Genomic DNA, 72089 nt, shown 5'->3' with positions numbered 1-72089 from the left:
TGCCAGTAGTGGAGAGAGGCTCCAGATTGGCCAAGCCGTTGGAGTAGCTGAGACCAAACCTGTATAGAGACAGAGCATTGTAGGAAGAGATGATCTCTCGTCTCGGCCATCTGACCACATAGAGCACAAGAGGGGTCTATTTCTGGGTTCCAAAGAGCCAGCCTGGTCCTGAACGGTAGTCGATCAAGGTTGCAAATCCAAAAGTGAAACGCATGCTTAGGGACTGCAAATTTAAACCATACCGCTCTCTTCCAGTTTACCTTAGGCGCTGAAGGTCTGATGTATTCCCAGGTCTTTTTAGTCGAGAAAGCTGAAGATCGATTACCCTATGTTCCCCAAGTAAATGTATCAAGGCCTGAGACAGCAAGGGGAGGCTGGAGAAGCAACAGAGTCTCTCTGAGGCGGGAGATAGAGGGGTTGCGACACCGAGCGGAAGGTAAGAGCCAACCAGATTGTCCACAACCAGCAGAGACCGTAGATTTAATATTAATTCTCATCCTTATAGGACCCCCAAGGCCAATAAACTCAATAAGCGGCCCATGTAGAGACCAGTTATCAAACCAGTAACTAGCTGATTGACCATTCCCCAGCGAGCAGCCCAAGAGCTTTTTGGCTAGGGGATGTAGAGATAGGAGAGCTCGCAAGATCCATGAGTCACTCTGCCTTACTTCAGCCATCCAGAAGTTGGTACGCTTCAACCGGTGCTCTTTGGTCCATGCTACCCATAAAGAGACACTGTTGGAGAAGAGTAACCAAACCAGTCTGAGGATCAATGCTTTGTTCCACACCAAAAAGTTTCTCAACCCTAGACCGCCTTCATCCTTTGGGAGACAAAGAGAGTCCCAAGCAACCTTTGCGTGAGCTTCCTTCAAGCTATTCCCAGACCAAATATAGCGCCTGCAAAGTCGTTCTATCTGCTTGAAGCAACCCTTAGGTAAAATAAAAGCCGAGAGCCAGAAGTTAACCAAGCTGTAGATAACAGAATTGACAAGCTGAAGCCTTCCTGCAAAGCTGAGATGCCTCATAGTCCAGTGATTAATCATGCTCTTGATTTTATCAATCAGAGGAGAATAATCTGAGTTCCTTAGTCTCCTGTGCTGTAGCGGAAGACCCATCCTGCAAAGCTGGCTACTCCTTTTGGTCTTAGCTTCCTTCTGAACCTGAGAAACATTATCAAAGAAATCATCAGCATGTTTCTTTTGTAAAAGATCAGACTTTTTCATTCTTCTCATGATCTCAGACATCATTGCTTCCATATGAAATTTATTCAATTTCATTGTTGGTGCCTCCTTTCTTTTACTGACATCCCCAGCCATGGTTTCCTGTTACAATCTCAACAAGAAAAATTAGCACAATAACAGATAGTCGAAGCCCCACAAACTCTCAAGTGTTTCTCTCTGAATTTTTCTGTGTATTTTCTCTGTGAATCCAGTAGGTCAGCAACAAACAAAGTACAAGCTTCAGAGAACAAACCCCAACCCCAAAACAGAAGAAAGATATAGACAGATTGCAAGATTTTTGTTTGCAAGAGGCATTACCACCAAGGCTGGATTTCTATTCAGCCGGCTGGATTTCTTTTCAGCCAAGTTCGATTTCTCTTGAACTTTTCTATATATATATATTTTTTAAATCTGGTTGGCCTTCTTGCAGATTATACAGATAGAAAGATAAGAGATTTCTGAGAAAATTGAGATAGATTGTTTGATGGGATGATCTTCAGAAATGATCTATGGATTGATCAGATCTTGTTTAGATGTGTCTTTGATCAAGAGAATGAACTCTGATTTCAATCAAAGACAGGTTTTGCTTGTTGAGAATGAACTCCTAGCAATCGATGTTCAAAGATGAACAAAGGATTCACAAATTTAGAGATATTTTTATAAAAAAGGTGAATGTTTTGTTCTGAAACAAAAAAGAGTTTAAGTAGAGAAGAAGAAGGAAAACGAAAAGTCCTAAATTGCATAAATAAGAAAATACTTAGGAAAACTAGGTTGGACTGAATCCTTGATTTGATTTTCGAACTGGTTTAGCTCTGGTTCAGAATAAACCAAGCAAACAATTGCTCCCTTGGTTTCTTAGACTTGAATTTCGTGGCTGGCTCATCAGCAAGAGATAATGGATTGTTATCTTGGATATTTGATCTCCTTTTTGGCTGAAAAAGGCCCAACTCATCAATGAATCTGATCCACAACTTTTCCAGCTTGTTTGTCTTGTTCTTCATAGCCAATATAAGCTCATTATGCTCCATTCCAGCCTCTGGTTCATCTTTAAGCTTTCTATCCATCCATCCATCCATAGAGTTGTATCCACGAGTTTCTGTATCCACGGGATTGCATCCATTTCAAATTATCTTCTAGCTCAACCATGTTTGCATCACGAAGAGATCTCCGCTATCGAAGAGGACGAAACCTGGATGACCCCATTAGTCCGGTACCTATGGAATGACATTCTCCCGGAAGAGCGCAATGAGGCCAGAAAGATAAAGAAACAAGACGCAAGGTATTGCATCTCCCCAGAGAAGCTATACCGGAGTTCCTTCTCCGGTCTGTACCTAAGATGTGTCACACCCCGAGAATCCGCTAGAATCCTTGTAGAACTACATGAAGGAGACTGTGGATCCCACTCTAGCGGCAAAAGCCTGGTGTTCAGGGCCAGAAGGGTAGGCTACTATTGGCCCACAATGGCCGCAGACACCAACAAGTAAGCTAGGCACTGCGATCAGTGTCAAAGGCACACTCTGGTTTCAAAACTCCCTCCAGAAAACCTTAAATCCATAAGCTCACCCTGGCCCTTCAGAAAGTGGGGCATGGATATAGTGGGAAAGTTCCCTATGGTGCCGGAGCATAAGGTCTTCCTCTTGGTAGTAACTAACTACTTCTCGAAATAGAATGAAGCAGAAGCACTCAGCTGAATAACAACCTTCAGATCTGAAAGTTCCTGTGGACGAACGTGATCACTCGCTTCGGGGTCCCACAAGAGATTGTCAACTTCAAGGAGTTCTGCAGGGACTAGGGCATAAAACTCACCTTCGCCACACCCCGACACCCCCAGTCCAACGGATAAGCCGAATCCACGTACAAAACCGTCGTCATCATGCTAAAAAAGCGATTGGAGGGTTCTCATGGGAAGTGGGCAGAAGAATTACTCGGAGTCCTCTAGGCCTACCGGACTACTCCCAAGGCGGTGACACAGGAAACTCCGAAGATGCACGTGAGAACAACGGTCTCAGGGTCTACCTCTCAAGAAGAGGATGACGAACTGATGTCATTGAGCCTCGACCTACTCGAGGAAAAGAGAAAAGCTGCTCGAGTAAGAAACTGGTCCTACCATCAAGATGTCACTAGGACCTACAACAAGAAAGTGAGAACCAGGACCTTCCAGCAAGGGGATTGGGTTCTACGACGAGTAGAAAAAGCTACAGGGAAACTGGCCCCCACGTTGGAAGGACCCTATAAGGTAATCGAGGTGCGGGGAGCAGGAGCATACATGCTACAAGATAGCAAAGGTAAAATACAATCCAACTGCTGGAACGCCCTGCACCTCAAAGCCTATCATTTTTAATACGGTCTCTGGACCATGATTTCTACTATTCTACTATATACTATTTAAGCATTATGATTTCCTACTCCTATGTATGCTAAACGTCTACGGACAAAGCTTATAATAAAAAATAGTTCCGACTATAAGGGTAGTAGGAAAATCATTATACTTAAAGGGGCATACGAGCTGGATCAGGTCTCAAGAGACCTCTGATCCTGGCCAACTCTTATAAAAAAGTGGCACGCCCACAGAAAAACAAAATGGGTATGAGACATAAAGCAGGAATGGGTTCGCGCAAGCCCGATTATGCTGTCAAAACTACATAAAGCCCAGTGCAACCTAAGGCGCGTCGGGTCCCTAGAGTACCACATGCGAAAAGTACATGTATTAAAATGCTATGTGCTACACAATACAAGGAAACACTGGGTATACTTGCAAAAGTACTGTGAAATACAGGGAACAAAAGTGCAAAAGTCCGAGAGCACATTATAATCTCTGCTTATCCAGACGTGGAAAGCAGTAAAGTCTGGCAAAAGTGAGCAAAAGTGAAAAAGTCCGAGGTCACTACACCCACATCAGCACCCCCCTAAGTCTGATAGTGGCTTCCTGCAGGAGCAGAATGCAACATAGGAACTCGATAGTGGCCAGCTTCCGAGCGGCATAATGCGAGATCCGAACATGTACCGGTAGTAGTCTTGCCTAGGAAGGTGGAGTACAGTCCCTGCAAAACCAAACATTTCGGGTTCCCACGGGAACTTCGGGCCCATATACGATCTAAGGATCCAGAGGTAAAACTCTGGGTTCCTATACGACCTTCGGGTCCTTACGTGACCTCTGGGTTGCAAAAGCGACCTCCGGGTTCCAGAATCCATAATTCCAAAAGCCTAGAACCTCCGGGTTCAAAGGTAATCTTGCAGGTCCTAGCTGTAACCTCCGGGTTCCCTGACGACCTTAGGTCCTTGCATGATCTCCAGGTCTGGGGCAAGCCCAATATCCAGAAACTACCTATGGGTTATAAAAGCGACTTCCGGGTCCTCACAACATCTCCTAGTTCTATGGCAACACTCGGGTTCAATCCACTCCAGGATCCCAATACCTAACCTATGAAGAGGGTAAGAAGCGATTGTACCCTGCGAGTCCTACCACGACAAAAAGAATCTACTAAAGGACACCTCGGCCAACAAGCAAACAGGGAGGGTCCTCATTAAAGATTCGAGTTGCTACCATTAGAGCGTGCAAAACGGTTCGATGGAAAAGGAATGCATAAAGAATCGTCATGCCATTATTCCAAAAAATCAAGAGGAGCTACAAGGAGCCATTATTCAAAAGAAAGAGAGATTCAGCTAAAACCAGCGTCTCAAAAACAAAAACAAGGAAGAATCATTCAAAAACAAGGCTCATCCGAGAATCGCTACCCCCACAACGGACTTCGGGGTAGCAGCCTGGGTAAAACCCCCCGATTGCTAGTTGATTCCCCCGAACAAGAATAAATTTCGGCGGTACTCTTCTTCGGGATCCCAATGCTCTACCCGCTTCTCTTGCCATTCCCTCATGAGCTCCCACCTGGGCGACGCCCTCACCTGCTGAATAAATAGATCTTGACGGGCCACCATATCCTGCACCTGAATACGGAGAAAGAACACCTCGCCAAGCAACCACTGATGAGCGTCTACCAATGGGTCGTGATTAGGTGCAGCTCCAACACCAGTTGATGAAGTGGAAGAAAGACCATTAACTGACGAAGCGGCCCTCGCCAATCTTGGCAGAGGGGTGTAAAAAGGACGCATCTTCCGTGTTTTAGCCTTTTGATGCTCGTCATAGATGGCTGACACCGAGAGCCTCACCACGTTCCCTGGGAAATGCAACACAAGAAATAAGAAGACGGAATCCTATCAGGTGAAAACTAAGAGGGAAAGGCTTACCCCAAATACGGCTATGATGCAAGGCCTCCTTGCTCACCAGAAAATTCACCCACCGGAATCGCCAGGGAACTCCCATTATAAGCTTCACTACTGCTTCTCCAGCAAAGGATACCAGGCGAGGCACATCTGATGGCAAAAACCAAGCATCAATAAATATGAGGTCCCAAAGGAATGGTAAACTCAAGGCTCAAATAAAGGAGAAAAGCTTACCGTATGCCAGGACGTAGGATAGCTGAATGGCTCCTGAATCTTCACGAATACATACCGGTTGTTCCAACCATCCCCGATGGGATAATTACCCCTAATACCCCTTGAAAGCTCTTTGACTAAAGGAGCGCCATCGCGGGATCGGAGGTGATAGAACCCTGCTTTGTTCACCAGAGAGGCAAAATAATAGGAGTATAGAATCTCATGCACTCCGACGGAGAATCCATGTAATTCCCCGAGCACTAGGATAGCCATTAAACTCCTCCAGGTCAAGGGAGTAAGTTGAGAGGGGACAGAAACCAAAGTAAGAGGATACTTCAGCTATAAGAGAAGGGATTCCGCCTTGGAAGCCCGCCTCTAGATATGCCTTATAGACAACCACCTCACTCGCTCCTCCGTCTGGGGAACGCTCGAACTCGGAAGGACTCCTTATCCCCACTGAAAGATGAATCGCGTTCTTCCTCCGAATATCAGAAAGATCTCTCTCTCTCGGATCTCAGAACAAGGACCGTCATCAAAGAAACAGGAGCGACGCCGTCTCAGGGGCGCCATCGGGACTGCTTCACTATCAGCCTCTGGAACATCTCCCCAAGAAGGAATGGGAGAGGAGAAAGGATCGGTGAAAATACAACGTGGCCTTGAACGGCCACCCACGAGTAAGGACGGAAATGTGAGTAGTTCGAGATTCATCTTTCTTGTCCAAAAATCAGCACTCGAGATGGATTGAGGCTGATTAGGAGGTATCGCGAGCCTTTATATAAACCGGGATCATCCTTCCTCACGGAGCCGGAAAAGGAATATTCTGATAAGGGGATCCTTCCATATTTTCAAATATCCCAGAGAATCCTTGATGTAGACGACCAGCGTAAAAAGGAAACTCGGTCCGCGCAAGAAAAAGGGAAAATCCTCCCTGAAAAGGAAAAATTCCGCATCAAAGGACACGTGCCTCCTAAAGAATCTTCGACTTAAATGTCCTTCAAGTACTTGGATCCCTTAAGACCTGCCTCTGGGCATCACACTCAAATGCTCAGGCCTCCTCTTCAGGAATCATCAAAGCTCCAAGCTCTGTCATCTCCAAGACACCGCTAGGCCTCGGTCTATTACAAGGGAACCGGTCCTCCCCCGGGTTAAGAGTATGGCTCCGACCTGAGAGGAACCCGAGAAAGCAGGATTACTGGAGCGATGACTTGCCTAGGGGAAGCCTGCTGAGAATAATCAACTCCAGTTGACTTGAGTGCACAGGTTATTTCCCGAGTTCGATGACGAAATTGAGAAATAAGGGGCAAACTGTTGGGGGAAAATACTCAGGTATTGAATTCCTCCAGACCCTAGGCAGTACACCGGCCTCCGGGTCCCCGGTAGGAGACGCCCTCGGTCCCCGCTGGGAAGCACTCTGGCTCCGGTCCCAAGGACCACCCCCTTCCTCCACAAAATGAAAATATTCTGATAAGGGAATCCTTCCATATTTCTGAATATGGAAGGGTTTAACCCTATTGACCGACCAAGACCGACCTACAGATGACTATATAAGGGGAGCCCAAGCCCTAGGACAAGGGATCGACTTCTTCAAGACTTAGAGACTAGATATAGGCGGCTAGAACTAGGGTTCTTATTGAATAATTTGTAGTTTCAGCTCTTTGATCTAAATAAAACGTCTCTTTAAGTCTAATTCTCTGTAAATCTCACAAAAGACCAGGCTTATCCATCGTTCTGAAGTACTCACAAAGATCTTACACAAAAAATCCCCTAACACTTGGTGTCTTGAGTGTTAATCAAGGATGTGGCTCGACATCTTTAAAGCTTGCAAGGTAGCAGGTTCTGGAGCTTTCCTGGTTTCCTTTGATTGTTTCGATCCCTTTCGGAGTTGGGAACTTCAGGCATTGGTGCTAGGTCGACGGAACTGCCTTCATGCTGTACAGCCAAGGCCTTCCAAGGATTGCATTTAACAGAGCTGGACGATCTATCACGATGATCTCGACGATTTTTTTTACCTCTCCGGCGGTTACGGCGAGCTCGATTGACCCGAGGGAGTAAGTGGTTTCTCCTGCGAATCCGATTAGTGGGGTTCGTTCTTGCTTAAGGAGGGTTTTGGTGAATCCCATCCTTTTGAAAGCGTCGTAGAAGAGGACGTCGGCTGAGTTTCCCCTGTCGATCATGACCCGTGATAGTTCGCAACCGCCTACGTCGAGTCGTATTAAGAGGGCGTCATCGTGTGGTTTGTCGAGGTCTACAATCTCGTTCTCGTCGAATGTTATTTTGTGGTTGAGACCAGATAGGGGCTCTCGGATTCCAACGTTGTTTTCGGCTCTTCGCTGGTATGTTTTCATCGAATTAACTGAGTTGCAAAATTTTGAACCTCAGTATATAAAACCGATTCATCTTTTGGATTTTTTTTTGTCGTAAGTCGGGAAGTTCCATTCCTTGGTCGGTGTTGGTTGGTAGTGTCAGACATGCCGCGATTAAGCATTTGCGTGCTGTCTTTTTTTCTGAGTTTGAGGGGTTATCGGTCTCTCTAGGAGTTCCCGGACTTTGGTCATTCGTTCGCTTGTGGTTGGGGATTTTCTTGAAGTGGTCTTTCGTTTCCGGTTTGTTGTATTGGGGAGAAGGAACTCTGTCGAGGTCTCCTAAGTTTCGGATCGCTATTGTGATATCAACGCCAACTTTCCTTTCAGTTTGATTCCTGATTTCGTTGGGGGCCTCGCGTTTTGGTCCCCATGACATCATGTCAACTCTTTTCTTTGGTGCTGGAGGTGGAGAGCTCGGTGATTCAGGCTCGGTTTCTCTAATTCTTTTATTTGAAGCACCTTTAGTTTTCCCGTTGGTTTTCGGGGTCGTTGGCGCTTCTTCTTTTTCGGTATCTTTTCTAGTTTCTTTATTTTCATTTTGATTGTGAAGTACTGCTCGACATTCCTCAGTCCAATTCCCCTTTCGCTTATGGAAGGTAAATTATTTGTTGGGATCGTACGTTATTGACTTGTTCTGTGGCAAGTTATTTATCGCATAGGAATGTTGTCCTTTAGTAGCTGATTCTTTAGGGATGTTAGTCTTTTTGGCGATGTTACTTTTGTTAACGTTGTACTGCTCTTTTAGAGTGGCGACTTCTTCCTCGTGGGTTGCGAAATAGGAAGCTCGGTGTAAAGCATCGTCCAATGAGGTGGGTACTCGAACCACCATTTCTTCTCTGAACTTGGATGAGAACCAGACGCTGTTTTTAATGCTGCCAAGGCCACACCTTCGTTTAGATGCGAAATCTTGACTTTGATTTTTCTGAACTTGTTTATGTATGCTCTCAATGGTTCGAAGGGTGCTTGTTTGAGATTCAAGAGGTCTGTTTTGGTCGCCCTAGTTTCTATAATAACCGAATACTGTTTCAGGAATGTCGACACCAATTGGGTGAAGTTATGGATTTAATTTCCTTCCAGTCCAGCGAATCACTCTAGGGCGGATCCGGTAAGATTTTCAACAAAGAAATGACAGTAACCAGCTTCTTTTTCGTCATCGTTCTGGTGCGCTCTCGATATTGCCAGTCGGAAGGCTCGCACATGAGCTTTAGGGTCTGTGTTTCCAGAATACTTGGGAATTTTATTTTCCCCAGGTCGTGTAATCTTACGCTGGCAATTCGATTTGTGAATGTGGTCCTTCTGGTCTCTTCGATAACCATATTTATGTCAGGAGCTGAGCTCGTTGCCATGTGCATGATGGCCTGTATTCTCTTGAGCTCGGCGTCGTTTCTTTCGATGTAGTTCTGGAATGTTCCGGTTCCATTCGGGGTTCTTTGGTCCTCCCTTTGAGGATCCATGTTGATTAATCTGCGGGGACTGTGAACTTTGGCTTGTCCTACTGGATCAGCGAATCCAGTTTGCTGGAAAGTTCCTGCGGCGGGTGGGACTTGGTTTTCGGAAGTTGGATGGCCCGATGGCGGAGTCTGGGTTCTTGGCTCCCCAGTTCTTTCTGCGTATCCGTTTAGGGATCGGATCAGCGCGATCTGCGGACCTTGCATTCTGGTATCTATTTCATCTAGTCCGTTGTAACTCAAACTTCGATAAGCTACGCCATGCTGTGAAGTTCGTTGCGAACTTTCTCCCATGTAGCGTCCGGATCGAGCGCTTGGGAGCTCCGGAGTACTGAAAGCTCCAGGATTTTGGGAATTTTGCATTTTCCGTAATGGGCCGGACAGCAGTTGATTTCTTTTTCGGGCGCTAGCCTGGTGCTCCGCGAGTTCCCTTTCAGTTTGATCCAGTCGATTAGCGATAGTTCGATAGGCGATCTCTTGGTTTCGAGATTTATCGATTAACGTCGAGACCATTCCCCGAAGCTCGGGTTGGGTCGTCAATAGACTGCCTTTCTCTGGGACGATTCCAGACTCGCGCTCCGGTTCGATCAGGGATCGAGGTCCGATCTGATATTGGAGCTCGATCGTGGCTTGAGACTCGATATTGGGCTGAGGTCCCGGTCAAGTTTCGCTTCTTGAGTCAGACCTGGTAAGATCAATGTCTTCGATTCTTGATTGCGGGGTTCCGAGGGTTTGATTGGGATCCATAATCGTTCTTAGGAACCTTAGATCGGTTTCTTAGCAAAAATGTTTTTTCGTTTATCTTCCCCACAGCCGGTGCCAAAATGTAGATCCTAAAATCTACACTAAGTATTTAGTAGTGATTGAAAGTTAAATATGGGGAAGAGAAGTGTTGGGGTCAAAATCGGTCACGACGGAATCAATGTCTGAAAGTCCGTAAAAATCGGCATGAACTTTTTTAAGAAAAATAAATCTTAGAAAAAGTTCTATTTTTACGAAGAATCTTACGGAGAAAACACATTTACGAAAAATTGGAGAAATACGCGAACAAGGTTGTCGTGTAGCAACCAGCGCAAAAGCTGGTTGCTACGTAGCGACCGAGCTCTCACCAAAGCTCGGTCGCTACGTAGCGTGCTCGGTCGCTACGTAGCGTGCTCGGTCTCCACGTAGCGTGCTCGGTCTCTACGTAGCGTGCTCGGTCGCTACGTAGCTTGCTCGGTCGCTACGTAATCAGTCCATGCATTCTCGTCTACCCTTCGATGCTATCTCCCGAATATATCCCGTAAGCCACATGACGGTTTACGCTTGGTTGGCAAAGAAAGATAAATGTCAAGTTTCCGCGGATAAATACGAAATTTTGAAGATAATTACGAAGATCGGAAAAAATGGAATATCTCCATTTTTATGCTATGGCGGCTTAAGGGCAGAAGGGGAAAAGCGTAAAGCGACCTTGGACCCAGTATATAAGGAGTCCTAGGCGAGAGGCATGAGAGAGGACTTTTCTCAGAGCAAACTTAGCACTTAGAGCAATTAGGCAACTTTCCGTTTTTGTTATTTCGAGCTGCGACTCAACTAGGTTTTGCAGTCTTAGGTTGTTAGAACTAGGAATCTCGCCGACAGCTCTCGTGGCCAAGGTTTCTACCTTGTTGTAACGCTCATACGCGGATTCAGAATCAAACTCCTTTTGCTCTCTTTTACGATTTCTTATTTCTTTTCGTCTTTAATCGCGTGTTCTGGTTGCTTGGCGTGTGGTTTAACAAATATGCGGGACCTCTGGGAAATTAGGGTTTTCCTAACTTTCCTAATTTAAACGGAAATCGACAGTGCGAATTTCGGTTCCGAAGAAAACGATGTGGGCAAACACAACGATGTAATCAGATTCCAGTAGGAAAAGATGGATTTTACTGATGAATAAGACTCATTACAATAAGTGAAACGAGATCTGATATTACAAATGAGATCGGTAAAAGAAAGGAATTAAAGCGAAGTGAAAATGAGGTTGATGTATGTGTGTTAAGCTCTCTCTAGGGTTTTCACCGTGGTCTTCTTTCTTCCCCACGTTCTCCTTCTATAATCGAACGACCTCGGATTTCTCTCAACTTCCCCGCGATCTCCGGCTCTTCAATTTGATCCGAACTCATTAGCACGGATTGGGCTTTATCGCAGGTCGCATGTCCCAACTTATTCTGGCCCAATCAAAGTCTGACCGAAATTGGGTCCAACAATCGCCGGACTCTGTCTCGCCCTTAGCATCGATATCCTAAATTTCTTACCCCTAATGGCTGGACGTAACCAGTTTCCCCTAATTCCTTTTGTGACTCTTTTTTTACTCGATAAAATATTTTAAAACCGATTATATCATGAATTCCGGAAGCATGGACGAAACCATGCTCTGATACCACCTCTGTAACACCCCCAGACCGTCCTAGGCATCGGGCGGCCTAACGGCCAACAATTAAACAAGAATATGACTTAACCGGCCAGCAAACAATCAAACAAGAACATGACTGACCGACCAAAAAACCATGACTTGGTCCGAAAGTATTACGTGACGGGCTAGGGACGATCCGGTCGGAGTCACTGAACTTACTCCGCAACCTAGACCAGTTCATCCACTAACACGTCTCGCTAAATCAAGGCCTAAGGCTTTGCAACTCGTACCAAGAATTAGTGTTTCCGTTAGATCAATGCCTAAGGCTTTTCAACCTGTACCAAGACCTAATGTTGTTTAGACCGGACTAGTCAATTATCAGAGTACTCATGATGCGCATATAAAACAATTACTTTATTATTTCAGTCAAATATTCATACATTGAAATAATACAAGACTTGGCTTGGCCTAATGCCAAATCGAGTCAATTAAACACAAAGTAAAATACATTTTACAAAAGGCATGAAAATATACTATAGTGGTCCTAACGTCCAGCTCTAAGCTATCTGATCGTCCATAACTAAAGCTACCTGTAAAAAGGAAAACGGAGTTGGATGAATAACCTAATGTCACTCAGTGAGCTGGCGGCCTCTACCCGCAACCTAGTGATTAACCCAGACAACCCAAAATAACGATCAATCCAACCCTGGCATGCAATCAAAGCTAAGGCTAAACATTCAACAACAATTCAATAACCTTAATTATTGTCTTATCAAACCGTTACTAAGTTAGATCATGCCTCCTGCCATGATCTAATTTCAAGTAACGGGAACCTGCATGAAAACAAGATATCAAACAATCGATCATAACTCACCATTCACAATAACAAGATACAAATTAACTACGACTCAAGTCTAAATCTTAACATTGTATTTTGGTGTTAACACTCACTCTAGGGTTTCACAACCATCTACTATACACGACAATGTAACTGGGCCCAACTGAATCATTCTTCCTCCACACAAGGGAGACCGGCAATCCCTTCAATATTACACCACAAAGGCGTAGGCGCTCGGGAACCGTCCGGTCACACTCCTCAGTCAGAATCGCCGTGACCCGGTCCTCTACCAGACTCACCGGGAGTTGTCATATCCACGTGTGACACTTGGGCTTGGTGATCAACCAAGCTAAACCGAGCCCACCACTTTCTAGACCACGACTGGCTTAGTGGTTCCAATTTGAGGAAGCAATGACTTGCCAAGAGTAGAACCATCACGAGGTTCTCAGTTCTATCTCGCACACTTGCAAGTTACCTATAACTTCACTAATCTCAATTCCTAATGAAAGGAAAATACTTGGCTCTAGAATCCTACTTGGATTCTCTGGCCAGACACGTACTCATGACTGACTAACTAAGATTCTAACACATAATCAAATAACCTTAATTCTAACAACTCAACCAGTTAGTCACTCCCTTACCAAGAGCTGACTATCCTCAATCAACAAAGAATAATTAAACGAAAAAGCATTTAACTAAATTTTATTAAATCTAACATGAAATCAATTTTATCAAACCGTTACCCAAATTGTTCAACCTCATAATGCGAAACTATATTTAAAGATTACAGGAACCTACACTCAACCATGTTAACACACAAGAATAGAAAACACGATGCATCTAGACCTAGTCTTAGTCAGGTTATTAATTCAGTCTTAATTCCATTTCATGTCAGCTTAGCTCGTGCTAAACTGAGTCTGGTTTTATAAATAACCCTAAGGACTATATTATGCAGTGTAGATCTAACCTAAGTTCCAAATGGAACTCAAACATAAATCCTTCCTAAATTCCAAACGTAACTCACAAAAAACCTACTCACAGTGTTCTATGCCGATAAACAGCTTGTTGATCGAAGAGGACTTGGCCAAAACCCAATATTGACGGCTTGACTGGACTGGCCCGATCTTAAGAGAATATCCCCTAGGACTGGTATGGACTGAGCTGATCTGATCTTCACTTGAACAGAACCTTCCCTAGGCGCTGACCCAAAACTAATAAAGTATTGACCTCGGCAACTCCCGAAAATTCTTGAGAACTCTTGCTTTCTTTCTTTATTTCTCTCTCCCATTTTTAAGTAGCTTTGAAGTGGTCTGGATGTGTTGAAATGAGAAGATGGTCGTGGGTATTTATAGGAAGCAGCAGCCAATCAGCTTCAGGCCGTGTGGCAGCACATATATCCGTTCGCATGATTCCAGTCACATGCGCGGTGACACCTCGTGCTCCACATGGCTGGTTGCGTGGCCTGGATCACATGCAAGGTGACGCCACGTCCTTTCACATTTCTGTCCACAAGCTCTGGTCGCATACAAGGCGACACAAGTTGCCCACATATCGATCATCATGCTTCGGTTGCATGTGCGGCGACACCTCTTGCTCCACATGTGTGTCCGCATGTTCTTGTTGCATGTATGACGACACCTCATGTTTCTGTAGACACATACCTTGCCAGCCAGTTGCCAGCACGTCCTATCACCTGCACATACCTTGGTTTTCTTTTTAGAAGGTTGTTTTGTAAAATTTTATTCAATTTGTTTTATTAAGAGCGTTGCATAAAACTTTGTTTGGTTTTATTTAACCAATATTGTTTTGTAAAACTTTGTTTTCGGAAGATTGTTTCATTAATTTGTGTGTTTGTTTATACAAAAATAGTCTCATATAACTTATATTTTCTCGAAAATTGCTTCTTAAAAAAAATTATATGAAGTATATTTTTGTACAATTTTTATCTATAATGAATCATTGCTAAGTTCGGCACGGCGTATGTGAACTTATTATCTCAATATTTTCAGCTTGTAAACTTTCACGATCCATTTCATTGTTAATTCGTAGTTTGGCCATTAATCTCCATAAAACGAATTTTGATATTGTGGGAACCGAAATTCACACCGTCGATTTTAATGAATATGTATGGAGGAAAACCAAGAAAACCCGATTTTCCCTGAAGGTCCGAATTCTCTGCGTAATCACTTTTAGAACGTAAAAAGATAGATAGCAAGATAAAGATAAATAGTCGCTCGGAGGCGTTTTATTAATGAAATAGCATGAATACAGGACTTCTCTGAGAGGAGTAGAGATATGCTAACTAGAAAAAAGCAGAACAGAAAGGCGGCAAAACGTCCTAAGCCTTGCCTTGCTAGTCTAACCATCTAAGTTCTAAGTTCCCTAAGCTAGCAGGAGTTCTCTAAGTCTAAATTCTTGGCCCCCTCTTCTTCTGCTCCAGCTCTCCTTATATAGTTGTTTTAGGTCGGTGGCCCATTTACTCCTTTGCCTTTGGGCCCAAGTTTATCTCTTTTGGGAATATTCCATTTTTCGTCGATCTTTGTAGTTATCCTCGAATCTTGATATTTATCTTCGGAACGTTTATCCTACTTCCGTGAGTTAGGATAAACCGTCATAACTCCCATTGGGCTCGGGTCCCTTCTAAATCGTAGATTGGCCTCTAGACACGTTTAGATCCTCTCGGGCCGTTTTTAGGCCTTCGGGCTTTCCTACGATTTTCTCGATTTTAGTCGTAAAACTTTGAGAGTAACTCCGATCGAAACGAAACGAGAGGTATATGATCCAAAAGACAGATATCACAACTATACGGAGGATAGGAGAGTCGAAACGAGTCGGACAAACCGGGATTGGATTGTCCTCGCCTTAGGGGGAGGTGAACCGGGCATGGATCGTCCTCACCCGTGGGCGAGATGACCGCGGTGCTGGTCGTCCTCGCCCATGGGCGTGGTGACCATGGTGCTGGTCGTCCTCGCCCATGGGCGAGGTGACCGTGGTGCTGGTCGTCCTCACCCATGGGCGAGGCGGACAAGTGAGAATGGTCCGGTTCTCGGGTCTTGACCTGTCTCTTTTCGTACCGATCTTTCTTTCGAGAAGTCTTTCGTGAAGAATTTGCTAAAATGATAATCTTAGCCGTTGATTTCGAGATAACTTTTTTCGACCCCAACAGTTAGCCCCCCAGCTTGCAAGACTCGGAGACGATTTTGCGGGCGAGTGAAGTGTTTTTAATCGGAATTTTCGGTTAAGAGTATGTTTTCTTGTAGATTGTCTTTTGAGATTACTTTATTGCGGAATTCCACGTCACCCTCATATCCTTATAAGTAGCAACTCATCGTTTCCCATTCTTCACACAACTTATTCCTTCAAACTTTTATCTCTTCATTCTCTCAAGCAAGAATGTCTTCCTCCCAAAACGAAAAGCAGAACTCCGACGTCGACATGGGTGAGGCCAGCCCGGTTCTACCGATTCTGGCCATTCATGAAGCCACTCCGACTTTCGTTGCCGGATTCCTTTCTTTCAAAGAGAGGCTGTCCAGGCGTAGTGATGAAAAGGAAACGAGTCGGACCTCTGCTGAAACTTCGGCTATCCCTTCCTCGTCAGCGCTGTCAATCTCAGCCAAAGGAAACAAGTCTCTAAGCGATGTTGCGCCCCTCGTAGGAATGGATACGGCACCTGTGCAAGTGCCGGAGGTCTTGGCCCAACCTTCGGGCTCTTCCACTACCCCAGTCCTGATTCCTGAGAAAGGACAAGTAATAGAGTCGATGCCTCCGCTTTTGGACAGGAAAGAGATCGTCCTAGGGCTTCCTGCGCCTAGTTCTGCTCCGCTGCCCAAAGGTCGCAAAAGGAATGGCGCCGCAACCGAGACCGCCAAGAAGAGGAGATGTTCCAAAGGTGCGGAAGGAGAGCCTTCGGGGCCTTTACCGCAATATCGCGGCAAGGTTTGTTTTCGAAAAAAAAAAATTATTGTAGGATACTTTGTTCTTCAATTATTCTGACTCTTATTTCGTTCGCAGTTCATATCATTGATCGACGGGATGATTAGCGACTGCGGTTCGGAGGTGGAGCATTTGACAGAGGGCCTAGCAGAGTCGCGGGAGGCTTTGAAATGAATTGCGGCCACGGTGAAATCTACTGAGGAAGCTCACGCCGCTGAGACTTCACAGCTGGAGGTTCAGGTCAGTGGTCTCGAGCAGGATCTCGGAAAGTCGGCGAGTGCATTGTTTAGGATGAAGAAAGAGAAAAAAGCCAAGGCTTCTGAAGTCCGTCGTCTTCAGCGCCAAATCCAAAGTCATGAGGAACAGAGGACTCGTGAGCCAGCGGGGACCGTTGTCCCGCGGGACGAGTTTCATGCCCGCCTAACGAGGATTGCTGTTCTGTTTGATTCCCTCATGGCAGTCCGTAAGAAGGATTTGGCCCTGGCGGGCATCGAGGGAGGTCTAGGTGAGATCCAGCTACTCAAAGGCGAAGCAGTTCCGACTTTGGACTCTGAAGAGGCCAGGCTACTGTCTCATAAGGAGAAACTTATGGCCTCCAAAGGTGACTTCGATTCGATCCTCTCTCTCCTGAAATCTGAATGCACCCTCACGCCGTGTTTGGACGAGACCGAAGGGCAAGGCCATGCGGCCAAAGAAGGCGAGGGCGATGCAGTCGAGAGAGGTGATGGTGAATTGGCTGAGGGAGGTGATGGTGATGTGGTCCTGAGTTCCGATGAGGTTGAGGATGAAGGCGGTGCTCTGAGGAGTGCCTAGGGTAACGATCCTTTCAGGGATTTTCTTTGTTTTGTTTTGGCCTGTTCATGAGGCCGTAATTTGTATGTTTCGGGACTGGCCGTTGGTGGCTTTGAATCCCTGCCCTTGTTAGGGCTTTTTGTAAGATGCTTGGCTCAATCTATAAAACTTTTTGGTTGTTATAAATCGAGAGAACTTCTGTTTTTCGAAGTTAGAGGGCGAGAGTGTGAGTTGTCGTCTCATCTCCCCCGGATGATCACCGTATCCATCGTTTGTTGAGTACGCGAGTTTACGTGGTTTTCCGCTTTATGCGAAGCCTCGTGAAAACGTACAGATTTAAGTGAAGAGAAAAGTTTTGGGATCTCATGATCCTTTGAGATGTTGATATTATGCCTTTGAGATGTCAAGATCCAACAAGGCTGGGTTTAGGGCAAGACCTAGGTTTACTCTCGGACTGAGGCTATGCGATGACAAGTCGACTTTCGTTTTGCCTGTTTGCGATTTTAACCTGATTCGTACTGATATAAAGTCCGCGAATTGTTATCGGCTTATACGACTTGTCTTGATACGAATCGAGCTATCTCCAAAGGCCGTTTGGAGATGCTGACCAACATTTCGGATTTTTTGTATAGCGCGCTATGGTATCCTTGTCGGATGTAAGAGAGCGTATCCTTTTGAGGGTGGCTGATGTCTGTTTAGGACGTTAGGGTTCGTTTGTTGTGATCAGTAGCAAAGAAATGATTTCAGTTTAAAGGCATTTTACCGTTAGAGGTGTGCAAAGTAAGTTTTGGAAACGAGAACGTCGTTTATGTAGATGTCGAAAAAATCGTAACTTTAAGCGTGTAGCGACGTCTCGCAGAGCCGAAAGTTGACCTTTTCTTTTGTGCCGCATTTGTTCGCGGGCTTTTTCCGAAGGATGCCTCTTTTACGAGCATTCGGGGGTTTGTCGGATATAGTGTGGTAACTAATCGATTTTTCTTAGGCGCTTTGAGTGAGTCTTAGATTGCCACTTCGGCCATTTGGTGAATAGCGGGATTGGCGACCGTAAGGTTGCGTTCGGCCGTTTGGTGAATAGCGGGATTGGCGACCGTAAGGTTGCGTTTTTCCACAAAGAATTTCAAAAAAGGTCGAGTTTTTTGACTTTTTCGAAAGTCGTGGGAGTATACGAGTATACGTACCCACTTCCCCCCCCCCTTTTTTTAAGATGGGGGGATAGCTGAACTCTCTTGGCGAGCTGCCTACATACCCTTTTTTCGGGGATCAAGCCAACTCGTAGTTCTTAGTTCCCACGTTGCGATTAGTGGTAGTATTTTTTAAGATGCATCGCATTCCAGGTTCTTTGGATCTTGACGTCTTGCATGTTCGCGATTTGGTACGATACTGGTCGGATCACCTTTATGACCTTGTATGGTCCTTCACAGTTTGCTCCCAGTTTTCCTGTATTACGTTCGGCAGTGTTTTGGAAGACTTTGCGTAGAACCAGATCACCTTCCTTGAACCTGCGGTGGCGAACGTTTGAATTGTAGTATTACGACGCAGCATGCTGGTAGTTCTGGATTCTTCTGAGAGCTTGGTCTCTTCGCTCGTTAATGAGATCGAGTTCGTCCAGCAGCATCGCGTTGTTGAGATCTTCTCATTCGGGGAGGAATCTTCTCCGCACTCTGGGAAATTCTACTTCCGCTGGGATCATGCATTCTGTCCCGTAAACGAGGGCGAAGGGGGTTTCTCCCGTAGCCCGTCTTGGGGTTGTACAATGTGACCAAAGAACTCCTTCGAGCTCATCTGCCCATAGTCCCTTTTTGGCTTCTAAGCGCTTTTTTAACCCGTCAATGACGGTTTTGTTAATGGTCTCTGCCTGGCCGTTACATTGTGGATATCTAGGAGTTGACTTGTTCAGCCGTATCTTCTACTTCTCGTAGAACGCTTCAAATCGGGTAGATATGAACTGAGATCCGTTGTCTGTTACAATTTCGTAAGGGACCCCGTGCCTGGTGATAATGTTCTTCCATATGAAGTTCTCGACTTGTACGTCTTTGATACTTGCGTAGGATTCTGCTTCCACCCACTTTGAAACGAAATCCGTAAGGACCAAAAGGAAGCGTTTCTGTTTTGAATTGTGTAAAGGTCCGACGATATCCATGGACCATCGCATAAAAAGATACGGACATGAGATGGACAAGAGGACCTCCGCAGGTCGATGGATGGTGGGCGCGTGCCTTTGGCATTTTTAGCATTTTCGTGCGAATTTCTCGCAGTCTTTGATCATAGTTGGCCAGTAAAAACCGTGGCGTTTTACTTTGACTGCGAGTGACCTTCCACCGGAGTGGTTTCCGCACGATCCGGAATGGACCTCTTCCATCACTTTTCTCGCTTTCTCTCCCTCGGCGCAGGTCATGAGTGGGCCGGAGAATCTCCATTTGTAGATTTCTCCCTCTACTGTTACATATCGTGCGGCTTGGGTTTTAATTTTGCGTGCCGCCCATTTCTCGACGGGCAGCGTTCCGTTGACTATGTAGGCTCGGATCGGCTCTAGCCATGGGCTATCGCAACCGTATTCCGACTGATCCATGTTTCCTTCTGGTGGATCTTCGATTTCCTCCGCATCTTTTATTTATCCCCTAATCAGATTGGCGATCACCGGCGGTCCGATGCTCGGATGTTCAATGAATTCCACGGGGATTACCCGTTTTAGTCCTGGATCCGAGCTTGAAGCGAGCGCGGCCAAGGCATCCTCCTGGGTGTTTTCCGAGCGAGGAATTATGGTGAGGGCGAAGTGGTTGAAGTCTTGGGCCAGGTCCTGGACGATTTTAGATATGCGTCCATTCTTTCGTCCCTTGCCTCGTATTCTCCGCTATATTGATTTGCGACTAACTAAGAATCGCAGTAAGCGTGGATGTTGCAAATCTTCAGCTCATGGGCTAGTCATAATCCTGCAATGAGTGCTTAATATTCAGCCTCGTTGTTTGATGCATTGAATTCTAACTGAAATGACTGCTCCAAGATTTCTCCGGTGGGCGACGTGAGCCGAATCCCAATTCCAGATCCTTGTTTGGACGATGATCCATGACGTGAAGAACCCAAGTCGAATCTGGTTCCGTGTTTGTCATATCCCCAGTGGGCAATTCAACTAAGAAATCCGCCAACACCTGAGATTTTGCGCAGGTTCTTGGGCGGTACTCGACATCGTACTCGCTCAGTTTGATTACCCATTTCACGAGCCGTCCTGACTGACTCGGACTGTGCAGAATCGTGCACAGGGGAGAGGTGGTGAGGATCACTATGGTATGAGATTGGAAATATGGCCTAAGCTTTCTCGTCGATGTTACAACAGCGAATGCTAGTTTTTCCATCAAGGGGTGCCGCGTCTCAGCGTCCAGCAAGGTCTTACTTATGTAAAAGATTGGTTTTTGTTCACCGCATTCTTCTCTGATCAAAACGCCGCTTACTGCTGTTGCGGAGACCGCGATGTATAAGAATAGAGGTTCTCCCTCTACTGGTTTTACGAGAACAGGAGGAGTGGCCAGGTAACGCTTCAGCTGTTGGAAAGCCTTTTCGCACTCTTCCGACCATACGAACTTCTTGTTCCATCTCAACGTGTCGTAGAAAGGCAGGCACTTGTCCGTCGAACGTGAGATGAAACGGTTCAAAGCTGCGACCCTTCCGGTTAGCCTTTGGACTTCTCGTTTTGTCTTTGGTGAGACCATTTCTATCAGTGCGTTTATCTGTGTGGGTTTGGCCCCGATCCCGCGACACGTGACCAGATAACCGAGAAACTCTCCTGATGCGACTGTGAACCTACATTTTGCCGGGTTTAGTTTCATGTTATGTAGGTTCAGCCTTGCGAAGCACTCTTCCTAGTGGGATATGTGGTCGTGTTTGTCAAGGGATTTTACGAGGGTGTCATCGATTTATACTTCCATAGTCTTTCTGAGCTGTTCGGAGAACATTCGATTGACAAGTCGCTGGTAAGTAGCGCCCGCATTCTTGAGACCGAAAGGCATTACCTTGTAGAAATACGTTACGCGGTCGGTGATGAATACGGTCTTCTCTCGATCGTCGGGACTCATCATGATTTGATTGTACCCGGAGAAGGCGTCCATGAATGATAAAAGTTTGTTCCCTGATGTTGCTTCGACCAGTCGGTCAATGTGCGGAAGTGAGAAGCAATCTTTTGGACAGGCCTTGTTGAGATCGGTGAAGTCGACGCATACTCGCCATTTGCCCTTTTTCTTTTTGACCACGACGGGATTGGCGAGCCAATCCGGGTATCTGGCTTCTGTTATTGACTCTACTTTGAGGAGTTTCTCAACTTCCTCGTTTACCGCGGTAGCACGCTCCGGTCCTAGCTTCCTTCTTTTTTGTTTTACGGGTTTGTAGGTCTGGTCAATGTTGAGTTCGTGACATGTTATGCCGATGTCGATTCCTGGCATATCCTCCGCGGCCCAAGCGAACGTATTGAGATTCTTTTTAAGACAAGCTATGAGCTCTGTTCTCAATGGTTCGCAGAGGTTGGCTCCGATCTCGACGCATCGTTCTGGGTGGGATTCGTCGAGACAGACCGAGATTACCGTCAAGGATGGTTTTGTTAATGGTCTCTGCCTGGCCGTTACATTGTGGATATCTAGGAGTTGACTTGTTCAGCCATATCTTCCACTTCTCGCAGAACGCTTCAAATCGGGTAGAGATGAACTTAGATCCGTTGTCTGTTACGATTTCGTAAGGGACCCTGTGCATGGTGATAATGTTCTTCCATACGAAGTTCTCGACTTGTACGTCTTTGATACTTGCGTAGGATTATGCTTCTACCCACTTTGAAAAGAAATCCGTAAGGACCAAAAGGAAGCGTTTCTGTTTTGAATTGTGTAAAGGTCCGACGATATCCATGGACCATCGCATAAAGGGATACGGATATGAGATGGACGAGAGGACCTCCGCAGGTCGATGGATGGTGGGCGCGTGCCTTTGGCATTTTTAGTATTTTTGTGCGAATTTCTCGCAGTCTTTGATCATAGTTGGCTAGTAATAACCGGGGCGTTTTACTTTGACTGCGAGTGACCTTCCACCGAAGTGGTTTCTGCACGATCCGGAATGGACCTCTTCCATCACTTTTCTCGCTTTCTCTCCCTCGGCGCAGGTCATGAGTGGGCCGGAGAATCTCCATTTGTAGATTTCTCCCTCTACCGTTACATATCGTGCGGCTTGGGTTTTAATTTTGTGTGCCGCCCATTTCTCGGCGGGCAGCGTTCCGTCGACTATGTAGGCTCGGATCGGCTCTAGCCATGGGCTATCGCAACCGTATTCCGACTTATCCATGTTTCCTTCTGGTGGATCTTTGATTTCCTCCGCATCTTCAATTTGTCCCCTAATCAGATTGGCGATCACCGGCGGTCCGATGCTCGGATGTTCAATGAATTCCACGGGGATTACCCTTTTTAGTCCTGGATATGAGCTTGACGCGAGTGCGGCCAAGGCATCTGCCTGGGTGTTTTCTGAGCGAGGAATTCTGGTGAGGGCGAAGTGGTTGAAGTCTTGGGCCAGGTCTTGGACGAGTTTTAGATATGCATCCATTCTTTCGTCCCTTTCCTTGTATTCTCCGCTGTATTGATTTGCGACTAACTGAGAATCGCAGTAAGCGTGGATGTTGCAAATCTTCATCCCATGGGCTAGTCGTAATCCTGCAATGAGTGCTTCATATTCAGCCTCGTTGTTTGATGCATGGAATTCTAACCGAAACGACTGCTCCAAGATTTTGTCCGGTGGGCAACGTGAGCCGAATCCCAATTATGGATCCTTGTTTGGACGATGATCCATCGACATGAAGAACCCAAGTTGAATCTGGTTCCGTGTTTGTCATATCCCACGTGGGCAATTCTACTAAGAAATCCGCCAACACCTGAGATTTTGCGTAGGTTCTTGGGCGGTACTCGACATCGTACTCGCTCAGTTCGATTGCCCATTTCGCGAGCCGTCCTGACTGACTCGGACTGTGCAGAATCGTGCGCAGGGGAAAGGTGGTGAGGATCACTATGAGATTGGAAATATGGCCTGAGCTTTCTCATCAATGTTACAACAGCGAATGCTAGTTTTTCCATCAAGGGGTACCACGTCTCAGCGTCCAGCAACGTTTTTCTTATGTAAAAGATTTTTTTTTGTTCACCGCGTTCTTCTCTGATCAAAACGCCGCTTAATGCTGTTGCGGAGACCGCGATGTATAATAATAGAGGTTCTCCGTCTACTGGTTTTGCAAGAATAAGAGGAGTGGCTAGGTAACGCTTCAGCTGTTGGAAAGCCTTTTCGCACTCTTCCGACCATTCGAACTTGTTGTCCCCTCTCAACGTGTCGTAGAAAGGCAGGCCCATGTCCGTCAAACGTGAGATGAAACGGGTCAAAGCTGCGACCCTTCCGGTTAGCCTTTGGACTTCTCGTTTTGTCTTTGGTGAAACCATTTCTCTCAGTGCGTTTATCTGTCTGGGGTTGGCCTCGATCCCGTGACACGTGACCGGATAACTGAGAAACTCTCCTGATGCGACTGTGAACCTACATTTTGCCGTGTTTAGTTTCATGTTATGTAGGTTCAGCCTTGCGAAGCACTCTTCCAAGTGGGATACGTGGTCGTGTTTGTCAAGGGATTTTACGAGCATGTCATCGATGTATACTTCCATAGTCTTTCCGAGCTGTTCGGAGAACATTCGATTGACAAGTCGCTGGTAAGTAGCGCCCGCATTCTTGAGACCGAAAGGCATTACTTTGTAGCAATACGTCCCGCGGTCGGTGATAAATGCGGTCTTCTCGCGATCGTCGGGACTCATCATGATTTGATTTTACCCGGAGAAGACGTCCATGAATGATAAAATTTTGTTCCCTGCAGTTGCTTCGACCCGTCAGTCAATGTGCGGAAGTGGGAAGCAATCTTTTGGACAGGCCTTGTTGAGATCGGTGAAGTCGACGCATACTCGCCATTTGCCGTTTTTCTTTTTAACCACGACGGGATTGGCGAGCCAATCCGGGTATCTGGCTTCTGTTATTGACCATACTTTGAGGATTTTCTCAACTTCCTCGTTTACCGCGGTAGCACGCTCCGGTCCTAGCTTTCGTCTTTTTTGTTTTACGGGTTTGTAGGTCGGGTCAATGTTGAGTTTGTAAAATGTTATGCCGATGTCGATTCCTGGCATATCCTCTGCGGTCCAAGCGAAGGTATTGAGATTCTTTTTAAGACAAGCTATGAGCTCTGTTCTCAATGGTTCGCAGAGGTTGGCTCTGATCTCGACGCATCGTTCTGGGCGGGATTCGTCGAAACAGACTGAGATTACCGGTTTGCAAGTTGGTTCGCGCTTCCCTTCTAGAGCTTCGACCCTCTGTGACTGCCAGAAGACTTTCTAGTCTTGTTCTGGGGCGCCCTCGTCGAGAGTCAGCTTTCTTTTCTTCTTGTGGGAAGCTTCGATCGCAAAGTTCTTTCTTTTTAACTCAGCGGCGAAACATACTTGTGACATCATGTGGTCTCCTTGAATTGTTTCGACTCCATGAGGGGTCGGAAATTTAAGGCATAGGTGGAATGTCGATGGGATCGCTCTCATGGAATTCAGCCATGGAGTTCCAATGATTACATTGTACGATGTTGGGCGAACGACGACCAAGAATTCCGTGATTTTTACGACGCTCCCAGCTTTAACCAAGAGGTTGATTGAGCCGAGGGTCATAGTAGCGTCTCCTGTGAGTCCGAAAATTGGACTGGGACCTTCTGTGACGGCGCACAGGTCGATTTCCATTCTCTCGAGGGTGCTTTTATAAATAATGTTGGCCGAGCCTCCGGTGTCGACCAACACTCTTGCTACGTCGATGTCCTGGATGGCCAGTTCGATGACAAGGAGATCGTTGTGAGGTTTGACCTGGTCGGCCGTTGCTCTGTCCTTGAAAGAGACGACATCGTGAGCTACTAGAGCGGACATCTTGTATCTTTAACCGTTTGTAATTTTTGAGTCAGAGTCCCTCCTTCTAGCGCCAAACTGTGGGAACTGAAATTCACACCGTCGATTTTAATGGATAAGTATGGAGGAAAACCAAGAAAACCCGATTTTCCCTGAATGTCTGAATTCTCTGCGTAATCACTTTTAGAACGTAAAAAGATAGATAGCAAGATAAAGATAAATAGTCGCTCGGAGGCGTTTTATTAATGAAATATTATGAATACAGGACTTCTCCGAGAGGAGTAGAGATATGCTAACTAGACAAAAGCAGAACAGAAAGGCGGCAAAACGTCCTAAGCCTTGCCTTGCTAGTCTAACCACCTAAGTTCTAAGTTCCCTAAGCTAGCAGGAGTTCTCTAAGTCTAAATTCTCGGCCCGCTCTTCTTCTGCTCCAGCTCTCCTTATATAGTTGTTTTAGGTCGGTGGCCCATTTACTCCTTTGGCTTTGGGCCCAAGTTTATCTCTTTTGGGAATATTCCATTTTTCGTCGATCTTTGTAATTATCCTCGAATCTTGATATTTATCTTCGGAAACTTAACATTCATCCTACTTCCGCGAGTTAGGATAAACCGTCATAACTCCCATTGGGCTCGGGTTCCTTCTAAATCGTAGATTGACCTCTAGACACGTTTAGATCCTCTCGGGCCGTTTTTAGGCCTTCGGGCTTTCCCACGATTTTCTCGATTTTAGTCGTAAAACTTCGAGAGTAACTCCGATCAAGACGAAACGAGAGGTATATGATCCCAAAGTCGGATATCACAACTATACGGAAGACAGGAGAGTCGAAACGAGTCGGACTAACCGGGATTGGATTGTCCTCGCCCTAGGGCGAGGTGAACCGGGCATGGATCGTCCTCGCCCGTAGGCGAGATGACCGCGGTGCTGGTCGTCCTCGCCCATGGGTGAGGTGACTATGGTGCTGGTCGTCCTCGCCCATGGGCGAGGTGACCGTGGTGCTGGGGTCCGGTTCTCGGGTCTTGACCTGTCTTTTTTCGTACCGATCTTTCTTTCGAGAAGTCTTTCGTGAAGAATTTGCTAAAATGATAATCTTAACCGTTGATTTCAAGATAACCGTTTTCGACCCCAACATATACACCAACCTTCAGGCCTTCTCTCAGTCTGTGGCTCCACCATCAATCCAACGATATTGTCTATCCGGCGTAACTTCGAATTTTACACAAAACAGATGAACTGGTTTTAGTTAGTAGATAAACTTTTTTTTGTGTGCAAGATATTAGTTGCCAGACAATATCAAATGGCGCTACAAAAGAGACTTATGACGTGTTATTAGATCGAAGAGTTCACTGCAATTTAATATAATTAAAAACAGATATATTTAAATATATTTAGCTGTAATACATGGACTGGTTAGTATCGATTTTAATGGAGTTCTTTGTATTTCCAGATCAATAATACGAATAATTCAAATAATTTATTATTTCCTCTATTTCTTATTAAGTGTCATTTTAACATTTTTTTCTTGTTACAAAAAAAATGTTATTTTAGAATTTCATTGCAACTTTCAGCTTAATATTAATATTAATTACAAATACATGGGTTTTATAAAAAATTTCATTTATCTCAAATATTATTGGTTGAATATGTGTAATTAATAAAAAATTAAATGCTTTTTAATAACTTTTTTAATCTGTGTGAAAATGTCAAAGTGACATTCTTTATGAAATAGATTAAGTATTAAATATTTTTAGTAAAAGAATCATTATAGAAATTATTAAACAGTCCATGTTTTTAGAACATTGTAAGATTTTTAGGCAGTAAGGAACTTAAAGTTTAAAAAAAAAATGTATTTAATGGCTTATTTTTGATATTTTGCTCAGTTTAGGATTAATTTGATGGATTTGGAGAAAAAAATACTTAAAACCAAATCTAATGATATCTAAAAAAATTGGGTATTTAAATATAAAACATTTTAGAACCAAACCGATTAAAACTGAGTATAGCTGACTTGGAACCGAATCGGAAATGGATCATAAACTCCTCTACGTGAACCTGGAGCCAATCCGAAAACTCAAATGTAAATGTTGGAATAAAACTTTGATGATGTAGTCCATGAAAAAAAATAAGTAATTGAAAATATATACGTTGAAAAACTTCCAAATCCATATTAAAACATTTGTAATTTTTTGCTATTGTTCTAGATAAAAGAGTACATTAAAATCCGTTAGAACTGAAATCTTATAAAATCCAATAGAAATTGAATAACATGAGATTTTAATGTATTTCAAATTTATATAACAAATAATTAATCCAATAACACTAGATTGGACTCTAAATCTAAAACACTAGATTTAAAATGTTTGTAATTCCATTTAAAACATTCAGTTAGTTGCAAAGTAACAAAGGAAATAAAAACTTGTTGCAATTAAAAACTATGCAATGATTTTCTTGTGTGACTGAATAAATTTGATGGGAAGGGAGGATACAAGTTATATAGATCAAAATATTTTAGATACTAATTAATCTATGATAAGAAATAATATATTAACAATCAATCTAATTACTTCCATATATAAAGACAAATTCAATTTATTACAAACACACTTATATATTTTATATTGCTAGTTTATTTTAAATACGTTTGTAATAATAACATTTATAATATTATAAAATTAAATTAGTGTGATTTTATTTTGTTGCATAACTATTTATCATTTAAAATTTAGTAGTATTTATGTAAGAGTTTAGAATAGTCATATAATTAATAATATGAAAATGTTGGCTCTGCAAATAATCTACTAATTACTCATTTTCACTTACTGAAATATTTTTCAGTGAAAACGTAAACTTGTTTATTTTCGATTTTTTATATATTCGGTAAATTTTACTAATTGGTAAACTACTTTGTGGAATCACGTTTAAAAACGAAGTTTCGCATGTTTACCAATAATGGCCAGAGAGTTGGTTGGTGCGAATTAGAATCATAATCTTTTTCCTTTAAGAATCTGCAAAATTAAGTTAAAGCTCAAAGGTAAAGAAAGCACTATTTCTTATCTAGAAGAAAACAGCTTTCATATGTATTCGCCTACTCTTTTACCTTTTTTGCTAATGTTAATTCCTTTTATTTAATCCAATTTATCGAAATGAAGCATAGATCTCAAGAAACTTTCAAACTAGAAAAGGGGATAAATGTCATGCGTTCTGCACCAGAAGGTGTGCAAATGTCACAGACATGACCACGATTTTCACCACTCACGTGTATTAAGTCATCAATATGCATAAAGCTCTCGAATCCATTTACGTAATTTACTCTAAAATGTAAATCAAAGTACTATGCAAAAGTTATAAGATAAATGTTTCATGAATATGAACACTACAAGTTTCGATACAGTTTACAAAAAAAAAAAGAGTTTCGATACAATACTGAACATGCCAAAGTCACCTCTCTAAGCAAAAGTGTGTACAGATTGATTAAACAATAATCATACAGATTTAATCAATCTCAGAGCATAGGATTAGAAAATATATTTACTTGGGAAATCAGCGCTCATCTGGAAAAGAGAAAACATACGTCTTTTAAGTTAGAAATTTAGTTGACCCAAGGCTGCTTACTTTTAGTACCAAGTGAATATGTATAACAGTGTCATGTCTCCAAGAAACACGATCCAAAAATTATGCAAAGGTCACACCTCTTCGTATACAATTTTTTTTATAAAATGAGTAAATGGTTAATCAATTTTTCGGTGACTGCCAGTGATCATAATTGATCATCAGTAATTATGATCACTAGATAGACGAAATAGATAGATTTTTTTCTCAGTAAAAAATTGTTAAAAATTGTTTTCTTAACACTTGTGCAAGAAATCTTGACTAAATCGTTGTTTGATTTGTCCTTGATATCTTTCGGCATGTTTCTTTATATCCTACAACATAGAAATGTTTTTGTACTTAGTAAAGAAATGGAATTGTTTTTGTAAATCAAATAAAAAAATTTGAATAGTCAAAACTTCAACCTAAGTTACAAAATTTCATATTAACTAATAAAGAGTTCATTTTCTGTTTTTCCAACGTATCCTTATTATAAGTTACAAAAGAAAATGTATCTTTATTATTATTATTATTATTATTATTATTACTATTACTATTATTATTATTATTATTATTATTTCAGTTTGGAGTTTATTGTATCAATGTATTAAAATAAAAAGGAAAAGTTGTATGGACCTAGTAATTATTAGGTTAACCATAAATCTCAATCATAAAAACGCAGTACAAAACATTAATAAGAATTTCCAGTTAACTAAAGCAATAAAAGCACAGAAATCGTAGTCTAGACTCTAGTCTTTGTAAAGAATAATGATCATCCCTTTGCTTAAACGTCAACACCACATCGCTGGACAAGCTGGTACTTAACAGCTGGACCTTCACCGGAAAAATGACCGGCAAGAGTAATGTAAGCTGGACAATTGACGTGTAGGCGGTACCTTCCGGAGATCCACGTTCCTACTTTCCATCGAACCCAACCGTCGATCTTGATGTTCAGAAGCACCATCCCTGCCGTTAGATCTTGGCTTAAAGCAGGCGAAAAGTATGGGGCCACCGGCACGGATGTTCCGTAGAGAAACGGCGACCATACCGTCACATCAAGGTGACCTTGGTAAGTCGCCGGCAGTAAAGTTGCCAACGTCACCTATTCAAGAACTTAGCCAAATTTTAGTCCCAAACTATTATTTAACATCACAAATATTATAAATTATAACTTCTTTAAACCAACATGTAAAATCTAATCAATTCTCGTTTCTTTTTAATACATGCACGTTGAGATCTCTGTCTATTAACAATTAAGATTCGTCGGTCCTTTCGTATAAGTACTTCTAACATGAATCTTTAGCGTACGAAAAATATATCACGCGCGAAGATTCCTCAGGACTCTGGTGTATTCGTAAAATATGCATTGATGTTAAAAAGAAAACTAAACCCAAATTATGAAGTATAGCTAGACATATTTTTGGTTTGTGATCGGTCGTGTCACAACAAGGTTCGTCGGTCCATTATTTTTCTTGAAAACATTTTTACTCTAGTACGATGTTTTTTTTTTGAACAACAGTACGAATTTTTTTGTTCTTTTGATTTTCCTAAGGAAATGTTTTAACAAGAATTGCATCGAAGAAGCGCTATATAATTCAACATACCTGCTGGTTGCGATAGGAGGCGTAAATGTCAAGGCGGTCATAGAAGATTCCGATCTTATCATTAGGATTTCGAGAAGAGAGAGTGACCTGGAGATTGGAGGTTAGAAAATTGGGCTCAGAGATGTTAAACGCGTAAATTGTTGCGTCTTGAAGAACAAAACGCGGTCCGTGGGGGTGAAGAATGGCCCACACCAAGAAAACAACAAAAAGGCCAGCTGCAAGCAAGCCAAGCACCGCCGCTCCTATGCGTCTGCGCATCTTCTCATCCTCGTCGTGGTGATGCTCACATTCTTTCTCCGTCATTTTTGGCGGTTTCTTAGTGCTGTGGTTTGAGAGGCAGAGATCTAATTTTTTTGTTATATTTCAAGAAAAAAAACAGAGAGTTACTGTCTTCTTTTTTTGTCACATCAATAGACAGAGAGTTGGAATGGAGTTAAATGGTGATGTTATATATACAACAAGGGGACCCTTTGCGACGATAAATTAATTAATGTATATTCGAAACGATTATCATTGCAAAAGCGTAAGTTCATTTTCTGCTTATACAATTTTGTTTTGTCAACCATTATTATTTAACCAATATTCTTGAACTTTATTTTTCTCACCTTTTAACTTTATCTTCTTCTTTTTTGTGCAAACTTTGTAACTTTATCTATAATGCAGATTTCAGGAAGAATATGTTTTATTCGTATCGAATTTTAGCAAACTTAACAAGGTCGTTTTGATTTTTTTTTTGTTTGCTGTGCTTTTCTTTTTTCTTGGGTAAGCATGATAAGTTGTAGGCCGAAAAATACCAAGATTAATTTCTAACCCATAAAACAATCTAACATTTTGATATTTAAGGCATCTGTGGTCGCCAAGGAAAAACCACAACGATTTTCATATTTTGGTAATGATCGTTTAAGACAGTTCCGAAACATTGTTTACAGACATCATTTGTAAATTTTTAAAAAGCTTCCCCACTGTAAAGCATTTTGGAGGTGGGTTAAGAATCTTCTTTCCGTTTGTTCAAAAAATTGAAAGAATCTTCTTTCCATAGCAAGCGAATTTGTTCTGCGGTGGTAAATATATAGTATCTGTATATATTCTTTTATCTTACAGAGTATAAAGGCGTCAAAAACATATAAACAGGCTAGAGTTCCCTTTTACGGGGGGGATAAGCTCTCCTGGGTAGGGAAGAGAGCAGGAAGAACAACTGTTCGATGTCGCTTAGATAGAGCAGTAGGAAATGCAGATTGGCATGAAAAGTTTCTTCATTCGACTGTGAACTATATGAGGCTACGGGGATCGGATCATCGTCCGATTCTTGTAGACATACTCATAAAGCCAATAAGGAGAACAAAAAAGTTTAAGTTTGACAAAAGATGGCTGGGTAATGAGGAGCTAAGGCAAGTTATTCTTGAGGGATGGAAATCTCCTGATCTTCCTCCTAATGCGACTATTATGGAACATATTTCCAGCTGCAGAAAAGCCTTGAGTGAATGGAGGAGACAACATAATGTAAACTCGACTAAATTAGTTGAGGAGCTTAAGAAAAAAGTGGAGGGTATGTACGCTGATGATAACGCTACAACTGAGGAAATTGCAGCAGCGTTGAAGGAACTCTCTGATGCTCTTAAAGCAGAAGAATTGTTCTGGAAACAGAAGAGTCGGGTGTTTTGGCTGAGGGAAGGGGACAGAAATACAAAAAAAAATTCATGCCTTAACGAAGCAAAGAAGAGCAAGGAATAAGATCACACAGCTCCTAGACGCGAATGGAGCCATAGTTGAGGATGAAGAAGGATTAGTAGCCACTGCTACTAGCTACTAGCTACTTTAGGCAGATCTTTGAATCATCGAATCCTGAGGATATTGAAGACGCACTTTCTCAGGTTCCTACGACGATCACTGGAGCTATGAACAACAACCTTACAGCTCCGGTCTCTGAATGGAAATCAAATTAGCGCTCTTTGCTATGCATCCGGAAAAGGCCCCAGGGCCAGATGGGATGACAGAAATTCTGGGATATAGTAAAGGAGGATTTAACTCTTATGGTTAATAAATTCCTTTACGAGGGGACGATGGCGAATGGATTGAATGATACAAATATATGTCTTATCCCGAAGACAACAAGGCCCAATGAGATGGCTCAGTTTAGGCCCATCAGCTTATGTAACGTCAGTTACAAGATAATCTCTAAGGTCTTATGCCAGAGATTAAAGAGAGTGCTACCAGGATTGGTATCGGAGACTCAGTCAGCTTTTGTTGTTGGGAGACAGATCTCAGATAATATTATGATTGCTCAGGAGATGTTCCACGCTCTTAGAACTAAACTAAGTGGACGTAGTAAAAGGATGGCTATCAAGACAGGTATGAGCAAGGCATATGACAGGATGTAATGGTCCTTCATTGAAGCTGTAATGCGCAAAATGGGGTTCTCAAAGATATGGATCGCCTGAATAATGCGTTGTATAACGTCGGTGAAATATAAGGTCCTTATGAATGGAGAGCCAAGAGGAAATATTGTTCCAGGTAGATGTTTACGTCAAGGAGCTCCTTTGTCTCCTTTCATTTTTATTCTATGCACGGAAGCGCTCGTTAGCCTTCTCAATCATGCAGAGAACCAAGGGAAGATAACAGGGATGCGCGTCACATGCGCGTGTCCGTCGGTATCCCAAATTATCTTTGCTGATGATAGCATTTTCTTCTGTAAGGCGGAGCCCCGTGAATGTGAAGAAGTAATGAAAGTAGTCAGGAAATATGACAAAGCGTCTGGACAATGTATTAATTTTAATAAATCATCCTTACTCTTTGGTAAGCGGATTAATGCGATTACTAGACAAGAGCTTAAAGATGTGCTTGGCATACATAATGAAGGAGGAATGGGAACTTACCTTGGTATCCCAGAAGACATAAGTTGGTCCCAGTGCAAACTCTTTGCATTTCTGAAAGATAATTTGATGCACAGAGTGAATGGATGGACAGGAAGATGGCTCTCAAAAGGTGGGAAGGAAGTGTTGATTAAATCTATTCTGCTCGCTCTACCGACATACGTTATGTTTACTTTTCTGATCCCATTGGAGATTTGTGAAAACCTTGCCAGTGCCATTGCACAATTCTGGTGGAGTTCAAATCCACCAAAAAGAGGTATACACTGGGCGAAGTGGGAAAAAGTCTGTTTACCAAGAGAGGAGGGTGGGATCGGTTTTCATATGATCCATGAGTTCAATCTGGCTCTATTGGCGAAACAGCTATGGAGGCTACTTCAATTCCCTGATTCTATGGTTGCACGGGTTTTGAAGAGAAGATACTATAGATTGAGTTCTCCACTAAGAGTGAATAATGCTACTAGTCCATCCTATGTGTGGACAAGTATTACTGCCGCAAGGAAGTTGCTATTACTAGGGAGCATACAAAAGATACATTTAGGGTACGAAGTCAAGGTGTGGAAGGACCCCTGGATTCCAACGACCCCTGCGAGACCAGTGATCCCCATAGCGCCAACTATGCATCCTAATATGAGAGTCAGCGATCTCATTGATCAGGTATCGAAGGAGTGGGATGTTGGTTTATTGGATAATAATGTCACTCTTGAGGACATACCTCTCATAAGGAGTTTAGCCATAAGCTCAACTCATCGTCGGAATTCTTTCTGCTGGAACTACACAAGGAATGGCCAATACACGGTTAAATCTAGATATTGGGTGGCACAGAATGTATTAAAACCAGCGGTAGAGAAGGAAATTGTACAGCCAAGCATCACAAAGCTCCAAGCCTTTGCTTGGAAGGTACAGTCGCAGAAGAAGATATGTCATCTTATATGGCAACTGTTAACTGGTCATGTCGCAGGAACGAGGAACTTAACAAGACGTAATATGAGGTGTGACAACTACTGTCCAAGATGCAGAGAATTAGAGGAAACTGTGACCCATGCATTTTTTGAATGTCCGCCAGCTCTACAAGTCTGGTCATTATCATCGACTCCAACAAGCCCATATATATTTCCGGTATCAAGCGTCTACACAAACATGGATTATCTGTTTTGGAGGAAGAATAGCATCATCGAGCCGGAACAAGACAGGGATCCTTATCCCTGAATATTATGGTATATTTGGAAGGCTAGGAATGACAAACTCTTCAGAGGTATAGAGATTCTTGGAGCTAGTTCGACATGCAGAGAGTGAATGTCGGGTCTGGTTTGATGCTAACGACGTGGTACAACCAGTGGTACAAGATAATATTCCTGAGGTATCCCAAGTCATATGCTTGGGTAATATTTGCATGTTAGATGGGCCTTGGATATTTTCTGCTCATTTTAGTGGATGCGGCTGGGTATGGATGGACAGTGCTGAGAATATTCAACTTATGGGAACAAAGAATTTCACTCGACTTGAATTAGCCTTGCATTCGACAGAATTGGAGAGGATAGAGACGTTACAGATATGGTTCCCGGACTTCAACATCATTAACGTTCCACGGACGCGCAATCAGATTCCAGATTTTTTAGTTAAGACTGCAAGATCCTTTCATAGGGAGTTATTTTTTATTGATTGTTATATTTCGGTTTGGTTACCCAGACCACCTCAAGTTTGAGTAATAGAATGGATTAATATCGTTGAAAATGCGATATTTCCATTATGAATGCTTAACAGGGTAAACTACTAACGGTGAAAGAAATAAATAAACACTAAACAATTCATCGGTTTACTGAGAGTCCAATAAAATGTGGGAAAAATGATTACTGACTACGCGAAACATTGGTCATCACATGACTAACCATATAGAGTAAAAAAATGTATATTTAGCTACACGAAGTATATATTATACATGGCAACATACTTCAACTTTATGATGTTATGTATTTAACATCACGATTTTAGTTTCATTCATCTAAAAAAATTATGTGTATGTCCGAGACCGTTTAAATCTCTCTTTTCATTAATTAAAATGTGACGTACCTAGAGGTAATTTACCTAAATTAGATTTTGATCCGTATTTTAAAAACGTAAGAATATCTTTAACAAAATCTAATTTACAAAATCAATATGTTTTATAAATTTCGATAAGTAGAGTTTTAACATTTTTATTTTAGTGTATTTGAAAAAATATAATTATATTATTTTTATTTATATTAAATATAAAAGTTATATAAGATATTATTTATTTTATTTTTTTAATTCTTTTAATCTGTTTTGTTATGAATTTTTAATAAAATTTTTGTAATTCGTTTGATTAATTGTGTGATATATACTTATTTGATAAAAAATTATTATAAAACTTCTTTGATGTCAATTTATTGACTCTAACATTTTATTTGGTTAATAAGAAATTATTAAGTTACTGAGTTATTTTATATATATTTTTTCATAAAAAAAAATTTCAGACATTTAAACTTAGTAAAACTTTCATATTAGATTCTTAATCTTTGACTATTTTTATTCTTAAAAGTATATAACTATAATTATATGCGCAAAATTATGTTTGGTTTAAATTAACAGTACATAAGTTTTAAACAAATAAAATGTTAGAGCCAATAAATTGACAGCAAATAAGTTTTATAACAGGAAATAAGTTTTATAATTAAAAATTTATCAAAGAAGTATATATCACACAATTAATCAAACGAGTAACAAACTTCTTATTAAAAGTTCATAACAAAACAGATAAAGATAATTAAATAAAAAACAAATTCAATAATATCTTATATAACTTTCATGTTAATAAAAATAAAAATAATACAATTATATAGTTTTAAAATACTCTAAAATAAAAATGTTAAAACACTACTTATAAAAAAATGTTAAAACATATTGATTTTGTAAATTATATTTTGTTAAAAATATTCTTACGCTTTTAAAATGTGGGTCAAAATCTAATTTTAGTTAAATTATAATTGGGTCGGTCATATTTAATTGTTGAAACATAATATTTAAACGATCTCTGACATCCACATTAGTTTTTGAATGATTGAAATTAAAATCGTGATGTTAACTACATAGCATCATAAAGTTGAGGGATGTTGTCATACATAACATATACTTTGCGTGACTAAATATACATTAGTTTAGTTTGTATCGTTAGTCATGTGATGGTCAATACATCACGGAGTTACGCAGTTAGCAATAATTTTTCCTAAAATGTGCATAAACTATTAAGGAGACTTTCACATTTATCCGTCATAAAAAAATTCTAGTGTCAGCGTAAGTGGTAGCTTGACTATTAATTAATATCCTCTTGGAGGATAATGATGATGACTTTATAAAGAGGTAAAGTAGAGGTGGTTGAGACAAAAAAAAAAAGATTTATAGGTAAATTCAATTGTTTGGTGATAACTTCAATATCATTTGGAAAGGTCCTACTTGGGTAACTCTATACCCAATTTCCTTATTGGAATAGAGATCTCTTTAGATAACCAAGAGATATTCTAGCCTACGTCCAGTATCTTCTGTTCGTTGATTTTATCCAAAATATGGTATCATGGTTGTGTATGTGTGTGATTTAATTGATTCGAAAAACAATTATGTCCATCCAACATAAAAATAGATAAATGATAATTTCTTTAACTTAAGAGTTTGACTTAAAAATTAAAAAAAACTAATCATATGATATATCCACATTAACACTTAATATAGGCTTCGAGTAATGACTGTGAAAAAATGAATGAAATGAATAAACAGAAAATGATTTTTTTTGGAGAAATAAATAGGAGTTTTGTTTCTGAACAAAATTTTAGAATAATGAATTACAATATTTTTTTAAAAATAACGAAATTTAAATATATATATATATATATATATATAATTTTATTATAAATTGAGATAATTTAAATGCTTATTAGAATATTTATACATTACGAAAATAATAAATTTAAATTATGTAATGATAAATTAAAAAAAATTGTTATTCCTCTTTAGCTTTGGTGAGAATTAGTTTGTTCTATATTTATATTAGATGAACTAATTAGGAGGAATGAAGATGAGAAACATATGTTAATCTAAAGATTATCTTTCTCTTTAATTGTGTAAATACTTAGGAACATCATATATTTCACTTTTTCTCTTGATTGAATCTTTAGTTTTTTTTGGGGTAGAGATATAGTGTAATACGGTCTATAATCACTTTGAATGGTTAATCTCACTTTATACTCTTATTTAAAAATGGTCTTTTATTTTTCATATTCTCTATGATTTTAATTTGAATTATTAATTTTAATTATACTATTTTTAAAAATTCTATCTTTATATATACATATTTCATGATATTTGAAATAATTAATTAATGGATATTAAAAAGTTCTAAAGATAATATGATAGATATGTTTATCTTATACAATATTTTTTTCCATGATTTTATGGTGAATCATTACTTTTAATAATACTATTATTAGAACATATATCTTAAGATATATATTTGTCAAGATATTCAAGATAATTAATAAATGAATATTAACAAATTCTGATAATAATATAATTGTTAGATTTATCTTATATTTAGTATGTAATTTTAATAGTTTATATCATAACCAACTTCTCTGATTCTTACTGAAAATACTGATTCGGTCAGAGTTTATTACAAAACTAAAATCAACGTGATGAAATTTTAAAATACATGAAAAGATACAAAATTCTAAAGATATAATGAGATTTATTTATCATGTTCTACATTATTTTAAGCTGAGTCATTAGTTTTTATTGTATTTATTTTTATAATAATATTATTAAAATTTCTATCTTAATATATATTTATCTTGATATTATAGATAATTGATAAATAAATATTAACAACTTCTATTGATAACACCATAGTTATGTTTGTTTTATATTTAGTATTTTCCATGATTTTATGTTGAGTCAGTAGTTTTAATAATATTAATATTATAGCATCTATCTTAATATATATTTTATATATATATATATATATTATAATTTTTTTAATAATTAATAATATATTTTAACAAATTCTAATGATAATATCATAGGTAAGTTTATGAGAAAAAGACAAAAATAGCACTAAATCAAGTTTATGTTCCCAAACTAGCATTCATGGTCAAAAGTCACAAAAATAGCACTTAATGTTTTATCAAAAGTCACAAACTTATGGTTTAGAGTTAAAGGGTGGGGTTTAGGGTTTCGGGTTTAGAGTTTAGAGTTTAAGGTTTAGGGTTTAGATTTTAGGGTTTAGGGTTTAGGGTTTAGGGTTTAGAGTTTAGGGTTTAGGATTTATGGTTTAGGGTTTAGGGTTTATGGTTTAGGGTTTAGGGTTTAGAGTTGAGAAATGAGGTTTTGGGGATAAGATTTCAAATTTTGAAAAATTAAAAAATTAAAATTTTCAAATGATAAACTTAAAAAGGTGTTATTTTGGTCATTTTAGTTTTTGAGTGCTATTTTTGTAATATAAACTTAGAAATGTGCTATTTTGGAGATTTGCCCTAAGTTTATCTTATATTTAGTTTATAATTTTAATAACATATATCACATCCTCGTCAAGCTTCTCTGGTTATTATTAAAAAACATTTATCTGGTGGAAGATTATTACAAGACTAAAGCTAAGTTGATAAAATTTTAAAGTACTTATTAGAAATGCATTAAAGTAACAAAGTGACAATAAAATTATTAAAGTAAAGAAATATTGGGACATCAATATGTAAAGAAAGTCTTAGTCGGTAAATTTCTAGATTGTAGTTTAGTTTTATTGGTATATAAAGAAATCTATTAAAAATGAAACTTATTAGAAAATATTAAAAATATAAGGAAGTTGAAAAACTATAATAAACACGTAAAATAACATAAAAAGACAAATAATATAAGTATAATCAAACGGAATACATTGGTAATATTTTATAATTTATTAGTTTTGCATCTCACAGTTTATAAAATCAAACTTATTGATAGTATATAATGTTTATTGGCTAATGTTATATTGTTGATGTTTTAGGAGTTGTTAGTTTCTATTTAATTATACTTTGGTTATTACTAGAAATAATATTTTGATCCACAATTTACACCCATTAAATAAAAAGATGACACAAAAAATAAAATCTAATACATCACCTGTCGAAGTTAAATAGTTTAATTTAAATCTATATCTCATTTAGTAATTTTAATTTAAACAAAAATTAAAATTAACATCCCTTATATATTAATTGTGAAACATTTGAAAAGATGTAACCTTAATTTTGTAATAATTAAAAATACACCACATCCTATATGACACTTCTAAATGTCTTCTAAATCATGTTTCTAAAAATTCTATAGCACTTAATATAAACCATAATTTAATATAAGGTTGTCACATATTTTTATAATATAATGTTATCTATTCTTTCTTTAAATGAAACCTACGGAATTACCTAATGTGATTAAAATATATATGGCAATTAGTGATTTTAAAAATAAAGATTTGATAACAATCTGTATATTTTTTTATCATTTTTGTTTATTTCTTTATACAATTACTTTTATCAAATAAAAAAAAATTTAGATATTTTTGTATATGTTGTATTTTGAATTTTTCAAAACGATTCAAAACGAGTATAAATTACTAACACTGTTTAAAGTCTCACATAAACTTTTGTGATCACGGTTTAAATTTTTTTCTATATTAAGATATAATGATTATAAGACCATATGAATAGATAATTTTATTTTAATAAGTTTTTATGTTAATATATATATATATATATTTCATATCTTTTAAATTAAACTATACATCATATGAAAATACATACTTATATTTTTGATATTTGCATTAAACATATATTGAAAAATTAATATTTTAATTTTGAAATCTTCAAATGTCTTTTTTAAACGATTATAAATTATTGAAACTATTAAACATCCCACATTAAAAAAAAATCGTTGGTGTAAAATTTTGTTACACAAATATGCAAATAATCTTAAAATCATATAAGTAGAAACCTCGTTTAATAAATATCCATATTAAAAGTATACTATATATCAATGTTAATATCATTTAAATTTAATTATATATCATATACAATAGATAAGATTGATTGTTTTGATTTATTTACCCTAAAATAATTGCGAATAAACAAAAATGATCGTTTGATTTATATGCACATGCTAATTTATTACATAATAGTAACCAATTTCTTAGTTATTTAGTATATATACTTATTATTTTATTATTTCATAATATGCATAAAACATAAAATAAGTAATAAATATAAAAGGTGCGGATCTTAACCTATATATGTATCTCTTTAATAATTTTAAATCTTAAACATTTTCTAAATCTCAGACCAAAACAAACAAATGAAATGAGAATAAACTCCAAATTCAATATTTATATCGAGCAATAACCAAAACGAAAAAGAAAAAAAAATTGAAGATACTTAGGATTGACACGTGAACGTAAACTTCTCACGAGCATAATTAACTTTTAAATTTATAAATCATGATATAAAACTGAGCTGACATAGTTTCATTGTAACCAAATAGTAGACCTGATATTCTTCGGCCTAACCGTTAAGAACGTTCTTATGCGATAAATAATTTTTTGACCTAAAATATTTTTTAAAATGGGATCAGCTCATCTGTATATAAATTATTTAATTAACAAAAAGTTAAAAAAAAAAATTAAGGGCCAAAATATTAATTCGATCAAGGATATAAATTTATTTTCCATACAATATTTTCTAAATAATTTTCATATAAATTTCTCTATCCTAGTTAACATTAAAATGTGTTAGATATATATTAGTCTGTACAAGATGTGGACTCTCACCTAGTTCTAATTTAAACATAATAAATAAATGCATTCAGTAATTTAAAAATTGCTGCGTTTTTCAGTATAGTCATCCTTACCTAATAATTTAATATACATATGTGATCCAATTAAATTTAGGATTTTAATGTTTTTTTTAAAGAGTTAACGCTGCTAGTTTCACGGTGAAAATATTTCAAGTTTTAAATCTTGAGTGTTAATTGGATATCAAAATAGGCTGAGTATTAAATGGGGACAAAAATAGTTTATGTCTGGAAATTTTTTTTTGGGAATTGTACCATATATATTGTGTTCTTTTAATCTATTGTAACCAAAAAATATTGTTAACCTCCACTGATAATATTTGTTTTTGCAAGTGGACGTAGGCATTTGCTGAACCATATTGAATTTATGTGTTTTTAATTTCTAGTTTATTCATTTGTTTCCTCGCTATTTTCTCGTATTTGTTATAACAAACTAGCATTATAGTGTCGGATTTTTTATATGTTGAAAAGATGTATGAGATAAACCAACAGCTTGACAATATTTATTGGGAAAAACCATTACAATCTTTAGCAAACCAAAATGAAGGCGTTTCTGAACCAATATTCAACAATTTTGTTGTGTTTAACATGCAAAATCATCAAAGATGTTTGTTCTCTTTGTGAATGCCTAAAGATGTTGCATTTGCGATCACCTTGACAAGTTAAATATGATATTATTAAAGCTGTATAATATCAATGTTAAGGTGGATTTCATGACCTTATTATGTTAGTACCTCTCTCGCAGTCTTTCGTAAACTTTATATTGGCAAAGATACATTCAATACAGAATAAACACTTCATATAAGAGACTTGTAATGTAAGGCATTGAGTTCAAAGACAATGGAAACGAAAAAAATCAAAAAGAAGAAGCTGTTTTTAAAAGAGTCTTAAGCCAATATATATTTGCAACTAGTGCAAAGAGACATTGGCAGTAAATTGTTTGAAGAAGAATAAGCCGCCTGGATCTACCGCAGTAGCAAAACATGAAGCCAAATATGATGATGATATTGCTCTTGTTCGTATAGACGCACTCATTCTTATGATGCCCGATCTCTGGATACAGTGGTTTGACTATATAAGTATGACGAGAAAGTAGTTTTAAGAATGTGTGGCAGTACCTGGTGGCAATAATACGATGTCAAACCATTGTTTCTACAAGATTGTTAAAATTGGCTAAATCAAGCTCTGAACACATGGTGATTTATGTACATTGAACAATGTTAGTGACGTTCAATCAATGACATAAGAAATTAATATTTGTGAGTGTTCTTAAAATGAGGTTTCAAATACTTGGTACTGATAGAATTCTTAAATATTTGTGGGGTTATGGACAATAAATGTTTAAGACATTCACGTAGAGATAGAGTTGTGGAAGTCTACATAAGTTCTCATGTGATTTTGAAGGGTTTCTTTCATGATATTCTATATACTACAGAAATGTTCTATGATAACGGGTTTAGCAAATGTGAAACATTCCATGAGTAGACATGAGATTTGAGGGATGACATCAACCTTCTTTATACGCAGAGAGCTAAATGAATTACAAGATCATCTATCCTTTACATGTCTTTCATACCTGGTCTAACATTAGTCATTTCTTTTTTTAGTTGGCGAATTGACCTAGATTATGTGGACATTTTCATACCTTTGTCAATTCTAATGATGACTGAGTTCACCAAGATTTGGTGCAGTTAGCTCTTTAAATGATGATATATTATGTGTAACTGATGGAAATGTTTGGATTCACCTGAACACATGCATCTCGACATGATTCCTCACTGAACAGGGGTGAAGCCAGGTTGTGTACTATGGGGGCCTGTGCACCCATAAAAATTATTTATATTTAAAATTTCATGAGAAAAAAATACTTAATGGTGCACCCACTAGATCAATTGGCCTAGGTTCGCCCCTGTCACTGAATGATTGACAAAACTACAAGGACTATGAATAGCTTTCTCTACTATCAAGGTAATTCACATTTCCATGATTAGCTACAGCCTTGATCTCTCGTAAAAGCTATTGCAAGCTATATTCAACATAAGGAAACAAGAACAAGCAAAAACTAAAGTACACATAACACATCTGTTACACATTCAACTATTAAAATCATGTAAATTTTAATTTGGATTTAAACAAAATAGATACAAATGCTAGAAAGAAAATCTATATAATATTATTTGAGAAGTCAATTTCATATGTGTCGAACTCACGTTAATTTTTACAATGGTCAATTACAAAAATAACCTTAATGAATTTAAAATTATACATAATTGTAATTACTAAAACTATGTGTATTTCCTTTTTGCTTGATAAATATCTAATTAGATTTTCAATTTTAGTTTCCTTTTCTTTTTCTTTTTTACAAAACCTACTTAAATAATAAAAAAGGAAATATCTATAAATATGTAGATTACATATTTATCTATTACGTATTTTATTTATTTTTTTTCATATTTTATACAACATAAATAGAAGGAAATACCTTTTTAACAACAAAAATAAAATATATGTGCATTTTAAAATATATTTCATGAGTAAGTAAATCAATCATAATTTATATACTCAAATTAGAAGCCTAATTAATTAAAAAGATATATTATACTTAGAATAATCGTTTATTTATTCTTTTTTCATGTAAATTACAAACGACTCAAAACTAATGAACAAGTGGAAAAATATATGTTAAGAAATTATTACAATTTAGTTTGGACTTAAATGTTTATATTCATTCATCTATTCTATTAAAACTGAAGTAAAAAATATTACTTGCCTATTTTAAGTGGTTTCTTACTGATTTTTTTCATTTTTAAAATTAAGTTGATTTTTATTCATTTTTAAAATTAAGTTTAACCACTTTATTTATTGTATTTTTCAAATAATCCGACATCATTTATCATAGAAGTGTAAATAGAATTTACCTATTTTAAGGATTTTATTACATCTTTTACATTTCTTTTTCACTTTTCATAACTAATTCATTAATATTTTTTACTATAATAATTTGACATCATTTATTTTACGTGTTAAACATAATAATTCAGCAGGTTTCAATGCAATTGTTCCATTCGTAACAAAAATTCAAACAGTTTAACATATATTTTTTATTTAGTTACATAATCAGTTAGAAATGGGTTTTGGGAAACAAAATCAGTTAGACATGGGTATTTAGATATCCGTTCGAATATGAATCAGTTCTTTTAGGTATTATGATGTTTGGGTTTCAAAATCATGCTCCATTTGGATGTAATAAATTTATGGATGGAGTTCGAGTTGGTTCTCCTGGATTCAGGTGAGTGGGATTATGATGTGTAAGAATCTAAAAATATCTGAATAACCTATGTGTTTAAAAATTCATCAAACAATTTATAAAAATGTAAAACAGGACATCTGCACGGGTGTGCGGATCGAACTCTAGTAAAACTTTTAAAAGATTATCAGTAATATTTCCAAAACTTCGAACCCTTAACATTTTTGTGTTTCTTTCCCAAAAATAACAAATATCAATTTATACGCAATTTTACCAAAATATATTATGAAACAGAAATAATAAACCAAATTAAATGCAAATAACAAAACTTTTTGGCTTATTTAGAATCACTTAAATAATGCTTTAGTTTAGATGAGTAAATGCGATTTAATATATCCAAAAATGATTAAATATATCAAAATGATAATAAGTAAAATCATCTATATTATTAAAAGAGAAGTACCAATAGAAATTGTCCCTTAATTTTCGAAGTTATTTACATTTTTATGCCACTGAGATATTTATTAAACATATATTTAAGTATGTTTGTCTTTTCTTAATTTAATTAATAGATTTAATCGTTTAATGTATTTATTAATTTGATTAATAGATTTCTTTAGTCAAATCTTAGCCAAAATAGATATTTCAATAGATTTCCTAATATATTTTGTATAAACATATTAAAAAAATCAATATTTATTAGAAATAAATAATAAAGTAAAAAACCACACATCAATTTATATAAAGTAAACTATTCACAAATTATTGGTATAGTGTTTTCATAAATATAAGTCCAATTAGTTATAAATATTGGATTTGGTTATATGATACACTCTGATATAACAAACGATTAAAACAACAAATATAATTATTCAAAGTAATAAATAAAATTGTTATGCTTTAAAATGTTATATTGATCATTAGTTAATAAATTTAAATTTACTAATCTAATCTATTAAAAGAGGAGTACAAAATAAAAATATCATTAATTTTGCAAGTTAGTTATACTCCAATGCCACTGATATATTTTAACCTATTTTTGAGTTTCCTTTGTCTTTTACGGATTAATAAATATGTCTTAAATCTATTTTAAACCGAAAAAACGTCTAAAGCTGAAAATTAACTGCACAAAATATTCCTAATATCAAGGACATTCCGAATTTAAGGTATCCCTAATTTATTGCTATTAAAATAACTAAAAAGAAATCAATCTTTCCCATACAATCTATATTCTTGACAAATCATATAGTAGACAAACAATTAAGTATTAGAAAACCTAAAATAAAAATGATAACGAGATTCTTTTCATATATATACTATCACATATATAAAAATAATGTCAATTTTTCAATTAAAATCGTGAATAGAATATTTGAAACACGAATATTCTTTTTATAAAACTACTTCATAGTAGAAAATTAAATGTTCTATTACAAAATCATAATATAAAATCTTAACTAACCAAATATGATATAATCTAAAATATTTTAAATTATGTGAACTATTTTTTCATAAAATATTTTATAAATTAAAAATCTTTTAAATTAATGCGAAATATTTTGTCTTAGAAATAGCATCCAATACCTAACTATTTATTCCTAAGAACTAAAAAAAATAAAACACGTGTAAATAATCAATTAACATCACAAACTAGAACATTATTATGTAAAATAAGAAAATATTTATAAATATGTATTTTACGCATATTTACGTTATTGATTATATTGGAAAAAATATAAAAAATATAACAATACAAATATATATAAAGTTGGCTAATATTAATACTGTTGAAAACACAATAAAATTATTGTTGATTTCTCTTATCAACTTGTGTGTTTAAAAAGTATATATTAAAAAATTGTTTAATATAGGTAAGTTTTTTCATCTAATAAAATAAATTTTGAACAATATAAAAGTTAAATAAAATATCTGCACGAATGTGTGGGTTAAAATCCAGTGTCCATGTAAAAGAGATCTATTTTCAAACATATCAAATATGAAATAATTTAAAAATTATAAATTTATTTCCGTGATCGTCCGTAAGTAAATAACTGATAATCACTCAACCTCATCAGTTTGTCCTAAATAATAAAAGTTATTAAACGAAACAGAAACATGGAGAAGAAGAAAAAGAACCAAGCAATAATCCCTGATAATCTCTATATAACGTAGATGATTACGTCTAACATCGGTGGCTGTACTTTGAAGATTTCGAAAAGAGAAAAAGACAAGTTTTTGTTCCCAAACTAGCACTCAAGGTCAAAAGTCACAAAAATAGCACTTAATGTTTTATCAAAAGTCACAAATTTAGGGTTTAGAGTTAAAGGGTGGGGTTTAGGGTTTAGGGTTTAGGGTTTAGAGTTTAGGGTTTAGGGTTTAGAGTTGAGAAATGAAGTTTTGAGGATAAGATTTCAAATTTTGAAAAATAAAAAAATTAAAATTTTCAAAGGATAAACTTAGAAATGTGCTATTTTGGTCATTTTAGTGTTTAAGTGCTATTTTTGTGATATAAACTTAGAAAGGTGCTATTTTGGAGATTTGCCCTTTCGAAAATGATGAGTTCTTTGAAAAAAATATGGTTTATAATAGATTCTTTTCTCTTTTTTTTTTTAATAAAAGAAGGAATTATTGCTTTGTGCAAATTTAAACGTTACAGGAAAAAAAAAAAAAAGGGAACAGTCATTTTAGTGTTTAAGTGCTATTTTTGTGATATAAACTTAGAAAGGTGCTATTTTGGAGATTTGCCCTTTCGAAAATGATGAGTTCTTTGAAAAAAATATGGTTTATAATAGATTCTTTTCTCTTTTTTTTTTTAATAAAAGAAGGAATTATTGCTTTGTGCAAATTTAAACGTTACAGGAAAAAAAAAAAAAAGGTAACAGAACAGAGAGTTTTGGTTGAAGATGGTGGTATAATACAATCGTACCTTCATGGGCAATTCCTGGAAATACCACAGTTGTTATGATTGATGTCATCGATCATCATTCCTTTTAAGCTCTTTGCCAACCAAATAGCAGTTTCTCTAGGCGAAACTTTGTTCTTACCAAAGGGCTGCAACACGATGGCTAGCTCTTCGAGTCTACTCTGCTCCAGCAAATCGGCAGATAGTTCCAAGAGACCTTCAAGGGCCTCTGCTCTCTGTCTGAAAGACTTGATGTCCAACGTCTCTTTGACAGCTGGAACCGGAGTAGTTTCCTCTTCAGGCATGAATGAGTTTGGTCTAGTCTCAGGTGGTGAAAAATCAGAGCAGGAGTTAAAGCTCTTGGTTTCTGAATAGTTAGTGATAGGATCTGGCTCTTCAGCAGGAGGAGGCTCTGAGTTGGCATCAGAGGAGGGAGTGGCTACTTTCCTCACTTCAAGCTCATCTCTCACAACGTTAATGAGTTTCCCAACGTCAACGTTCTGGACACCCACTTCAACACTCTCCATGACCGGCTGGTCACTACTCCCTACTCGGAAACTGCTGTGCCGGATTACATGTATGACATCATCAACCACCGAAGGATTGTTGCTCCTCTCGAGAGTTGAGTTCTGAGAGACAACGCCTGTGGTTTTGTTATCCGAAGGCACTGGTGAGACGAATTCTTTGACTGTGAATTTATCATCACCTGACGCGTTTGGCTCGTAGCTTTGTAACGTTAGAGGGCTACCACTCTCCTTAGACGCAGGAGGAGGAGAGCTTCCTCCTGGCTGGTGTTGGGAAATGTTGTTCTGAACATCAGGAACACGAACAGTGTCGGCAAGGCGCATACTGGTGCTGTGTTCTTCTCTGCGGATCAGCATCTCTGATGAGATTTCCGGAAATGAAGACGAGTATTCACTATGACATGATCGTCTGTGGTCATCAGGAGTTGTGTGTTCCGACATGTGGACATACGGTGTGGAAGCATCATCACAGAGCTCAAATGCTTGCATGGACAAAGAAGACGAGATGGAGTTGCTGCTTTCACTCTGGACCCCTTTGGAAGATCCGACAGAGGTTCTCTTTGGCTCCACTTGGACACGAGGTTGATGATGAATATTATTTTCGTGCTCTGACGGCTGACATGGATATAATAGCTTCGTGGTGTCTTTAGCCACCAAATTTGGATTATCTGCTCCTAATTGCCTTGAGGACGTTCTTCTTGGTAAAGTAGGAGGTGTCCTTTGTCTTCGCTTAGCTGACATTGCCTCTTCCGGCTCCTGTTTCGCCGCGGGAGCCAGAGGAATTCTGTCGTTTCTAGGCTTAATTTTGGAAGTAGAGTCGATCATTGGCATCTGCAAGTTCAATTTTTATCATATCATATCTCCTAAACTTGGGAAATAGAAAAAGAGAGGGAGAGAGAAAGTAGTTACTTGTGGATGCTTCGGTGGTGGAGTCTTTGCAGAATCAGAGGCAAGCTTTGAAGGTGTATTTACGTTAGTCTTGGAGCTATGAGCAATGTCACCGAGTTTGGGAATCTTTGAAGGAGTTTCAGTATTGTTCTTCTGTGTCGGAACACCAGATGTTCTCCCTCGATTAACTTGAGTTCTCAAGGGTGAACCATTTTCTCTAGCTTTCTCTTCTTTCAGAACCATCATGATGTTCCTAATAGTTTTTGGGTGCCTTGGTTGAATCATCTCTGGCCGTTGGTCACTCTGCGAGGGCTTTAGAATGCCATGACTATCTGTTTTAGCTGCTGAAACGCTCTGGACATTTTCATTTTCAACCGGTTGTTGTTGCTGCATATGGTCGACAATGTCTTCTTCATCGACAGAAACTGAATCGGTCTCAACGACTTTATTACCGTTGCTTGGACCCACAGGTCGGTTACTTTTGTCACTCACGTAGAAGTTATCTCTCTCATTGGAGCTATTGCTGTTCTGGCTTTCAGCCATACTCCTCCGGCCCTCACGAGAATTGAGAGGCTTTTCTGGAGTTATAGACGCTGCGTTTATGGCTGGACGGTACTGCTCAACGTATGGCTGCAAATAAGGATGCTTCAAAATCTCGGAGGCCTGAACAGAAACACAAGTATTATAATGTTAATTTCATTCCAAAAAGTGAAGGAAGGCCCTTAAGAAGACAGCTTCAGGTCCTAGAAAGAAAACATACGCTTGGCCGATACTCTGGGTTCTTCCTTAGCATCCCCTTGATAAGTGCTTTTCTGCAATATCAAAAAAAAAAAAAAAATTTAATATATTAGAGAGAGAAATGTTATTTAATCAGGAATTATTACACTTCAATCTCAAAGTGTCAAATCAAGAAATAGATTAAGCTTGAGCTTAGAAAATGAAACTTACAAAGATGGAGAATAGCATGAAGGCAACGGACCAATTGAGGATCGATTAACCTTGCTTATAAGCCCTGCCATATCCTGTTTCCATACAATCTAAATTTCAGTTATACACGTAAGTCTAAATATAGCTCCTTAGGATTTTATTCTCTAATAGAGGCACAACCTTCTCTGATCAGTTACCCACCAAAAAAGGAAACAATTAAAGAACGGAAACAAATATATATAACTACAGACGCAAAACATTTAGATTATCTAAGCGAAATGCCTAACTTACAAAAGCTTTGAAAGCAGGCCGAAATGCAGCCATCTCGTATATACAACAGCCTGTTCAACAGCATACAGTTTTGTCTTAGCTTCAACCACAACAACAAGATTCTTAAACGTAACAAAGGATAGGGCTATTATATATACCTAGAGACCAGATATCTGATTTAAAACCATAAGGGATATCAGCAAGCAGTTCCGGGCACATGTAGTTTGGAGTTCCAACGACCTTACATATAAAATGCCAATCCATGAGTCATAAAACACCAAAGTCTTTGTCACACAAGTATCAATTGTGAAACTTTTAGAGCAATGCAAGAATAATCATTATGAAGTTCCATTTCTGAAGACCAATTGTCAATGGCAGGAGTATATAGAACCCATGACTGTCATAACCATTGTAAGATATTATCTCATATAGTCAGTTGTTGAAATGAGGCAATAGATATCTTCATGTATAGAATTTGGTTAGCAAAACTCATGTCAAATGCGCTGATAATGGTAAATACAAGTTGTATGCGAAAATTACAGAGACTCTAGGACATACCGAGGAAGTTAGGTCATCCGCCTTTAGAGTTTTTGCCAGACCAAAGTCCCCTGTAAATACAACACAAGGTAAAACACAATATTTTAAAAATACCTCAAACATTCTTTGTGGAGGTCAAATTGAGTGGAGCACAAATCTAAGCTTACCAAGGCGGACGTCATCTTTAGTAAGGAAAATGTTGGAACACTGGAAAGAGCAGGCGTCACAAATAAGTCCATAAGAAAATTAAGCATGACAGAACGATTCAGACAAGTAGCATTGCCAATGTTTTTCTTACCTTGAGATCACGATGTAGAACATAGTTAGAATGAAGATACTCAACAGCTAACAACAGTTGCGTAAACCACTTGCAGAGTTTCTGCAAATCAATAAAAAGAAAAAGACAATCACCATAGAGTACTAATCAATCACTAATAAAGCATAAAAACATGTTTCAGATGGAAAGTAAGTAAGTGAGTACCTCCTCAGGAAAGTACACACCGTTGGACTTTTTCATCAACTCGGCCCTGCCAAAAACATTACAGAAGAACCAAAAGATTTTAAACAAACTCTTTGACTTTGTGTGAACAAAACAACAAAAGGGGAAACCATTAACTAGAAAATCTTAACAGAAAGTAAACTCACATGTCTCCTCCTTCACAATATCCAGTGACAATACAAACATAGCAACCCTGCATTTTCAAATTTAAACTCATACTATAAAAAAACAATAAAATCTATTCAGATCAATAAAAAAATAATAATTGAAGACTTGCTTTCTCAACCCAAGCTTCTTTAAACTCGACGATGTAAGGATGCTGAACCCTCGCAATTAAAGACATCTGGACAAATTCACCAGTGAGGTTAAAAAAAAAAACAAATTCGAGATAAGAAAGAAATCGTGTTTGGAATCTGGAAAAAAAAAGGGATTGGTGTTCAAAAATTACTTCTTGATGAGCAGATCTCCGGCAACGTTCCGTTTGTCGAGCTAATCTGATCTTCTTCAGAACATACCTAATTTGAAAACACAGAGCTAAGCGAATATACATGGAGAAAAAGTCTATGGAAGGAGAAATGAATACTTCTTTCTCTCGGCCTTGTGATGAACTAGAATGGCGGCGCCAAAGGCACCACGCCCGATCTGCTCCATGAGCTCGTACTGATCCATCCGCGACTCCATTGCTCACCCAAAACTAACAACGATACTTGAGCTTTCTCTCAATAAATGAGTTATACTTGCTTCTCTTCAACGTAATAGTAGCAGCAACCTGACCTACACGCTTCCTCTTCCCAATGATTCAGACTTCAGATCCAGACATTCTTTTCGATTCTAGACTTGACAAGAAAACAGTAAATCGTTACAGATTAAAATGCGAGAGGGATTTGACAAGAAGAATAGTGTCTCTCTCTCTCTTTCTCGTCTTTTTCTTTTGTGTTTGAGTTCACTTGCACCGTACGAATCTAGACGGGGTAAAGTGGATCCGAGTAGGTTTATGGATTTGCGAGATTAGGCAACTTGTTTTTGTAATTTTTTTTTTTCCTTTTGTCAATAGGTGAGCAGTTAAAATAATTAACCAAATAATACATTCATTTATTACACTATGAAGATTAGATGAACAGATGAAAGTTTAAAGGTCAAAGAAAAACAAAACGAAACAGGTTAAACGGCCAGAAATATCATACAGTAATAGTTCCACGCAATCTTTCAACTTCGTCCTAATTCCACATATTAGAATTATTAAAACATATTTCCACACAGTCAGAAAGATCGAAACTCATATCCACATAAATGATGATTTGGTTTGGTTTTAATAGTTTGAATGTAAATTTATACCAAATTAGCATGTTTTAGACCAAATTTAAAACATGATCCAACCTGCTATTCAAATACAAACCCGACCTAACATTCGAATCAAACTTTAGTAAATTTTAAAAATCAGATTGTGTCGATTCAATTTGGTTAGTCATTGGTTATGTTTCAAAATTTTGAGTAGTAAACTGAACTAAATCGGACTATGTGGATTAAAGTTCATACTTAATACATTATGGAGATATGGGTCTCGATCTTTCGGATTGGGAAGAAATAGGTTTTAATACTTCTAATATGTGGAATTAGGACGAGATTAAAAGATTGTGTGTAACTATTACTATATGATATTTCTGGTATGGAAATAAGTCGTTTACAACCGATGGAGTTTAGAGATTGTTCTTATGTGTAAGGCCGTTGAACTACTAGTAGTGTTTTTAAACTAAATTTTTTTGCTCAAAAAAAATTCTAAAAATAAGAAATTTTATTTAAACATTAAAGACATTCTAAAAATGCTATATTCTCCGGAGAAAATATTTATACAAAACTCTTTCCCATTATAAACCCAGTTGGAAGAAGATTTTCACAAAAATAAGTAAATAACCTAGGACGGCTTTTTAAGAAAAATATATACTTTTGAAATATAAGTAAGACTTTTGTTGTATTATGAAGTATTTTTCTAATTTTAATTGGAAGTCAATTTGTTTTGACCGTCGAATTGCATCATGTTTTTTACTCTCTGTCAATCTTTAATTGCATTATGTTTTTTATGTTAGTTTGGGTCAAAAAACATTTAATGTGAATTAAATATGGTATTGTTCAGACTTTAATTGCCGACAAATCCAGCTGTTTTAATGGAAACGATACCTGCTCATCCCCTTGTCGCTCTATACCACTGTTAAAAATAATGATTGGCTATTATTTTATTTCAAAGTGATAATGTGGCATATCCTTGAACGTGACAAAATCCTTTAGAAGTTTCACAATATGTTTGATTTTAAAAATAATTACATGATTTAAGCATTAATTTGAATTTTTTTTGTTTATAAATAAATATATCTATATTGTTAAAATAGAAATCTTGACTTAATTCATGTCTGATTTTTTTTAGACCAACACTTAGAAAGTTGTTTAAATTATTTTTTGTATAATTTGAATTATTTGAATTATCATAAAAAGATCAAATAGATATTCCTATATTTTCTCTGAAATTGTATCTGAATAAAAAAATATAATATCTTTTTATTTACAATATAAATATGTATATATTTCATTTTTTCATTAAAATAAACTTTTAAAATATTTAATTACTTTTGTATTTATTTAAAATAAATGTATATTTCATTTTTCACTTAAACAAAACTTTTAAATATTTAATTAATTTTGTGTTTCTTTAAAATTTAAATGTATATTTCATTTTAACTAAAAAAACTTTTTAAATATCTAATTAATTTTGTAATTATAACTAAACCCATGCATAATTTTGTATTAAATTTGTGATATTAATTAATATAATACTTTTCAATTGATTTTTATCCTTAGCCAATTAGATTTTTCAATATATAATTTTGTATCCCTGAAAATTTTAAACAAATATATTAAATAATTGCATGTGAACTATAAAATTGCTGTGTTTTAAAATGTTATATTAAACAATTAATAATATGGTAAATATTAAAATTATATAGAATTAATCATGTAAAATAAATAATTATGTGTGTAAAAACGAAAAATAATCACCCGTACGGTTGTGCGAGTATATATTAAAAACGAAGCTTGAAAATTGTTCAATGTGTATCTACTAATTGCTCATGAAAGATGTATTTTTTTGGTGTTTTCACACATTAATAAAATAATATACTTCATCTGTTCTAAGAGTTCATGTTTGTAAAAAAATTGTTTCAAATACACATATTTTTACATTTCTAATGCATTAGTTAATGATAAATTATAAATTTCAAAAAACATAAATTTTTTAATTGAAATTCTATTGTTTAAATAATGCATTAGTAATACAAATTTTATATATCATTTTAATATATGAGAAAATTCTAAAACATACATCTTCTTGAAATATAGGGAGTATTAAATTTTGCCTATGAACATTTATGTGATTAGTTATTTTTTACATTTTAAACCAATAGAAATTCCATTAAAGATAATTTTCTTAAATATCACAAAAACTTAGAATAAATACAAAAAAAATCTCCAAATAGCATTAATCAAAATGTGAAATGTCTAATTTAGTGTTGGGTTTGAGGGTCAATCCGCCCGGATTTTCTGTGCCTCGCCGCATGTCGAATTATTTTTTATTCAAAAATTCAACCCGCATAACCAGCAAACAAAAATGTTTATACCCACATCGCCTTGTCAAAACCCGCATGTAATATTAGTTATATTACAATAATTATATTAATTATATAAGAATTATATTTTTAAAAATAATATTAAAATAATATAGTTATTAAAATTACATAAATATTTATATAATTTTATGAATTTTTTTTTTTTAATCTCTTTGTTATTTCTTTTTTAAATATGCGAGTTGGCGGGTATCCGACTCAAATTCGGCTGAACTATACTTGTCCTGCTTAAAATAATCTCAATACGCACCTAAACCCACAGATTTAAATTTTTAAATCGGTCGACCCGCACCCTCCCCTCGGCGTGTCAAACGGGGCGGGACCCGCAAATAATAACTTAAATTTCGAGGCCTTTCCCTAACTCGGTCCACTAGAAATTAAACTCTAAATCAAATAGGGTAACCCAACCCAAATAAATAAATAAAAATATTTTAAATTTTTTTGTTAATTCTATTTTGGATTTTTTTTTCCTTTTCATGGTATTGTTTTGGAATAAAAAAATATTTAGTATTATCTTAGGATATTTTTTCTTCAGTAGATGTAATTTTTAAAGTTTACCATTCACCATTGATAACTAACAAAAATGCATAGAAAATATATATTTTGAAATGAAATAAAACTTTTATCTTTCAGAAACAAAGGGGATATTAACTAGCCCATGTACTGTTCTCATGAATCGGACATTGATCGTGCCTCATGAGTTTTTGACTTGACAGTCACCACAACGTTTTCGTGTCCATCCATCTTGCAAGAGGCTGAAATCCTTCAACTGCGAGTAAGTTCTCCAAATGGTAATTAGTTTACCTTTGAGAAGCATGCCTTAGTTTCTTTCCTATGTGTTAGCTTGTTTAGACGAGTTAGCCTCGTCACTACATCTGACGAGAGACTTGGCTTCTCGTTATGATCGATGAGAAACTTGGATCATTGTTATGGCCGACGAGAGACTTGGTTCATTGTTATGGCTGATCAAAGGTAGAACTGGCGTAGAGAAAGACCAATATATGGGCTAACTGATAGTCTCCGGTGATGATGGTTGATTTTGGCAGGAAGTTTCATCGTAACCAGTATCAAAAGAGAAGTTGTACCTAGATTAATTTGGAAATAGCTTGCGTAGTATTTTTTTTTATGAAATTTTTAATTTATTGATCATTGTAAAAAGAATATATATACAAAGGTATTTTTAAGACTGCAGTTTAAACAATCTGAAAAAAATATACTAGATCAGTTTAAGACATATGAGCCATAAACCAACGTTGCATCAGCCCCTGTAGTTTCGGTTTCAAGTAGTACTTCGTCGACATTATGCGATTCCTCATTGCTTTGTCGATGATCCGACCCAACTGGTCCACAGACTTTGCAGTGCCATTATGCGGTCGATCATTCCTTTCCCTCCAGACAGAGTATATAGTAACTTGCAGGACCAGTCGCAACAAGACGAAGGTGATGCGATCATACTTCCGTGTGAGGAAGCTCGAAACTGTGATGTCCCGGTCTGGGTCTGGTTCAACTCCAATCAGATTACCCACAACTTCCAGCCACAACGTGTAGGTATATGGACAAGCGAAATACAGATGCTCCCTGGTCTCACCCGGCTCACCACAAAACATGCAACATTGTGGCTGGCCCCATTGACTGGTTCGATGGCCTGTAGCCAGTCTGTCACGAAACGCTAGCCAGGTAATGAAAGCATAGCGGGAACTCCTTGCGAGAACCACACAAGCTTAGTCCATTGCAGATTGTCCTTACGTTGTCTGATCCGGTGCCAAGTACTTGAGGCTAAGAACTTATCCCCATAATCATCAGGTCCATTTTTCCACATAGTCCCATCAGCAGCCTCAGCATTTAGTACTATGGGAAACTGATGAATTGCATGCACCAGTCTCTATAATTGTTGATCCCGACAGACCCGAAGTCTCCAAGCACCATCTCTATACACATCACAAATCCTTGTGTTTCTCCCTATGCCAAGCTTTTGCGTTCCAATTTCCCCAGTAATCTCTATTAGCCTCCCTGCAGGGTGCCAAAGATCCGACCAAAACCTCACTGACTGACCATTCCCAATGTCCATACGGATGAACTGATTTGCTAGGTTCCGAAACTTCAGAATCTTTCGCCAAACCCATGACCCTAGTCCAGTGTCCCTCACATCCCATAAAGTCTCACCACGAAGGAGATACTGTTTCACCCAAGTTCCCCACAGCGAGCTAGAGTGGGCAGAGAGTCGCCAGATAAGTTTCAGGATGAAAACTGTACTTACTTCCTGAACCCGTCGCAGACCCAAGCCACCTTCTTCAAATGGACAGCAGACATCAGCCCAAGCAACCTTTGCCATAGAAGTGTTATTTGGTGAGCCGCTCCATAAGAATGCTGAACACATACTCTCAATATCATCAATGCAGGCTTGTGGGAGACAAAACGCTGCACACCAGAAGTTGGTGATGCTTGCAATAACCGACTTGATAAGTTGCAATCTTCCCGCATACGAGAGTGCCTTACTTGTCCACGAGAGAAATCTGGCCCTTATTTTGGTGATTAGAGGCTCGTAATCTTGCTTCGACATAGTCTTTGTGGTTAAGGGCAGTCCAAGGTACTTGATTGGCAGCGCCGAGATGGATAATACAGAGACATCAACTGCGTTTTCAAGTGTTGCTTTCCCTCTTCCCGCAGCAAATACAGTCGACTTAGCAATGTTAATTCTCAGACCCGACATTGCAGCAAATTTATCAAATACAGCCAGTGTGCTTCGAAGCGATTCTGGGGAGCCGTTTGTGAAGACAACTATATCATCGATGAAGCTCAGATGAGAGAGATTCACCTCCTTACAGTGTGGATGATAGCCAATCTGACCTTCAGAAACCGCCCTGTTTAGGAGCTTGGAGAGTACGTTGCTGACTATAACATAGAGATACGGGGACAGCGAGCATCCTTGTCGTACGCCTCTGCTACTGGAGAAGAAACCTTTTAACTCCCCATTCACCGACACTGAGTAAGCTGCAGTATCAATGCATCTCATGATCCATGAAATAAACAGATCCGGGTAGTTCATTGCACGCAGGGTTGCCTCAATAAACTCCCAGCTAACAGTGTCAAACGCCTTTGAAATGTCCAGCTTGATAGCAGCCCGAGGTGTTACCGAGTCCTTATGGTAGTCTTTGACTAATTCAGTTGCTAGCAAAACATTTTCCAGCAGAAGCCTTCCCTCAACAAAAGCACATTGGTTTAGCTCTATAGCGTCTGGAAGCGTAGCCTTTAATCTCCTCGCTATGATCTTCGATACCACTTTAATCTCCTCGCTATGATCTTCAGACCCATCCTCCTCCACTTCTTCCTCCTAATCAATCTCTCCTTCTTCTCTCATATCTTGTAGTAACTGGAATCCATTTGGCGAAAAACAACCCTCAACGGCCCTTACAGGAGGTGGAGCTCCACCGTTATTAGTCGTTACCTGAGCCCACTTATCTGCTGAATTAATCTCCACCTGCTGCTTAGTCCCGACCAAGCTCAAAACTTCTTTTGGACAGGACTTGTTTGATAGATTCTCTTTACTCGACATCGACTCCAACTCAGTAATCAGCGTTGCTACAATCTCAGTACTAGCTTTTTCGGTGGCTTCTTTACAGGAGAAACCTTCTAGCTCAACTATGTCCGTTCCCGGTTCATTTGTAACGTCTGCAGGTTGATTACACACCACATCAAGGGTCTTCTGTGATACACAATCCTTTGCCAAATGACCCCACTTGGAACATGAGTGGCACCGAGGAGGGAGCCAGGGGTAGGTGATAGATACCAAGACTGTGCGACCTTCTCTGTCCCGAAAGCTTATCGTGTTTGGTAATGGCTTGGTTAAATCAACTTCCACTAACACTCTAGCAACATCCATTCGAACACAACGTTCTGTGTGCGGGTGAAGTTTGATGAACTTTCCAGAAGTTCTGGCCAGGAACTTGAGGCCCTCTTTAGAATAAAGATAGCCTGGAACATTCAATAGATCCACCCACAAAGGCATAGCCGAAAGGCCTGGCGGAGGTCGAGCCGTTTCAGGGGTCCACTCCCCCAACATCAAAGGAACCTCCGAGATATGCCAAAACTTCTTTTTCAGAACTCTCTTCCTCACTTTCTCGTCCTCAATTCTGAAAAGCACTGTCGTTTTTCCAATGAATTGGACATCAATCCTTGTTCGCTTACCCGGTGGATTCCAAATTCGATTCACCGTAGCATGAATCGGACCAATATGCGGGGCCTCATTCATGAAGTACCCAACAAAAAAACACTTCCATAACGGCACCACATCCGCAAACACCTCTTCTGGTATCGCAACCTCTGCAACGCCATCCTTGACAATGAAATCAGGTTTGAGCTCTACACCCGATGAACCAACCGTTAGAGCCTCCGAGTAAGAAACCCTTTCAGCCTATTTCTCCACCGGCGAACCACTGCCAATGACCATATCTTCCACAAGCCTCCTTTCACCAAGCTCTGACTTGCCGTCCTTTGAGATCCCATCACCAGCCTTCGCAATTGAAGCTTCGCCTTTCGAATTTCTCTATTTTAATTTTAATTGGTTTGATTTTACCGGATAGAACACCCCTTTAACCTTAATTAATTTTTGATAGACCATGGATTTTACCCACTTTCAGCCATGGTCTATAAGTGTTTTAATATATATTTATTACTATATAGAGTCTATTTAGAGTATTTACAGGTTCAGGTACGTTCTGGAGAAATATGGTGATTTTGGAGTCTTTTGAGGTTCAGAACTGCACAGACGCATCAGATGTCTAGCTATGGATGAAGACCTTTCCACCGTTAGATTGAGCCCATATTTTGACACAAGATAGAGCTCTGAGTTAGCGTTCCAATGACACCGGTGTGAGGTCAATCAGGATCCTGTAGCCGAAATTATGCCCGTTTTACTGAAGAGTGGTCAGTCTGCCTCGCGAGAGGAAGATGTTGAGAAGAAGAACGTATGTCGATCGATGCGGAACACTTGACATTGATCGATATGGATGCCAGAATGCGGGCCGAGCATATTTTATGACCGACTGAAGCCCATAAGCAACCCTAAATTACCATAATACCCTTAGACAACCAGAAACCTTATTTATGTGTTTTCTAAGCCATTGTTGACGGCGACGCTATCTAAGCTTTCTTTTATTCTTGTTCTTAATTAGGAGAGAAAGGAGGAACTCCTTCAGAGTCCTCCTGAAACTCCATTGGCTTTGGCTTTATATTATTTATGCTTTTCATCTATTCATCTATGATTTTTGTGACAAACTTCATGTCTGAATAGATCCACCTATTAGGTTTAGGGTTCAAATAGGTTAGAGGGATTAGCCCCAACTATAGAATTGCTTAGTTGTGATTTTCATTGATTGATTGTTCTTAATGCTTGTTCTAGCCTTGCTAACTAGAATATTGAACCTAGGAATTTGCATGTGTCAAGCATCCTTGATCATCCTGTCCTCAATCTAATCTGTCATGCTAGGACTGCTAGAGAGAGAGCTAACCGCTGATCTAGGATACTAGTGAGCATTATAAAATTGCGCCTAGGGCTTAACTAGAAGCATCGATCGATATTGTCTTCTGACAATCGATCGATATTTGTGAAAGGTGTATCGATCGATATCCCTATAGGACCATCGAACGACACTTTCTTGTGATCACTAAACGACAGTTGAGATCCAAGATCTAGTTAGTTAACCAGTGAAACATTGCCATCGCTGATCACTGTGTTTAAGGAGTTGAGCTATAATATATCTTGCAAGCAACAATTAGCCTCTATATCATTATAATCATGATTACCTGAATAGAAGCCCTAGATCTAGCAACCATTCTTCCATCAAACAACTCCCTGCCAAGCTGAACAATTGTCTTGTTGAACTTGTTTACTGTTTTGCTATATTTATTTACTGCTTTTAAACCTATTAGCCTAGCTTAATCAAACTGATTAGATTTAATTGGTTCCCTAGCTCCCTGTGAATTCGATTCTTAAGTAATACAACTAGACCTTTTATTTGAGAGAGTATAAATCACTCCTTAGAGTAATTTTAGTGATATCAATTTTCCATAGGGATATGAAAGATTTCATATCTGAAATCATGTTAAAAGTAGCCATCAAATTTTTTTCGAATGATGTTTTAGGCAGCTGGTCTTTTTGCGTTGAGGTAGTTGAAATTCTTTAGACATCGATTTCTCGTGTATATATAGTATGAGATTCTTTGATGACAAATATATTCGATATAAATTAGCAAGGATACACAAATTTAATATGGGATGATTTTGTGCCTAACTATTGATAATTATACATAAAACTTTAGAAACTTTCTATTTCAAATGAATATTAACTGAGTACACATTATCATTATTACGGTTTGACTTGCCTTTTTACTCGAACTGAGAAGCTTAGAGACCAAGTTTTTCACTAATACCAACCTTCCTTTTAATTTTACCTTCCTTTTATTTATATTTTCCATTACTACAAATGTTTTAGCTATTAGGAGCTTGAATCGGATCTGTTATTAGTATTACATCTAAGTTCATGTTAACAACAATCACGAAGTCAGAAAAATTTCAAAAAGCTCTAATGCCTTGAATCAGTCATACGTTACACCAATAATAATATGTAATGCATCCATGAATAATGATTGTACCACCAATATATATCCATTAGAGTACGATAAGTTTGTGAAATGTATTAATTGATTATATTTGAACAAATATAAATGGCTTTAACCGTTCTCAGTCAGCATGAATAACCATAGCTATGTATGACTTGGATCCACTATATGAATTTTATTATGTTATATTGAACTATATATCACCAATTGCTATGATTATATAATGCCATGATTTTCACTATATATGTGATTGCTGTAAACTCAAATTTTCATCGAGGACGTTTAGGATACTGATACTGAAGCCACATTAACAATGCATCTAACGTAAACATAATAAAAAAACGAACTGAAAGAGTCTCAAACGTGTGGTCCGAACTGAAAGAGTCTCAAACGTGTTTTGAAAGAATATCAAGTTTATTCAAAAACTTCAAAATCTTTTCTCAGACAAAAATCATAAACTTATCATCCACTATATCTTACTTCAAAACATAAACTATAACTCTTAGATGTGGTTTGGATTGGTTGAGCCGGTATGTCGGTTGTGATGTATATATTGTAGATAAGTCCATATCGTTATGTGATAAGGACTTGGGAGATATGATCGGATCCTGAGAGGATCTTGTGTAGGGTTGTATATAACCTCATCGTATGTTGTCAATATACTTAACACAATTCCTTCAACATTCTCTCTGAGTTTACATGGCATCAGAGCTTGTGTGAGAAAAAAAAAATGACTAAAGGAGATTTAACCATCGCCGGTGGCAGTGGCAACGAGAACAGTATGGTCTCGCCATATTATCTGTCTCATTCCGATAACCCTGGTGTGTCGATCTCTCCAGTCAAGTTGACAGGAGAAAACTATGCAGAGTGGTCATCGGAACTGGAGAACGCGCTTCGTGCCAAGCGCAAGGTGGGATTCATCGACGGGTCATTGATGATGCCTGACGAGAGGAGTAAGCCTGCAGAAGCTGAGATGTGGAAAACTGTGAATTCAATGATTGTGGGGTGGATCAGGGCATCGATCGATCCCGCAGTCAGATCGACAGTGACTTTCACAACTGATGCGCACAAGATGTGGAACGATCTGAAGAAGAGATTCTCGGTAGGGAATGCCGTTCGAGTGCATCAGCTGAAGTCGGAGCTGGCCGCATGTAAGCAGAACGGAGCGAGCGTGATGGACTACTTTGGTCGTTTGTCGTTGAAGTGGAAGGAGTTGCTGAGCTACAAGCCACTTCCTACATGTACTTGTGGTGCCTCAGAGAAAATTTCTCAGGAGTATGAAGAGGAGAAGGTTCATACCTTCCTAATGGGACTTGATGATGCTCGGTTTGGCAATGTATGCACGAACATCATTAGGCGCTTGTTGTCATCTCGCGTAGAGACTCAACAAGAGGCAGTAGCCTTTGCGGCTAAAGCAGAATCGACTGTGGACTCCGTGAATGGTCTCATTACAGCAACTGCAAGGAGTCGCGGTGGTGGAGTGGTTGTGTGTTCGCATTGTGGTCGTACGGGCCATGAGAAGAAGGATTGCTGGCAAATCATTGGCTTTCCTGACTGGTGGACAGAACGCAACTGTGAAGGAGATCGTGGTGGTCGCGGGAGAAGCAGGGGTCGTGGAAGAAGTCAACCCCGTGCCAATGCAGTGTAAGGCGCGTCAGGTGGAGTAGTTCCCTCCCTATCTGCGGAACAATGGGCGTCATTAACTGTGCTTCTGGAGCAGCAGAAACCCCATCTGACTCCTGACAAACTCAACGGTAAGAAGCAGACTGGTGAGGTGATCCTTGACACCGGTGCTTCTCATCACATGACCGGTGATGAGAAACTGTTGACTAATTTGAAACCGATAGTCGGTTGTCCTGTTAATTTTGCCGATGGTAGTCAGGTGTTTGCGTCTATGAGTGGTTCATTGCGACTCTCTCAGACCATTACGTTGTCTCATGTCTTGTTTGTGCCAAATTTAAATTGCACATTACTCTCGGTTGCAAAGTTACTCAAGCAAGTTGGTTGCTTTGCGATATTTACTGACACCCTCTGCATTTTACATGACCGTTTTACGAGGACCCTGATTGGAGCCGGTGAAGAACGGGACGGAGTTTATGTTTATCGGGATATCATGATCGCACGAGGACACAGAGTCAAGGCTGCTGAAGACAAGACCTTGTGGCATCGGCGGTTAGGTCATCCTGCATTTGGTGTTTTAGGAAAATTACCTTTTGTATCTGGTGTTTTAAGCAGCTCTGACAAGTTCGGAGGCTGTGAAATTTGTTTTAAATCAAAACAGACTCGAGGGGTGTTTGCCAAGAGTATTAATAAAGCTTCTATTTCTTTTGAGTTGATTCATGTTGACTTATGGGGTCCATATCGCGAACCTTCTACGTGTGGTGCAGTTTACTTCCTCACGATAGTAGATGATTTTTCAAGAGCAGTTTGGGTGCATTTGTTGCTAGAGAAGTCTGAAGTAAAAACCATCCTACCAAACTTCTGTCGTCTTGTTCACAGGCAGTTTGGACGTCTGGTGCAAAAGATCAGAAGTGACAATGGCACTAAATTCATGTGTCTATCCAAATATTTTGCCGAGAATGGTATACTCCACCAGACTTCGTGCGTCGCAACCCCTCAACAGAATGGCAGAGTCGAGCGTAAGCATCGCCACATCCTCAATGTCTCGCGGTCGCTGCTGTTTCAAGCTGACTTGCCGGTCAAGTTTTGGGGAGAGAGTGTTCTTGCTTCCGTGCATGTCATAAACAGAACACCATCGAGCTTGCTTGACGGCAAAACACCTTATGAATGCCTATATGGGAAGCCGCCAGTCTACACAGACATTAAGGTTTTTGGCTGTCTGTGCTTTGCTCACAAGATGTTGCGAGATAAGGACAAGTTTAAAAAACGCAGTAGACGCTGCATCTTCGTAGGATACCCGTTTGGTAAACGTGGGTGGAAGTGTTATGATCTCGAAACACAAGAGTTCTTTGTGTCCAGAGACGTGGTGTTCAACGAAACAACATTTCCGTACAGTGATGAGCACAGTGTCAAGTCACCAGATCCTGTGATGCCCCCAGCTGTCACTGACATTGATATCGGTGACTATGAAACGGCTCATGTGGTGATGGACCACAGGGGGAGACACTCGCAAGGAGTTGATAACGCAACAACAGCGTCTAGAGATGTGGAAGCTGAGGTGATTGCATCACCAAACGAGGTGGTCGAGTCAGAGGTTGAGGTGACAGTTCCGGTGTCTGTGATTGCAGAAGAGCAAATCGTTGACAAAGAACCTGCAACAGAACCAGTACCAGCTCTGGGAAGAGGGCATCGTGTATCTCAACCATCAACTAAGCTGAAAGGCTACATCTGCTACAACTCTCAGAGTCTTCCAGATAAACATAAACTGCGCCCTGTTCCATCTCCATCATCGTCCTCTACAAATGGTCCAGGTACCACCTCTCACCCGATATCTACTTATGTATCTGACGCTGTCTTCTCAGAAAAGCACCAAGTCTTCTTGGCAGCTATCACAGCGGGAGTAGAACCGCGAAGCTACAAGGAAGCAATGCGTGATCCTCGCTGGAACGCTTCCATGTCTGATGAAGTGGTCGCGCTTGAGAGAGAGAGAGGACATGGGACGTAACTGACCTGCCTAGAGGGAAGAAGGCGTTGAGTAACAAATGGATACATAAGATCAAATATAATGCTGATGGGACAGAGGAGAGGTTGAAATCGCGCCTGGTTGTCTGTGGTAATAAACAACTCGAGGGGGAGGATTATTATGAGACTTTTGCACCTGTGGCTAAGCTAACTACTGTGAGAACCTTGTTGGAAGTTGAAGTGGCATTGAACTGGGAGATACACCAGATGGATGTGCACAATGCCTTCCTCCATGGTGATTTAGAAGAAGAGGTCTATATGAAGCTGCCTCAAGGTTTCCATACAGACGATCCAAAGAAGGTGTGTCGGTTGAGGAAGTCTCTCTATGGATTGAAGCAGGCTCCGCGGTGTTGGTTTGCCAAGCTCACGAGCGCTCTTAAGACCTTTGGGTTCAAGCAGTCCTACTCGGACTATTCACTCTTCACATATATAAAAGGTGGGAAGTCGTTGAGAGTACTGGTGTATGTAGATGATTTGGTCGTTGCGGGTAATGACCTGGTGATGCTGGAAAAGTTCAAGGGCGACTTGAGCAAGTGTTTTAAGATGAAGGATCTAGGAAAGCTGAAATACTTTCTGGGTATTGAAGTAGCGAGAGAAAGTACGCCCTTGACATCATTACTGAAGCAGGGTTGCTTGGTTGCAAGCCGGTATCTACTCCCATGGAACAGAATCACAAACTTCTTTCTGAGAAAGGCCCTTTGTACAAAGATCCAGCTCGGTTTAGAAGGTTCGTCGGACGTCTAGTGTATCTTGCCATTACCCGGCCAGAGCTGTGTTACTCCATTCATGTCTTGTCGCAAGTTATGCATAAGCCGCGAGCAGTTCACTGGGAGGCAGTTGTCCATGTTCTGAAGTATCTGAAGGGGTCGCCAGGACAGGGGATCATGCTGAAATCGGTTAGTGACCTGCGTGTGCGTACCTTTTGTGACTCCGACTGGGCGTCATGTCCGAACACTCGTAGATCCTTGTCAGCGTACGTTGTGTTACTTGGAGACTCTTCAATTTCGTGGAAAACCAAGAAACAAGACACTGTCTCGCACTCGTCAGCTGAGGCGGAGTACAGGTCGATGGCTGCGGCTTTGCAAGAGATGAAGTGGCTCAAACGACTGCTGGCTGACATGGGGATAAGACATAACATGCCAATGGAGCTGTTCTGCGACAGTAAGTCAGCCTTGTATATTGCAGCGAATCCCGTATTTCATGAAAGAACGAAGCATATAGAGGCGAATTGTCATAGTGTGCGAGACGCTGTACAAGATCGCTTGATTGTCACGAGGCATGTACGAACGACGGAGCAGCTCGCCGACATCATGACGAAGGCGTTGGGGAGTGCTGCGTTCCATTACTCTCCAAGTTAGGAGTTCGCAACTTGCATTCTCCTACTTGAGGGGGAGTGTTAGATGTGGTTTGGATTGGTTGAGCCGGTATGTCGGTTGTGATATATATATTGTAGATAAGTCCATATCGTTATGTGATAAGGACTTGGGAAATATGATCGGATCCTGAGAGGATCTTGTGTAGGGTTGTATATAACCTCATCGTATGTTGTCAATATACTTAACACAATTCCTTCAACATTCTCTCTGAGTTTACAATAACAGTAGCGAGAGATTATGATTTAAGCTATAACAGTAGTGAGAGACTATAACATTAGTGAGAGATTATGATTCAAAACGTAAACTATAACATGTTGCTTACGGAGCTTACTTCAAAACGTAAACTATAATAGTAGTGAGAGACTATAAAAATTGTGAGAACGTAAACTATCAATATGTTTTATTGAGTATAACAGTAGTAGACTATAACAGTAGTGAGAACGTAAACTATAATGTAAACTATAACAGTAGTGCGAGCTTACTTCAGGGTTAGCATGAACTATATTGACTATTTTATAAAATAAGATATGTGACTGTTGTTATCTATTACGTAATGTTATTTAATTTGACATATGCGACGTTATGCTAGAGAATGTATTTTTAAACTATAGTCTATCTATGAAATAGCATTTAGAAGGCATACACAACTGCCACATAGGATGAGATTTTTTTAAATTTTTTTTACAAAATTCACGTTATAAATATATAAAAGATCCTCAATTAATATATAGGGAATTTATGTGGTTTCTTTTGAAAGGCTCCTTGAATAACAAGTGTACTAAGTTAAGAACCGCACGCGAGATGAATATTGTATATATAAATTATTTTTACATAACATTATTTATTTATATATTTAATATATTATAAAATAAATAAATAATATATATATTATATATATACATATATATTAAATAATTTAAAATTAGTAACTATTATGTATATAATTAATTTGGTGCGACCACATAAATCAAAACAATAACTCTTATTATTTACAATCATTTTTTGGTAAATAAATCCAAATACTTACTTTTATCTATTTTATATAGTATATTAAATTTGGAAAAATTGTCAAAAATGACTCAAAACTTGATTTTGAATACAAAAGTGTACCCCAGTTTAATCAAATGCAAAAGTAATCCAAAAAGCTTGTGAAATTACAAAAACCTCTTTATGACCAAACAAAAAAACTGTATTGAGTTTTACCATTATAACTCTCCACGTGAGCAGACTTCTTTATAAGTGTTCTTGTTCAGTAGATCTTTAAAATAATTTAAAATTTTTATAAAATATTTTGATGAGAAAAAAATTGATATCATGTACTAATAAACATTTCTAAATGATGTAAATTTAGTTTTACTAAGATTGAATTATTTTCAACATAGATGATTGAATATAGATTAACTCATGATAGTCCTTGGTTTAGGGTTTGGTAACATATGTTATAGTATTGTTGGTATTTTTAGGGTTACATTTTGAATTTTTTTTTTTTTTTTTGTATTTGACATATATGTTTTTAGTGACTATCTAATAACTTGATTTAAACACTTTCTAAGTATCTTAAAAGTTTAAGGAAATGTTTTTTGCTTAATTATTTAATTATAGGGTCTGAAGGACTCAGAAAAGACTTCCCAAGAAGTCTAAATCGAAGTCTGTCATATCCGCCTAAATTTTAGTAGCATTTAGGATTCCTGCCAAAATTTTAGAAAAAAATAGGTTTCCTGCCTAAATCGAAGTCTTCCGGAAGTCTCGTAGGGGAAGTATTTTCATGTATTAGATCCTAAAAGTAATTAATAAATTTAGAAAAAAAATTTGAAAGAAAAAAAATCTAAATCATGTATTAATAAACATTTCTAAATTATAAAAATTTAGTTTTACTAAAACTGAATTATTTATAACATAGATGAGTGAATGTAGACTGAGTAATGCTAGCAAAGTTTAGGGTTTGGTAACATAATAGGGTTAGATTTTGAAAACTTATCTTTTTAATTTTTTTTTAGTTTGACCTATATATGTTTAGTGACTATTTAATAACTTGATTTAAACACTTTCGAAGTTTCTTTTATGTTTAAGGAAATTTATTTTGCTTAGTTATTTGATTATATGGTCTGGAAGACTCAGAGAAGACTTTGGTTTAGGGTTTAGTAACATATGGTATAGTAATGTTTGTATTTAGGATTAGATTTTGGAATCTTAATTTAAAAGTTTTTTTGACATACATGTGTTTAGTTTTGTGTATATTAAACACTTTATAAGTTGATTTTAAGTTTAATGAATTGTTATTTTCTATTTAGTTAGTTATTTGATTAAGTTATGGTTTAGAAGATTTCTAGAAGCCTTCACAAGAAGACCTCCTGAAGACTTTCCAAGAAGACTTCTAGAAGACTTCCAGAAGACTTACCAAAAAGTCTTTTGGCATATTCCCGCCAAAATTTTAGTAGAATTTAGGTTTTTCACCTAAATTTTAGTAGAATTTAGGTTTTCCACCTAAATTTTAGTAAAATTTAGGTTTCCCACCTAAAGCGTCGTCTTCCAGAAGTCTTCTCATGTATTTGATTTTAGGGTCTAGAAGACTTCTCCTGTATCGAAAATATTTAACCTAATTAGAATTTTTGTCTCCATATATAAAGAAAATTTACACATTCTCTTTCTTCTTCTTAGATGGCTGCAACAAAAATGTAATGTTTCTCCCTCTAAAACTCTCCGACCTCTCTTTGATCTATTTGAACATCAAAACACCAAACTTTAAATCCATTTCTCATTTTTTTCTTATGTCTTCTCACTAATTTATCTTCTTTTTGGAGGATTTTTATTATATGGTTCTCATCTTTCACTTCGCCTAAATTTTAATAGAATTTATGTTTCCCGCCTAAAGCGAAGTCTTTCAGAAGTCTTCTCATGTATTTGATTTTAGGGTCTAGAAGACTTACCAAGAAGACTTCTGTATCGAACATATTTAACCTAATTAGAATTTTTGTCTCCATATATAAAGAAAATTTACATATTCTCTTTTTTTTTCTCTCAAATGACTGCAACAAAAATGTAATGTTTCTCACTCTAGAACTCTCCAACCTCTCTCTGATCTATTTGAACATCAAAACACCAAACTTTAAATCCATTTCTCATTTTTTTCTTATGTCTTCTCACTAATTTATTTTATTTTTGCAGGTTTTTCATTACATGATTCTCATCTTTCACTCATTCAAAGGTAGATTTATAAATTTTGGATATGTATTATTGTGTGTGTTTATTTATTATATTTTAAAAAGCTATATGTTCAACCTAATGTGATTGTTTTGTTTATTGTGTAAGCATAAAATTATATTTTTGAAAATTTTCTCTGTTTTGAAGGCATTTAAATGTTTTTGAATTTGCAGGTTTTTCAGATCTGAGACAGACTTTGAAAGACTTCTCAGAAGACTTGCCTAGAAGTCTTCTAATGCATTTTATGCTAGAAGACTTCGTGGGAAGTCTTCAGGAAGTCTTCCGAAGTTTTCAGCCCAAAGTGGTACAAATTTTGGATATGTATTTTGTGTGTGTTTATATATTAGATTCTAAAAAGTTATAGATTCAACCTAATCTGACTGTTTTGTTTATTATTAAGCATAAAAAATATTTTTGAAGTTTTCTATACTTTGAAGCCATTCGAATGCTTTTGAATATGCAAAATTTTCAGATCTGAGTCATACTTTGGAAGGCTTCTCAGATGTCTTCTAATGCATTTTTTGCTAGAAGACGCCCCACGAAGTCTTCAGGAAGTCTTCCGAAGTTTTCTGCCAAAAGTGGTACAAATTTTGGATATGTATTTTGTGTGTTTGATATATTAGATTCAATAAAGTTATAGATTCAACCTAATGTGATTGTTTTGTTTATTATTTAAGCATAAGAAATTATTTTTGAAGTTTTCTCTGTTTTGAAGCCATTTGAATGCTTTTGAACATGCAAATTTCTTCAGATCTGATTCAGACTTTGGAAGACTTCTCGTAAGACTATCAGAAGACTCTTGAAAGACTTCTTGTGAAGTCTTCTAATGTATTTATGTTAGAAGACTTCCCACAAAGTCTTCGGGAAGTCTTCCGAAGTCTTCTGCCTAAAGTGGTACAAAGGAATGGTGTCAAATGGAGTCCAAGCTTATCTATGTTGAGGAATGATATCTAGCTCCATGTATAATGGTTTTTTTTATGGTCTGTTTTATGATTTGTATGTGTACTATTTTAGTGGTGAATTCTTTTGTAAACTTGAAAAGATGTTAATCAAACGAATTTGGTAAATATGTTCATGTTTTGCTAAAAGTACTTGACATTATTGAAGTTATTGATACAGCATATCAAGAATTGTTTTTAACCATTCTACCTACTCATAACAAAACACAACATCGCAAATACTTAGTCAAATTTACTAAAACTAAGAGATAAGACTTTAGAAGAAAACTTTTTCAAATTCACAAAAGATCGAACTTGAATTTTAAGTGAATCTCATGTAAGTTAAAAGTTATATCTTATGATCTAAGAAAACACATTAAACCATATGCCTTGATATTCTTGAAGTTACTTAACACTTTTGAAAGTTAAAAACATACCTTAAAGTTATTTAACACTCTTGAAGACTTTTTTATAAGTCTTCTCGTAGAAGACTTCTTAAAAAGTCTTCTCGGATTAGCTTGAAACGTTGGTAAAGATAAATATTTGAAATCTCATAATTATCACCAAATAAGTTATGAATTTCATCCAGGAGCCCCAATATGGACTAATACACATGAATTAATAAGAAAATATTAAAAAGCCATTTTAATTGTAGAGAAAATGAAAGTTCATTAAACATTGACGTAAGAAGTCTTCTATTTATGTCATTTTTGCAATTGCAAATTTACGAAGGAAGACGTTTTAAAAAGTCTACTCTACAGAAGACATCTTGAGAAGTATTCCTTTCTAAACATTGGCTTACTTTTGAATATTAAAAATTCTCGAAAATGCCAGATAAGACTTTTCTCGGATAAACAGGTTAGTTTTACGATCGACCGAAGTTTGTCAGAAATTTTACTTTTTTATAGAAAACTTCTCAAGAAGTCTTCTCATTAATATTAAATGTTTTGCTATTATTTTTCAATTGCAAAAGTAACACACGCAAACTTCTTTCCACATTGAGAAGACTTCGGGAAAACTTTCAAAAGACTTCTATAGAAGTTTTCTCCGAGAAGACTTCCCGAGAAGTCTCTTCTATAAAAGGTCAAATTTCTGACCAACTTCGGTCAATTGCAAAACTAACATGTTTATCTGAGAAGACTTCGAGGATAAACATGTTAGTTTTGCAATTGACCGAAGTTTGTTAGAAATTTGATTTTTTGGTTTCTTTTTTTAATAAAAGAAAGTTATATGACTTCTAGGGAAGTCTTCTTGATGGAGAAATGATATATGGTGTTTTTGACATCTTGTATATATGTCTTCTAATTGGTTTTCAAGTCTTTATCGAGTCTTCCTAGTCTTTTTTGAGTCATTACAAGTCTGGAGTTGTACATGAGGGAAGATATGCCACTTGAAGAAAAAAGGACAGAAAAGAGTGCAATTTGGAGTTTTTCACGCAGAGCGGTCCGATTGGTTGTTCCCAATCGAGCGGAGCAACCCGAGTGCCTGTTTCTGTGGCAGATATTTTTATGGAAACTTCTAATATTTCGGGATTTGCCCTAATCATCCCAATTATATCTACTGCAGCCGCCAGAGACCTGCAATATATCTTT

General features: G+C 37.9%; 3 protein-coding genes across 5 annotated transcripts; all 3 read right to left on the bottom strand.

Annotated features, from left to right (window-relative positions):
• Positions 1-29537: 29537 nt before the first annotated feature.
• Positions 29538-30944, bottom strand: LOC106331543 (protein YLS9). The gene is made up of 2 exons (XM_013769924.1): positions 30511-30944; positions 29538-30008 (listed from the first exon to the last, which is right to left on the bottom strand). Exons 1-2 carry the CDS (start codon positions 30811-30813, stop codon positions 29691-29693), a joined length of 621 nt encoding a protein of 206 aa, XP_013625378.1. The 5' UTR covers positions 30814-30944; the 3' UTR covers positions 29538-29690.
• Positions 30945-42209: 11265 nt separating this feature from the next.
• Positions 42210-52051, bottom strand: LOC106335349 (serine/threonine-protein kinase Nek5). 3 transcript variants are annotated; one of them, XM_013773855.1, is made up of 15 exons: positions 51636-51733; positions 51501-51567; positions 51330-51395; positions 51199-51245; positions 51035-51080; positions 50852-50932; positions 50721-50760; positions 50575-50624; positions 50175-50256; positions 50038-50087; positions 49768-49841; positions 49580-49631; positions 48841-49482; positions 47432-48762; positions 42210-42376 (listed from the first exon to the last, which is right to left on the bottom strand). In XM_013773855.1, the coding sequence occupies exons 1-14, from the start codon at positions 51731-51733 to the stop codon at positions 47434-47436; spliced, it is 2724 nt and encodes a 907-aa protein (XP_013629309.1). In that variant the 3' UTR covers positions 42210-42376; positions 47432-47433. The 3 variants fall into 3 exon arrangements, with proteins under 3 accessions (XP_013629309.1, XP_013629310.1, XP_013629308.1); XM_013773856.1 differs by lacking the exon at positions 42210-42376 and adding an exon at positions 43059-43074; XM_013773854.1 differs by lacking the exon at positions 42210-42376 and having other exon boundaries at positions 47276-48762; positions 51636-52051.
• Positions 52052-55949: 3898 nt separating this feature from the next.
• On the bottom strand, positions 55950-59170 carry LOC106330676. Its single transcript, XM_013769109.1, has 5 exons — positions 59155-59170; positions 58169-59082; positions 56630-58054; positions 56494-56581; positions 55950-56392 (listed from the first exon to the last, which is right to left on the bottom strand). The coding sequence occupies exons 1-5, from the start codon at positions 59168-59170 to the stop codon at positions 55950-55952; spliced, it is 2886 nt and encodes a 961-aa protein (XP_013624563.1).
• Positions 59171-72089: the final 12919 nt, after the last annotated feature.

Source organism: Brassica oleracea, chromosome C3 (assembly GCF_000695525.1).
Source record: "Brassica oleracea var. oleracea cultivar TO1000 chromosome C3, BOL, whole genome shotgun sequence".
In the NCBI taxonomy this organism is placed as follows: Eukaryota; Viridiplantae; Streptophyta; class Magnoliopsida; order Brassicales; family Brassicaceae; genus Brassica; species Brassica oleracea.
Note: the sequence above shows the minus strand (reverse complement) of the source record. Positions and strands in the feature narration are given on the sequence as shown.

What these genes read in the sequence shown, in the direction of transcription:
- LOC106331543 (XM_013769924.1), bottom strand. Translation starts at nt 30,813, where the DNA reads ATGACGGAGAAAGAATGTGAGCATCACCACGACGAGGATGAGAAGATG. An exon ending in CCTCCTATCGCAACCAGCAG is followed by an intron (nt 30,009 to 30,510) that starts GTATGTTGAATT and finishes GTTCTTGAATAG; the next exon opens with GTGACGTTGGCAACTTTACT.
- LOC106335349 (XM_013773854.1), bottom strand. Translation starts at nt 51,733, where the DNA reads ATGGAGTCGCGGATGGATCAGTACGAGCTCATGGAGCAGATCGGGCGT. An exon ending in TATTGTGAAGGAGGAGACAT is followed by an intron (nt 51,081 to 51,198) that starts GTGAGTTTACTT and finishes TGTTTTTGGCAG; the next exon opens with GGCCGAGTTGATGAAAAAGT. An exon ending in ACCCAGAGTATCGGCCAAGC is followed by an intron (nt 49,483 to 49,579) that starts GTATGTTTTCTT and finishes GTTTCTGTTCAG; the next exon opens with GCCTCCGAGATTTTGAAGCA.
- LOC106330676 (XM_013769109.1), bottom strand. An exon ending in ATGGTGCTTGGAGACTTCGG is followed by an intron (nt 56,582 to 56,629) that starts GTCTGTCGGGAT and finishes GCAATTCATCAG; the next exon opens with TTTCCCATAGTACTAAATGC. An exon ending in GGATAAGTTCTTAGCCTCAA is followed by an intron (nt 56,393 to 56,493) that starts GTACTTGGCACC and finishes TTACCTGGCTAG; the next exon opens with CGTTTCGTGACAGACTGGCT.